The sequence below is a fragment of the Prunus mume genome, linkage group LG2 (genome assembly GCF_029339155.1).
Source record: "Prunus mume cultivar Tortuosa linkage group LG2, ASM2933915v1, whole genome shotgun sequence".
NCBI classification, from domain to species: domain Eukaryota; kingdom Viridiplantae; phylum Streptophyta; class Magnoliopsida; order Rosales; family Rosaceae; genus Prunus; species Prunus mume.
Genome location: NC_142699.1, coordinates 185,519 through 240,810, shown reverse-complemented (window position 1 = coordinate 240,810; position 55,292 = coordinate 185,519). Strand labels below are relative to the sequence as shown.

At 37.3% G+C, this 55,292-nt stretch overlaps 7 protein-coding genes and 1 pseudogene across 9 annotated transcripts; 3 read left to right on the top strand and 5 right to left on the bottom strand.

The window, feature by feature from the left end:
* Positions 1–7,127: 7,127 nt before the first annotated feature.
* Positions 7,128–13,661, top strand: LOC103318933 (Ras-related small GTP-binding family protein). Of its 2 annotated transcripts, XM_008220390.2 has the most exons (7): positions 7,128–7,997; positions 8,915–9,006; positions 9,100–9,241; positions 9,676–9,980; positions 12,656–12,709; positions 12,790–12,920; positions 13,189–13,661. In XM_008220390.2, exons 1-7 carry the CDS (start codon positions 7,904–7,906, stop codon positions 13,382–13,384), a joined length of 1,014 nt encoding a protein of 337 aa, XP_008218612.1. In that variant the 5' UTR covers positions 7,128–7,903; the 3' UTR covers positions 13,385–13,661. The 2 variants fall into 2 exon arrangements, with proteins under 2 accessions (XP_008218612.1, XP_016647518.1); XM_016792032.2 differs by lacking the exon at positions 12,656–12,709.
* Positions 13,662–14,314: 653 nt separating this feature from the next.
* Positions 14,315–28,710, bottom strand: LOC103318931 (yacP-like NYN domain protein). The gene is made up of 10 exons (XM_008220388.3): positions 28,434–28,710; positions 28,196–28,267; positions 27,981–28,105; positions 27,729–27,889; positions 26,340–26,409; positions 24,536–24,590; positions 22,698–22,781; positions 21,966–22,004; positions 21,060–21,106; positions 14,315–14,676 (listed from the first exon to the last, which is right to left on the bottom strand). The coding sequence occupies exons 1-10, from the start codon at positions 28,572–28,574 to the stop codon at positions 14,571–14,573; spliced, it is 900 nt and encodes a 299-aa protein (XP_008218610.1). The 5' UTR covers positions 28,575–28,710; the 3' UTR covers positions 14,315–14,570.
* LOC148919368 (uncharacterized) lies at positions 15,649–16,763 on the bottom strand. Its single transcript, XM_089044844.1, is given in 2 exon segments — positions 15,649–15,963; positions 15,965–16,763. Coding segments are annotated over 2 exon segments (780 nt in total). The 5' UTR covers positions 16,612–16,763; the 3' UTR covers positions 15,649–15,830.
* On the bottom strand, positions 19,709–20,635 carry LOC148919367 (uncharacterized; annotated as a pseudogene).
* A 618-nt stretch (positions 28,711–29,328) lies between the features above and the next one.
* Positions 29,329–30,668, bottom strand: LOC148919366 (uncharacterized). Its single transcript, XM_089046277.1, has 2 exons — positions 30,332–30,668; positions 29,329–29,919 (listed from the first exon to the last, which is right to left on the bottom strand). The coding sequence occupies exons 1-2, from the start codon at positions 30,617–30,619 to the stop codon at positions 29,329–29,331; spliced, it is 879 nt and encodes a 292-aa protein (XP_088902403.1). The 5' UTR covers positions 30,620–30,668.
* Positions 30,669–32,947: 2,279 nt separating this feature from the next.
* LOC103318930 (NAD(P)-binding Rossmann-fold superfamily protein) lies at positions 32,948–36,103 on the top strand. The gene is made up of 3 exons (XM_008220387.3): positions 32,948–33,596; positions 33,815–34,167; positions 35,782–36,103. Exons 1-3 carry the CDS (start codon positions 33,090–33,092, stop codon positions 35,945–35,947), a joined length of 1,026 nt encoding a protein of 341 aa, XP_008218609.2. The 5' UTR covers positions 32,948–33,089; the 3' UTR covers positions 35,948–36,103.
* A 772-nt stretch (positions 36,104–36,875) lies between these two features.
* On the top strand, positions 36,876–38,224 carry LOC103318929 (Polyketide cyclase/dehydrase and lipid transport superfamily protein). The gene is made up of 5 exons (XM_008220386.3): positions 36,876–37,052; positions 37,172–37,454; positions 37,545–37,703; positions 37,777–37,923; positions 38,024–38,224. Exons 1-5 carry the CDS (start codon positions 37,021–37,023, stop codon positions 38,150–38,152), a joined length of 750 nt encoding a protein of 249 aa, XP_008218608.1. The 5' UTR covers positions 36,876–37,020; the 3' UTR covers positions 38,153–38,224.
* A 1,382-nt stretch (positions 38,225–39,606) lies between these two features.
* GSTZ1 (glutathione S-transferase zeta 1) lies at positions 39,607–45,100 on the bottom strand. Of its 2 annotated transcripts, XM_008220384.2 has the most exons (11): positions 44,870–45,100; positions 44,627–44,720; positions 44,401–44,457; positions 44,207–44,292; positions 44,045–44,116; positions 42,990–43,043; positions 42,779–42,854; positions 42,398–42,459; positions 41,325–41,384; positions 40,181–40,304; positions 39,607–39,962 (listed from the first exon to the last, which is right to left on the bottom strand). In XM_008220384.2, the coding sequence occupies exons 1-10, from the start codon at positions 44,870–44,872 to the stop codon at positions 40,203–40,205; spliced, it is 666 nt and encodes a 221-aa protein (XP_008218606.1). In that variant the 5' UTR covers positions 44,873–45,100; the 3' UTR covers positions 39,607–39,962; positions 40,181–40,202. The 2 variants fall into 2 exon arrangements, with proteins under 2 accessions (XP_008218606.1, XP_008218607.1); XM_008220385.2 differs by lacking the exon at positions 42,990–43,043 and having other exon boundaries at positions 44,870–45,098.
* Between the last annotated feature and the right edge of the window lie 10,192 nt (positions 45,101–55,292).

Genomic DNA, 55,292 nt, shown 5'->3' with positions numbered 1-55,292 from the left:
GCTAGGTTTACTTATGACTTTGGTTTGTGTTTTCTTTTTTCTTTGTCACTAATTTTGCATTCAATTATTATTATTTTTTAGTTTTTCTATTTAAACCCCGCACTTCTCTTTGTTCACCCCATATTCTAAGTTTATCTCAATTTTTAATTCAAATTTTCATAATTTCTAAGAAAACTCTACTATCTTCATAAACTACCCCTAAATACACACCCAGCAGAAAAAAAAAAAAATTAAAAACTCATCAACCCCACACCGTACTATCTTGCCCCTCAACCTCACATTAGTTAAAGAGAGAAAAACATTGTTGTCAAATGTGTAGCAACATTATTTATTATTATTATTATTATTTATTTTGTTAAAATTTTGAGAATTAACTAGGAGGTTTTGATAGAGAAATGTTGACAGTTGAATTGATATGGGAGGGGTGCTGGGTTTTGCTATGGTTCAAAACACTTTCCATTGTTATATAAAATAAAATCAACCAAATTTGTTTTGTATATTCAATCTTTTGTTTTTTTTTTGGGTGAATGTAATTTGAATTTGATCAATTGGGGATGGAGAAGCAGTGGATGATGAGAGTTGTGGATGGTTCGAAGTGAAAAGGGTGTAATTTTACTCTTTCTCGATTGCCCCATTTTCTTCCATTGCCAATATTAACATCCAGTATGCAAAGAAAAGTTTAGGCTATGGCTTTGGTGTTTTCTTTTTGAGAGCATAGAAACACTTCAAGCTGCTACCTCCTAAAACCCCTTTGCTCTCTCTCTCTCTCTCTCTCTCTCTCTCTCTCTCTCTCTCTGTGAAAAACCAATCAAGTCTTAGAGTGGCACACACAGCAATGGTAAGCTCACTAGAAGAGACCAAGCTCAAGAGGTTCCTCTAGTGGTTACAGGTGCCCATATGTTTGTGTTTTTCTGAAACTTAACATAAAGAGTGGTGGGGATGTGTGTATAGATGTACAAGGGTTAAATATTAAGTTGGATGACCTTTTTTGTCTTTTTACACAATAATAAAACTTAAGAGCTTAATGATTTAAGTACTGGGGTGAACAAAGAAAAGTGGCTAATGATTTAAGAGCTTAAGAGCTTAATGATTTAAGTACTGGGATGACCTTTTAGCAAATAATTAGGAAATGGCTAATGACATTATACCTTGCTCTAGGTTTAGTGGAATTATCAAAATGGGCCACTTGGTTTCAATTTCATTAGTTTACATCTCAACGTTTTCAATCAGTGTATACATTCGGTTAAAAAAAATAATTAAAAACTCTATAGGCGTCTCTAGTTTCTATTAAAATATGAATATGATTTGAATACTTTAAGTTAATTGTATTCTTCTCCATCAGAATTTATATATAGGAGTTACTATGGTGTTTTACAAGTAAATAAATACAGTAATTAATTAGGAGAATATCTCATAATTATACAAGGATGTGTCGACTATATAAAACAAGGAAGTAAATCACCTAATTAACTTAGGAAATAAATCTCCTTGATTTAGTAGGTTAACTCATGTCAACACTCCTCCTTAAGTTAGTGCATACACGTTACCAATACCCAACTTGGTAAGTGAGTCATAAAACACTCGTCCACAGATAGCTTTTATCAAGACACCACTAATTGATCTTCTAATTTTATAAAGGGTAGACAGATGATCTAATTCTCAATTTTTTATTTGATGACATGTCTATCCACCTCAACATGTTTAGTTCGATCATGTTGAACTGGATTATGAGCAATATCGATAACTGAATTATTATCACAATGTAACTCTATCGGCTTCCCTGGTTTAAAACCCAATTCTATAAAGAGTCCTCTGATCCACAATAATTCACAAACTCCTTGAGCCATTCCTCGATACTTTGCTTTTGCACTAGATTGAGAAACCACATTTTGTTTTTTACTCCGCCAAATGACTAGGTTACCTCCAACAAATGTAAAGTAACATGATGTAAAGTGTATATTTGTAATGGAACCAGCCCAATCATTATCTGTATATTTAACAACTTCAAGATTTCCATTATTTAAGAACATTAATTCCTTTTTAGGGGTTGATTTTAAGTATCTTAAGATTTGATCAACTGCAATCTTATGAGAAACACTGGGTGAATGCATAAATTGACTAACCACACTCACAACATATGCAATATATGGTGTTTTGTTCGCCAAATATATCAACATTCCAACAAGGTGTTGTATTGTTCCTTATTGATTAGCAATCGGGCCATGTCTTCATACAACTTGTGATTCATCTCAATAGGTGTGTCAGCAAGCTTACATCCAAGCATTCCTATTTCAGTGAGTTGATCCATCACATACTTCCTTTAAGACAGAAATATACCAGTTTTTGACCTTGCTACTTCAATTCCAAGGAAGTATTTCAGAGCACCTAAATCTTTCATCTCAAATTCCTGAGACAAATACTTTTGTAGCTTCTGTTGCTCTCCCGCGTTGTTCCCAGGTACGACCATGTCATCCACATAGACGATTAATGCAATGATTTTTCCTCCATTACGCTTCAAGAAGAGGGTGTGGTCTGAATTACTTTGAGCGTATCCAAAATTCTTCATGGACTTAGTAAATCTTTCAAACCATGACCTAAGAGATTGTTTTAACCCATATAATGACTTTCTGAGCTTGCAAACTTGATTCTTCTTGTTATAAGCTAAATTACATCCTAGTGGTAAATCCATGTATACCTCTTCTTCCAAGTATCCATGTAAGAAGACATTTTTAACATTGAACTGATGTAGTTGTCAATCTAGATTTGCTTTTAGGGACAGTAGGACTTTTATGGTGTTGATCTTGGCTACTTGGGCAAAGGTCTTCTGATAGTCTACCCCATACATCTGTGTATACCCTTTGCCACCAATTTAGCTTTATATCTTTCAATGGATCCATTTGCTTTGAGTTTTACAGTATAGATTCACCTACATCCCAATGTCTTCTTTCTGTGAGGTAAATACACGAGCTCTAATGTGGCATTCTTCTGGAGGGCTCTCATTTCTTCATTAATGGGTTCTTTTCATTTTGAGTTTTCTAGTGCTTCATTCACACTATTTGGGACAAATATATTGGCTAACTATTTCACAGAGTGTATATGTGACTCTCCTAATCTACTTAGAGATATATAATTATTGATGGGGTATTTTCCTTGGCATTAAGATCTGCTTCGTACTGTACTTGAGGTTTACCATATTTCTTCCCTTCTTGAAGCTGATATATAGGGGTATCTATATCATTTATGCTTTTTGAAATCAAATCATCATGGTATATTTAATTAGTGTTATTAGTTTCAGGGGGAGATGTTACCTGAATGACTTCCTCGGAAGGTGATTAGTGTGGTACTAGAGCTGAAGGCACGTTCAGAGCGAGCAAAATCTCAAAAAACAGTTCAATTTCCTCCTCATGGTTTTGGCAGTGAGGTGTCGACTAGTCGTTTTCCACTGGCGACATAGGCTCAATGTTCGACAAAGACGGACAAAGCGACTTGTCGTTTTACCATAGTGGTTCCACCTGTGAAGGAATAAAGGGGAGTGACTGGTCGTGGGGGAGAGGCGACCGATCGCTTTAAGGTAGAGACGCCTCATGTGGATGGATAAAGGGAGGCGACTAGTCGCTTTGATCCTGAATCTCTTATGTTGTTAAAAATTCCAGAAAAGTCAGGGTGTTTGGCTCTAGATTCTCCTCATGTGCTTCTGAAAAATATGTCGTGTTCCCGGAATACTACATCTATGGAGGGTGATAACATCGGTAGCCTTTCTGATGAGGGGAATAGCTAATGAAAACACATTTTTCTGCTCAGGGATCCAATTTGTTGCGTTGGTGATCATGTAAGTGTACAAATACAACACAATCAAAAATTCATGGTTCAAGGTTTGGGGTAGGAGGTATTTAGATATAGTGGTGAAGTGTTTGAAGAAGAGTTTGAAAATTCAAGGTACTTGAGGGAATCCTATTTACAAGGTAAGCTGTAGAGAGAACGGCCTAGCCCCAAAAAGATCGAGGCATGTTGGCACCAAATAAAGATGCATGAATGAATTCTAATAAATGTCAGTTCTTTCACTCAGCCACCTCATTTTGTTAAGGAGTATATGAACATGAGCATTGATGTATGATGTCATGATCCTATAAGAATTTTTTGAGATCATGATTAAAAAATTATCAGCCATTGTCAGAATAGAGAACCTGTATTTGGGCATGAAACTGAGTCGCCACCATTTATGGAACTGTTGAAATGTCAAACCGACTTCCCCTTTGGTTTTGAGAAGGGAAACTCAGGTCATTCGGGTGTAGTCATCAATGACAGTGACAAACCATCGAGCTCCAACTGGAGTAGTGATTTGAGTAGGCCCCTAAACATCAGAATAAATAAAGGAGAAAAGAACCAAACTTTTATTTGTACTTAATGGGAACGGAACACGATGACTCTTAGCCAATTCACATGTATCACATTGGAAGTTGGAAACCTCAAAACTGGAAAATAATGATGGAACAACTTCTTCAGATAACCGAACGAGGCATGCCCAAGATGTTTATTCCATAACCAAATTTGTCTATCTGCCTCTCTGAACTAGCTCCACTTGTTGTGAAAGCTTGACCAAACCTAGTCTCACTATTTGATTCCCAGTCCAAGTAGTAGAGTTTGTCTCGCCTAGTACCACAACCAATTGTCTTCCCTGTGAGGATGTCTTGAAAAACACAATGATTCGGCCAAAATGTTATAATACACCCTAAAGAATTAGTAAGTTGTGCAACAGACAACAAGTTATGGTCCAAGGATGAAACAAGCAATACATAATCCAGATGTATAAAGTTAGAGAGCTTTCCCCAACCACAGAAGATGACGTACCATTAGCATTAGACACTACCAATTGAGTAGTTGGTGTGCGGCTAATAACTTGATTAAGATCAAATGTCATGTGATCTGTAACATCCTAGGCAATAATCCAAGTGGGCTTTGGGGAGGACGTATAAAAAGCAGAACCTTTGGTGATGGCGATAGAAGCACAAGCTCGGGTAGCTGGTTTAGCAGGAATGATCGCATGCTTCCATGAGTCTACAAAGAGGGAGTGAATCGTACAGGGTCCTGACATCGCAACGAAAGTAAGATTTAATATGAGTGTGTGTTTGTGTTTAATGAGTTGATTTGAGAATTTGAGGAGTTTGATTTAGGAATTTGATTGAGGGATTTGATTTGAGAGGTATGTGTATAAGGAGTTTAATAAGAGGATTTGATTTGAGAGGTAAAGAATTTGATTTTGGGTTTGGGTTTGAATTTGAGGGTATGATTTGAGGGATTAAAGACAACCTAGGATCGATTGCTCTGATACCATGCTAAAACATGAATATGGTTTGAATACTTTAGGTTAATTGTATTCTTCTCCACCATGAGATATATATAGGAGTTTACAAGGGTACTTTACAAGGAAATAGGTACAGTAATTAATTAGGGGAATATCTCTTAATTATACAAGGATGTGTCAACTATGTAAAACAAGAAAGTAAATCACCTAATTACTTAGGAAATAAATCTCCTTGATTTAGTAGGTTAACTCACGTCAACAGTTTCAAGCTAATGGGAGCTTATGGGAAAGTTTAATACTTGTGCTCTTAAGCATGTTTACAGAGAAAGAAATGTGGTTCCTGATTGTGTTGCTTAGTAGAGTTACAATATGGACCTAGGTGTTTGTTTTCTTGATATGGCTCCGAGTTTGATTTGCTCTAGTCTTGTTGATGATATGCTAGGAGTCACTAGGACTCGGTTGGTATGTAGTGAGTAGTTGCTTTTAGGAGGAAGAGGACTGTAGCCAATGTCGATAGTGCCTAGCCCATTGCTACCGCCCCTCCCCCTTTTCCTTCATCTATGTTTCTATTCGCTCTCCATGTCTCCCTCTCTCTCTTGCACCAAGAATCACTTTATTTTATAGTTGGATTTTATCATCACTTTCTAAATGGCGCAAAAGCTTATTTTGTATACCTAGAGTTTCTTGGGTTTTTTGTTGTTGTTGTTAAGTTTGCCTTTTCTGCATAGTTAAATGAGTGATTATTCCCGTACATATTTCTAAAAGCATTTTGGCACTTGGGCAACTTAGAAATTGCGTACGGAGTTTCTTGAATCTTCCTTTATTAAATTCATGTGGGATTGAGAGCAAAATTGGATAAAGTGAACTTGAAACGGTAGGTTTTAAGGGATATGAAGGCAACTAAAATGAGGAAATTGAAGGTGGAGAGAGGAATAGAAGCAAAGAATGGGCGGCGGAAGGGGGCTACGATCGGGGTGGGAGGCTGTTGCACGGGCTTGTTTGTTTGATTTTTTATTATTATTAATTTTATTATCAAGGGTAAAATTGGAGACCAACGTCCAGTTGTACAAACAATTAAATATTTTTTTTTTTGGAAAATTCTAAATGAGTGTATCGCGAGCTGACGTGGTGATACCATACTACTCTATAATTTCTCCTCCACGCATCCACACCCACCTCTGAGCACCTCCCTACCCTCTACTCCCCAATTTCCCCTCTCAGCCACACCTCCTTATTGCCCAATTTTCAATTTAACCCGATGGATCACAACCCAACAACCATCTCACCAAGTGCCGATTTATCCTATCCATTGCCACCAACGTCACACCCAAGTTCCAAAACATGGACTTTCGCTCGATACCTCATCCCCAAGACTACTAACAGTTTAGCTAACAATAGGGGAAGTTTGCAGAGTTTCCGGAATCTTATGTATGAATTTATAAATTGTCAACAAATGATGTATGAACTTGAAGAATGTCTAATAGTTTGGAGGTTTTATGTAGTAAACTCATTTTGTTAGTTAAGAGAAAGGGCGCGTGGCAAGGAGTTTTTTTTTTTTCCTTTCCAATTTTATTTAAAAAGATTTATTGTATTATTTTTTAATAATGGATGGCTCTCTTTATTGCCACGTCATAAAAGACTTTTTGATGGTAGAGTCACAATGCTGATGAAACTGTAGTAAAATCAAAGTTTGTTACATACGAAACTTTCTTTATTAAAATATATTTCATTGATCTAATTGATGTGGTATATGAAATAGACATGTTATGTTATGTGGTATAAAAATATGGGATAAAAATGTGACAACTGTATCATTACTCAACTCGACAATGTACCCCGGATAGAAAAATGAAATTTAAGCAAAAAGGAAAAGGAAAAATAATATTAGATTTTTTTTGTTTGGGGGGGAGAGGTGCGAACTGACAAAGGGGCAGAGTGAAACAGAAGGGGATCGAGAGAGAGAGAGAGAGAGGAAGACAAAAAGCGAGGTACAGAGACTAGACAGAAAGAAAGAGCAGGCTCACAGATTGGAGGTCGATTTGAAGCGGAATAAATCTTTGTTGGTTCTCTGTTTAGGGTGCCAATCTACAGTTAAAGGCCTCTGATTTATAGGGGGTGGTGTTCTGAAACGTTGATGGAGTAATTGAAACTGGTGTCACATGCTTCATGGTGGTGAAAAGGAGCTGCGTTGAAAGTTGGAGCAAAACCCAGTTCTTATTTTCATGATCTAGCTATTTTTTTATTTATAAATAACTAGAAGTTCTTAAGTTCTACGTTTACAAGGATACAACTTGAAGATTTTAATACGAGATCTGTCGGTGGAACTAGGTTTTGGTTCTTGAGCACCTTAGCGGGGCTTTCTTTTGGGTCCCTTGGGACATGTTTAGAAATGGGTTTTATGATTCCGGCTTTGATCTTGGCTTGGTCTTGAATCAAAATGGATTTTAGATTGAAACTGAGGGTGCCCATTTGGAGAAATTGTTGGTTTTTGTGTGTCTTTGATGGGACTTGATTTGTGGGTCTCGAATGTGCGAGGAGTTGGGCCTTTGATTTTGGTTGCATTTTGAGGTGATTTTGGTTTGAAAAGTATTGGAGAACAACATGTTCTGGAGGGACCGCGAGAGGGAGAACAAAGAGCAAAACGGTGGTGGACCGCCTTGTGGGCAGGTTCGAGTGCTTGTTGTTGGCGACTCAGGTAGTTGATTGTGACTGTATAATTCTCTTCCTATGTCTTCTTCTTTCCTTTCCTTTTACTATATATATTTTTTTGTTTTTTGCAAATTTTAATTGATTTGTTCTGGATTGTGTTGTATGCTTGTATGTGCTTAATGATGTTCATAATTAGATATAGAATATGGATTTGGTTAGAACTTTGGATGCCAAATTGTTGTCAATATGAGTTTGGGTGCAGTTCTGATCAGAGTGGTTGCTGCCCTTTGGATTAGTTCAATTAAACATTTTAGGATTAAGAAGCACAACTGTGCTAGAGTGAAGAAACTTTGGTTTCGAGTGAGTGTCAAAGCAACATGAATACAGAAGCTCAAGTTACACATGAGCAGATTGCATTTAGTATCTTATATGTTGGTTGGAGAATTGTAGATTGGATGAGTTAAGAAAGAAGTGTAGATTGAAAAAGTTAAGAATGATATTGGTCTTATGTTGGAGACTGATCTTTTCATTTTAAGAAAGATCAATGCCTCCTGACATTTTGGAAATATGTTGGCCAGATATGGACGAAACCTCTACCTGATTTGACCTTGAATCAGCATTGAATATTTGATGCTTACCCAATCATGGAGTGATTCTATATACGTTAGTTTCAAGTATCAATATCAATTGTTGACATGCTTGATTGTTAAAGTAGATTATCTTAGCTTACTAGAAGGGTAGTGGCTTACATGTTTATGATAATGCTTTGCACAAAATAGTATTTGACAGGCGGAAATGCAACCCTCTGAATCTATAATTTGACATGCATATATCTGCACACGTAATTTTATAATGCATGCCGGAAGGATGTTCTTTATCCAATCTATGCCTTATTGTCCATTACATCTCATAATTTCGTGTGTAAGTATCAAACTTCATCTTTGGATTTTGATCAATTGGTAGGTGTTGGAAAAAGTTCTCTTGTTCATCTGATTGTCAATGGTTCTTCCATTGCTCGTCCTCCTCAGACAGTAGGGTGTACAGTTGGTGTAAAGGTAAGAAGAATTATTACTTTGATTCTGATGGGATATTGAGAAGTATTACTGAAGTTCAAGTCTCCAATAAGCGTTTACCATTTTTCTATCCAGCATACTACTTATGGAAACTCTGGTAGCTCGTCAAGCAGCATTAAAGGTGACGCTGAGAGAGATTTCTTTATTGAACTCTGGGATGTGTCTGGACATGATAGATACAAAGAATGCCGGTCTCTTTTTTATTCCCAAATTAATGGCAAGTTTGGGACCTCTCTCCTTTTTTAAACATTTTATTCTCCTTGTAACTAATATGCATGTTAAATATAAATAAGAGAAAAGGCCGTGAAGTAAACAAACTTTTGAGGACAAATTAATTGACTATTTATTTTTAAGTTAGAAACCAGCAGCCTTGCTTAGGCTTGTAAGTGCAGGCATTTATCATTTTTTTGTCTCTTGATGCATCCATCTTCTATTCATTAATGATGCAAATGTACATGAGTGGTGTTGACAAAATGTTTGTGGTAAGTCATGGTGGTATATAGTGATGGTCAATGTGATTGTACTCAACTTATCTAACGGTATTCAGACATTTATTTTTGTGTTTTGTTTCCTATCAAAAGAAATGGAACCAACATTTTGCAACCAGACTTGGATGTTTCAACTCAAGATATGCATAAAATTCATCTGCAGGTGTAATCTTTGTTCATGATCTCTCCCAAAGAAGGACAAAAACTGGCTTACAGAGGTGGGCAGCTGAGATTGCTGCGACTGGGACATTTTCAGCTCCTCTAGGATCTGGAGGTCCCGGTGGCCTTCCTGTCCCCTATATTGTTATAGGTAACAAAGCTGATATTGCTGCAAAAGAGGGTGCAAGGGGAAGCAGTGGCAATCTTGTTGACGTAGCTCGACAGTGGGTTGAGAAACAAGGTTTGCTTCCATCCAGTGAGGAACTTCCACTGACTGAGAGTTTTCCTAGTGCTGGAGGCCTTATTGCGGTAAGCAACGTGTTTTTCATTTCTTTTTGTTTTCCTCCCCACTTTTTCTCCTTGTTTATTGCCACTGTTCACATTATCACTGATGAAAATGAAATTAGTATCCGATGAAAGTGGTTGTGATTGCATTAGACGTGTTCAAAGGCAACTGAACTCATTTTTCTGTCCATATTTATTCTGATCTTTTGAGGCCATATCTAGAGCATGTTTTGGTGAACACAGTGTTCTGCTTGGTTTACTTGACCAAGGTGCACTTTAAAATGTTTTTTTAAAAGGAGTACTGTGTTCAATTTGAATGTTTTTGTTTTTGTTTTATTTTTATTTTTACGGAAACAAAGATTTCATTAAGTAATCATTGAAAGAGTTACAATCCAAATAGCAGTCTATCTGAACAAGAGAGGTCCATGCACACAAATCTGAGAAATTGAAGGCTCAAAAGTCAGCTAACAGCAGCTTTCCAATTAGAATGAAAATAGAAAAAGGAATATCCTTGAATTCAGCAGCTAATAAAGCATCACTCTGTCCCGTAAAGATGTTACCTCCTCCCGTAGCTTTCTTCGAATATTCTAGCCTTCCTTTACAGCCAACGACCCAAAGGATAGCCAAGACACAACACTTCAACATAGTTTTTGCCTTCCTCCCCAAAAGAAAAATGTTTTTGAACTTCTCTACCAATTATGATTTATAAGAGGCCGGGATCACCGAACTCAACCTTGCCTACCCCAAAGAGATTATACCACAATCTGAAGAGAAATTGGGCAATGGAGAAATAGGTCATCATCCATATTTTCCTCCCCACCTTTGCACAGAATACACGAATAGGGTGAGATGCACAATTTGGGCCTCCTTCATTGAATAACATCACAGGTATTGACCCTCCCATGAGCAATTATTAATCTTTACCTTCCAAGTTATTTGGACTCTGGAGGACGATTTGCCAGAAAATGTTTAGAGGACTCAAGTTGAGAATCTTTTTATCAACTCGCACTGGACACAGGGAAATGTTTTCAATTAAAGACAAGAGAGAAGAAAACTCAGCAGTTTCTATTTCATTTAATTTCCTCCGCAAGTTGGGATTCCACCTCATATGATACAATGATGAAGCTGACTTATTGTAATTAACGTATTATGAGAAGATGACAATCTAGAAAGAGTAGGCACTGGAAGGATACACATGAAGGAAATTCTCTCCACTCTGTCTTACCTGAGTCTTATCTCTCTCCATTCCCTATGACCCAGGTAGATGCTACTGCTAGTTGGCTTGGATAGTTGGCAATTTTTTAATGCTAAGCTGCCATGCAACTTAGAATTAGTGAAAACCTACCTGTTTTGCATAGCATTAGAATTTGTTGTGAGGTTTTACATTCATATTCCAAATGACTTAGAATGTGACAGAGGATTCTCTTCGCTATTAACTTACTTTCAAAGCTTGAAAGTAGCCATTTGAGGGAAATTACAAGATTGTGGCCATTGGCACGTGAATCATTAAAAAGACCCAAATCAATGTATACAGAAAATGTAAAAGATAATTTACCACTTCTAATACACTGATCATGTAACATAAGGATACTCCAAGATCATGAATATGAGACTATGAATAAGTAACTTAAAATGCATGTGTGACGTCCATTTATTGCTACAAAAAGTATAAAGACTCAACTGTATTGTGCTTGGTACTTGTATGGCCTTATTTGTTACACATTGAATTTGGCTTCTACCTGCTATTTGGTTTGTGTGGTTCATTTGTATGTATGCATGGGGAAATGTTCTATTTCTAGGCTGTCTGATTATGTTGTCAGATTGTGAATCTGAATCATTGCTCAAGTTTGATATTTTTCTGAACATTTTTAAAAAATACATAATTTATGTTTTTTCTTGATTGGCTATCTATTTTAATAAAGGGCCTTGTAAGTGGAGAAATAATGCAATTCAGCCAAGGACTCTTTTTAAGTGCTTCTGAAGAATTTTGTCATTTTCGGAGAACACTAAAACAGTAATGAGTTTCTAAAATAATTTTTTTACAGAATTTCTGCCTTTTTTTCTTCTTCTATGGATATTTTAATGTTTTAGCTAGCAGAGAGGGATATGTGATCTTTAGTAATTCACATATTGTTGTTAGTTGTTGTAACTTGTAACTATAACACTTAGTAGATGTTTATAATCACTCCTTTTATTTAATGAAGAAGAGAAGATGTGGGGTCACCTCTCTGGAGTTGATTGATGGTTTTATCTTTTCAAATTATGTTTTAAAACATTGGAACCAAAACTGTTAGGGCATTTTGTTAATATGAATTCCATTTACTGGAACAAGATGCCTGAACTTCTCTGCCATTCTGGTCGTGCACATTGGGTGTTAACTGTAAATCAGTTAACTTTTTCTCCACTGTAGTTTCTTCCTCGCATTTCTCCTGTTTTTTATCATTTTGGGTTCTTATTTTTCATTTGGTTTTAGTTTTGGTCCTCTGTAGTTAGAAGTAGTTTAATTCCTGGATGTAACAGGCTATACTTTTTTTTTTGTAACTTTTGACTTTGATCAATAAAGTCATTGTTTTCTATCCAGCAAAAAGGCCAATTTCTATCAGGGAATATAATTGTCATGTTTATGTTCTATATTCTTGTGAGGGAATCGTTGGTAACATGGAATCGTTAATATATGACGGTCTGTTGAACATATACAGGCTGCCAAAGAAGCAAGATATGACAAGGAAGCTGTGATGAAATTTTTCCGTATGGTCTGTATTTGTGGTCTTTGCTGTTAGCTTATTTCTTTTGTTGTATGAAAGATGTCCAACTCTTGTCTTGGTTGTTTCAGTTGATCAGAAGAAGATATTTTTCTGATGATGTACCTGCACAAAATCCATGGTCTGGTTCTCCAGTTCAAAAACCTGCACAGACTGTAGATGAAAATTGGAGTGATGAGGATCATTCCTACAGGAATTCCAGGTAGTTTCAGCCAGTTACATTCTTCTCTCCAACTTTTTATAGCTGTCACCATAATCTTTAAATAATTAATGGAGGGTATGCTAGCTCAGAAGTGAGATGGTTTTCCTGTAATAGAACGTAAACGGTGATTGATTATGTTTTGATCAAATGTGAAGTTTTGCATGACCCTGCCAGTTATGTGCCAGCAATCATCACACTTCTTCTCCTCTCAATAGGTTGTCTTACTATGTTTGTTGTGATTTTTCTTACCAAGGTTTTTCTTTTGCAGCTTGCGTGGTGACCCTTACAAGTACAACATGCTCCCTCCTCTTCCAGCGCAACGCAATCTGACCCCACCTCCCACACTTTATCCTCAGCAACCAGTTTCGGTTTCAGAAAACTACAGCCTTCCTAGATTTTCCCATACTAGTTACCCAGAAATCAGCAGTACAGGCAGATCAAAGCGCTCAGATATTAATGTCTAATAGTCGTTGCCTCCGGTTAATGTGATTACTTTTGCATGAATGAATGCTCTGTATGCGGCCAAAGTTCTTCCCATTTTGTTTCATTTGTAACTGCTCCATTGATTCTTTACATCCACAGGTTTTCATTGTAAGTTTATGTTTGTCAAGTATATAATGATTGATTCATCGACCTGAAAACTACGAACAGGCAATTCTTTTCATCAAGCTCTCTTTGTTTGCAAATTTTTATCGAGTGATGTAGAGTCGAAGACATCCGTGTCATATTTTCTTTTCAAAATATTCACTTTGGATGCGATCAAATCTTAATATCTTGTGACTGGATTAAGTGTAGTTAAAGCAACGTAACATACAACTGCCTGACACCTTTCTCAATACCCCTCAAACATGCAACGTAATTCTTTAAAGTTACAAGTCTGTTGAATAGTCAATATAGATAAAATAAAAAGTCCAAGTTTCAATTTTTATGTGACTAGTTTGCCTGAATTTCCAAGTTGGTCCGACATTTAATTTTGTGACCCTGCATTTGTAGTTAACAATTCATTGCAATTCAAGGTCATATAATTCCCACGAAAGCAGCATGTGCTTGTCGTCACTAGTTATCAGTCTTTGTGATTGATCAAATGTCAATTTTACCCAACGTCCACTAAATAACATTACCCTAAATTTCCTTTTAAGAAACAAAACCCCAAACAAAAATTACCCTATCGGTCATTCAGGAAATTTCCAAGTCCCAAAATGCAATCATTTTGGCAGAAATATTCGATAAATATTGTTCAAAATTCAATAAAAATCATGAAATCGTTATGAAAATTTGGAAATTTCTAATGATACTTTGAGATAAGTATTATTTATTTAACCAACAATCTACATATGTAACAAAAGAAATTGATAAAACTTAATTGCATGGACTTGTGAGACTAAGATTACATGTAACGGAAGCTGACAAACTCTGTTACTAAAATTTTATTGCCAAAATTTTTAAGGTACAACTGTCAAATGTTCCAAATCCAAACAATTTGAGTGCCTTATATAACATGGTACAAATTGACATCTTCTATGGCCAGTAATTGATTTCTGAAGGATGACGCCGGTACATCATCCTATACTTGTGTACAGGACAAGCATCGGATAACATCCTTCTAAGATCCTATACTTCAGATCTTGATCTGAAACAAAACCTGATCAACTACTTTGATTCAGTTTCAGATAACTTCCTTCTGAGATCCTTGAGAGCATCTACAACTTCTGAATCAAGATTGTGCTTTAATAACCTCCCTTGAAAAGAAGTAGACCTGAGAAAAATAAACCAGAATTCATTAATAGTTGGAATCAAATTGATAAAAAGAAGTAGACCTGAGAAAGGTAAATCATAATTTATTAATAGTAGCAATCAAATTGATATTTTCGCCCACCAGCAAATTCTGGCATAAAGATGCTCAAAACAAGGACCTCAAATGCTTTATTAATTTATATGATTTGTGGGACACTTTTTTGGACACCCGAGAACACGATCACTTCCTTGAATACTCAGAAAAGTTGCACCATTCGCTAAGAATGAAAATTTGAGAAAGCCAGCAGCATTTTTGGCAAGAAACTTACACATGGCTACTATTTTCGAAAATATTTTGGTAAGAATAGTTTTTTCATGACTATAGATATCCTTGAGCAGATGACTCATAAATCAATTAAAAATGTACCAGCATATCTTTTGGAAGTTGACGTGACACACCTTGTGCCCAAACCAACACATGACACTCCTGTCATGTGTAAAAGGCATGAAACTTCGTCTAACAAGATCTGACTCCGATAACCACACTGAGCTTCTCATTGTGAGTAAATCATGGATCAATCCAAGAGTACCTCATTCAATGGCTAAAAGTGCTCATCCTTTAAGGACTGAGCTTAAGAGCAACACAGCTCTTAACCAGTAAGTAGAACAGGCTGAGCTCCTCTAAGATAGTGTCTTTAGATCTGGTGCTGAGAATGGTCACTTGATATACCTATTTTTATCCCAGACATTGGTGGGAAAAGTGATGTAGAACAACCCGTAGCTCAGAGTAAACACTTGAGCAATAGAACAGAGAAGAAATATGAGATCGAGAAGAAGAATTAGAGATCGAAGAGACGAAGGGAAAGGGAGGAATCAGAGAGTTTAAAGTAAGGAAATTTATCATTAATCAAGTCTGCCTTATAAGATTGCAAACTACAAACTGCTCTATTTATAGAGCCAAAACCCTTTTAGTTTAGGAAAAGGAAAAGTAAACTTGAAGAAATAGGAAAACAAATTAACTAATAAGAGATCCTTCAACAACAAGGAATCCTTAACTGAATTAGAAAAACTAATAATAGGAAAACTAATCCAAATAGACTTAGGAAAACTATTCATATGCATTCTGCATCATTCTCCCCCACCAAAAAGAACTCGACACCGGCGAGTAAACCAAGATTAAGGACGACGACGACGTTGGTAGGTATTGATGATAGGAGGACAAGATGCAGCCAAATCAAGATCATGAAGAGCATCCTGATAACTGTGTAGAAGATTGGAATCCAACCGGCGAAATTAAGCTTCTGTAATCCCTATCCTCAATAGCAGGCCTTCCAACCCAACGAACCAGATAACAGGTAGAACCTCCAGCAGACGAGGCTACAACTTCATGATCCAAGACATCAGCAATTTGATCTGTAGGGGCAGAACTGGTAGAAGGAATACGCGGCACAGGAGGGGGAATGGAACCCCGAACAATATCCATAGAAATAGGTGGAGAAAAGGTTCCCCGATAAGGAGATAAATCAGCAACATTGAAAATGGGACTTATATGCATATCTGCGGGCAACTCAATCAAGTAAGCATTGGACCCAGGCTTCATAATGATACAATAAGGACCCAGCGAATGAGCATGAAGCTTCTTAAAAGATTGCTTCGGAAAACACTCAGGACAATTCCGCACCATAACAAAATCCCCTTCCTGAAACTCCTGGTGACAACGATGAGCATTGGCTGCTAGTTTATAAGTGTCGGTGTGCATGGATATCTGCCGATGGACGTCATCATGAAGTTGGCCTAATATGTTCAGCAAACAAAGTAGCAGAATCTGATGCGCAGGCAGCCACAGGAAGAGCAACCAAATCAACAGGTGATCGGGGAGAAAACCCATGAACAACTTCAAAAGGACTCTTACCAGTACTTCGATTAACTGAGTTGTTATAAGCAAACTCAGCCACATGCAACAAGAAATCCCAATTACCAGGCTTATCCCCAACTAAACAGCGAAGTAAATCACCGAGACTGCGATTAACCACCTGAGTTTGACCATCCGTTTGGGGATGAAAAGCAGAGGAAAACTTCAAGGCAGAAGTAACGGAGACGGGGAGGCCATGCAAACGGACTACTTCCTTAAAAAATAATTTTGCCACATAAGAAGCATTGGTATTTTTGGCACAAGGCAAAAAAGGCACCATTTTAGAAAAACGATCAAGCCTTAGGTAAACCAAGCACGATATCCATGCTAAGATCCTTCCATGGGGCATGAGGTATCAGCAGAGGGGTATATAGACCTATGTTATGTTTGCGAGCTTTAGCTAGCTGGCATGTGCAGCATTGGGAGATGAGATGAGCAGCATCACGTTTTAAGAACCACCATGTAGTTCCCAAAATGTGCAGCATTTGCCAAAATGTCCTGTGAGGCCACCACCATGTAGTTCCTAAACAAGGAATTCACGAAGAGAAGGACGGGGAATACATAATTGTGTTCCTTGAAATAAGAACCTATATCTTGTAATAAAGTCCACATTCGCGACGATTACCATTAGAAACTTCATGAAAAGTAATTCCAAAATTTGGGCAAGACGAATACTCAGTCTTAATACGATCAAACCCAGTTACCTGAACTGTCATTGTGTGCAAAATAGTAGCCACACGACTAAGGGCATCGCTTCCTTATTGTCAATGCATGGGCGGTGTCGTAAAACAAACATAAAGATCTGTAGATATTCGGACCATTTAACATGTCGACTGCTAATGGTGCGTTGAGAGTGGAGATACTTCAAAGCTTGATGATCTGAATATAACACAAATTCGTTTGGTAGCAGTTAATATTGCTAAACTCCTTAGCATAATTAGAATAATGCTGCTTTGCTTCATTAAGTTTCTCACTAAAGTATGCTACAAGATGTCCTTCTTGGCTAAGCACACCACCAATCCCGACTCCGGAAGCATCTCATGCGACTTCAAATACTCTAGTCATATCAGGATGTCGAAGAACAGGCGCCTAAGTAATATTTTGCTTCAAAATTGTAAAGGCCTTGGCAGCCGCAAGTGTCCAAAGAAAAGCTCCTTGTTTCATACAATCAGTGATTGGTGCCATAATAGTACTGAACCCTAGAATAAATCGTCGATAAAAAGAGGCGAGACCATGAAAGCAACGTTCCTTTGTCAAGGTCATGGCTGCTGCCAACCAATAATAGCCGCCACCTTGGCGGGATCTGTGCTAACCCCAGCCGCAGAAATATTGAACCCCAAGAATAAGACTTGCAATTGAAGAAACGAACATTTTTCAAGTTAGCATACAGTTTTTCCTGTCGTAAAGGAAAGAATATTGTCCTAAGATGTTTGAGATGTTTCTCCCGAGAGCGGCTGTATATATGTATGTCTCAAAATAAACCACCAGAAATTTACCAATATAAGGCCATAACACTAGTCATCACCCTCATAAATGTGCTAGGTGCATTGGACATGCCAAAGGGCATAACAAGCCATTCATATAAACCATCAGGGGTTTTAAACATGGTTTTCCACTATCTCCTTCACGAATACAGATTTGATGGTAGCCACTGCAAAGATCTATCTTAGAAAACCATTGGGAACCAGTCAAGTCGTCTAGCATATCCTCGAGTCATGGTTTGGGGGAATGACACTTAATTGTAATTTTATTTATGACGCGACTATCAACACATTCGGCAGGAGCCATCCCTTTTGGGGGTAAGGAGAACTGGAACAACACAAGGGCTTAAACTATGACGAATAAAGCCCTTATCCAGCAAACCCTGAATTTGTTGATTCAATTTCGCTCGCTCAGGTAGATTCATATGATGATGGGGAAGATTAGGAATTTGCGAACCAAGAATAAGTTCAATGATATGCTGAATCTCTCTCGCTAGAGGTAGTTCATTGGGTAAGTCATCAGGTATGACATGAGAGAATTCAGTGAGGAGCTACTGTATGGGTTTAGCAAGTGGAGTGGGGGTGCTGTCGATGTCGGTTTAAGCTAGAGAGCTAAGACCACACCAGTGTCTTGCAGCGTGTGCAAAGTCTACAGGTGATAAAATACTCAATCGATGCTCTGAAGCCTTCTCTGTAAGTGACAAGAGTTGGTTGAACATCCTTAGTTGGTTTGATGGCTAGATTGGAAGGCTTTAGCGTTATGTTCCTTCCCTCATGTTGAGAAGTATAGGTGTTCTCACTACCGCAACTTTTCACACAACGGTCGTAAAGCCATGGCCATCCTAGTAGCACGTGTGCGACACTCATGGGTAGGATATCAGAATAAAGTTGCTTATGACAGGGACCTAGTTGAAGAGGAACAAGACATCTTTCAGTAACAAGTAACTTGGTTTTATCGACCCAGCCAACATGAAAAGGATGGGGATGTGGCTCGACCTGAAGGTGAAGGCGATCGACATCAGTTTTAGAGATAACATTCAGCATACTTCCCCAATCAATAACTAGTTGACATCTATTGGTACCATAAGGGACGTAGGTTTGAAAAATACTTTTCCATGAATCAGGAGGTGGAGGTGTAGACGTTGAATAAATACAATGCATAACACTTAGTTGGTGAAAGTTCTGTGGGGACAATGAGAGGCGATGTGGCCCTTAGCGTGGCAACGATAGCATTCGATGTGAGCAACCATGGATGGAGATGGTCCTTTTTCTGTTGCAGGAACCGTAGGAGCAGTTGGACCGGCAACGCCATATTTGGAGCTAGGAGTATTAGGATTTGGAGTAGGAGTGGAAGAGTGCCCGGAATACCCAGTGTATCTTCATTGTGGGCGCAAAAAAAATTCAACTTCCAATGCGCGACAAGATGCATCTTCCAAAATATGCGGACGGAGCCAACAGACTTCACGCTTCATATCGTCACGAAGACCATGGATAAAGCAAGACAATGATGTCGGGTTCTTCACGAAACCCTGTACGCATCTTGTGTTCAATAAAACGAGCGGGGAATTCAGTAACAGTCAAACTTCCTTGTGAAAGGGTCCATAATTGATCATATAATTGATGGCAATAAAAGGTAGGAAGATATTGTTTGCGAAACTTTAATTCATCTTGTCCCATAGAGTCACAGGCGGCTATCCACATAGTTAGAGTTGCTCCACGGAATTCCAATATTGTCTAGCGACTCCCTGTAGCGTCATCTTACCAATGAGAAGTTTATGAGCATCAGTCAAGTCAATCCGTCAAGTCGTACCAGGCGAAATAATCTTCCATGGCTTGAGCCCAATCAAGAAACATCGTAGGATCCCCATGACCATCAAAAGTGGGAGCGGTAGGCTTGATGTGGTGGATGACATCGTTGTCAAAATGGCAGGGGGGATGAGTGTACTGATCATGTGGAACGGGTGGCAGGGTAGGAGCCTGAGTAGTCGCTGGAGGAAGTCCCGTTGTGTGTTGGGTATAATGGGGCGATGGCATAAACCCAAAAGAAAATAAGGGCTCTAATTGAGCCTTGGGCGTTTTGAGCAAGAGCCCAATTGAGCTATGCGACATGCCTTATGGCACGGCCTTGAATTTTTTATCCACCGGTGAATTTGGCAGAAGGCCACTTCTTGGCGATGGCGTACACGAACTCAAGAGCACCGCTGAGGTAGAAGAAGGTTCAGCGTGTCCAGCCCGAAAGTGATTGATAAGCAACTGAACGGAGTCTTGGAGTTTGGTGATGGCAAAGTCCATCGTCGCACAAAGTTTGTGAGCCTGTACCAACTCTTCTTTGTGGTCAGCGCTGAGCTTGGAGAGTTGGGTGTCAATGCCAGCGATATCGTCAGAAACTTTGTCTTGGAACACATGACATTGTTCCGCAAGGCTGGCCACGGTTTGGGTTGCCATGGCAAAGAGCAAATACAAGCGAAAGTGAGGGAAGGTTCTGATTACGGATTGATGTAGAACAACCCGTAGGTATTAGAGTAAACACTTGAGCAATAGAACAGAAAAGAAATAAGAGATCGAGGAGAAGAATTAGAGATCGAAGAGACAAAGGGAAAGGGAAGGAATCAGAGAGTTTAAAGTAAGGAAATTTATCATTAATTAAGTCTGCCTTACAAGATTACAAACAGCTCTATTTATAGAGACAAAACCCTTTCTAGTTTAGGAAAATGAAAAGTAAACTTTAAGAAATAGGAAAACAAATTAACTAATAAGAAATCCTTCAACAAGAAGGAATCCTTAACCAAATTAGGAAAACTAATCCAAATAGAATTAGGAAAATTATTCATAAGCATTCTGCATCAAAAAGCTTATCTGGTTATCCTCAAGTACACTTATACCATCTAATGTGGCAAAGGTTTAGAGTTCTGAAGGCTATGGCAAGATGAAACAGCATGAACATAACTTCTTGTGTATTAAATTTTCCAGAGCAGAAAATATGATACAAGTTTCATCTCAAGTAGAACAGACCTGTGTTCCTGAAGCATCCTCTCAAACTCCTTTTGTGATGCTTTAATCTATACAAAACAAATGAATTGGCATCAAAACAGAGATTCATACATCAAATTATAGGGATTCTAGCACTATGCATTCTCTCAGCCTGTTTAATATAATTCACTCAAACATTAAAGGCCCATTTGGTTCGCGGATTACACTTCTTGGGAATAAACTTCCCATGTCTAATCCCACGAGATGGGAATGGAGGATGTCCATTCCCGTGTTTGGGAACGATGGGAAATAAGGACTAGGAAATGTCATTTTCTCCCATTCCCATATTTGGTTTGTGCAGTATTAGAAATGAAAAGTTGATCGGTTTTCCAACAACACCCTTGATTTTTATCATTAAAAGTTATTAATATGAAGAGTTGTTTAAGGGTCAAAAGTGGTTTTTTAAAATAATAACATGGGTAAGTTAGTCCAAAAAAATTGCATTAAATGCTTTCCCAAGTGGGGGGAAAAAGTTTCCCAAGGTGAGCTATGAACTTCCCCCCCCTATATGGGAAGTCCATATCCATGAGTCCATAATTGCATTCCCAAGAGTGCACTTACCAAACATGGGAATGCAATTTGGAACCCATTCCCAAGCTCCAAAACCTTGAACCAAATGGGCCCTAAGTTTTAACTGATAAATAAACTAAAGCATGTCTTTAGGTCTATCACTGCAATGTTTTAAAGATGAGGTATGAAATTGATACATGGCCCAAACTTGGAGGGTGTAAAATGTAATTAGGCCCGAGTTCTGAACAAATCTAACTGTTCCTAAGAAATGAATGTTAACATGAACAGAAAGACTGATTTTAATTAGTACATACTACATTGTCCACACTCGACATCATTGAACAAAATGGCAACACATCATACAGTTACATGCCTTACCTCAGAAACCAACGCCTTGCAACTCCAAATGAAGGCTCCCTGAAAAATAACAGTATAAGAGTCCATATCAGGTTGCTAAGGTCATGATTCAGTGAATGTTGAAGAACATCAGCCATGTGAACATACAAGATACCTAAATCTTGTTTTACAAATTGTAAGGGAATAAAATAGCATCATGCTACAATACGGAAACAAGTTTGCTTTTTCTTTCCGGGGGATGGGGGACTCCACAATCTTTCTTGGTTTTGAAGCCAAGACGCACACAACCTTTGTATTCGCAAGAAGGCTAATGCCACTAGGTCTCAGAGCTTTAAATTCTGCAAGTTCGAGGAATTTAAATACGAGATTGCAAGAGTGCTCCAGTGAATTGTCGAACAATATTACTAGTTGTATAAAACATGAAACAAAAGGAATTATTAAAGAGATTACTTCAAAAGATTAGTAAAGCACAACTTAACCCAACTTAAACTCATTGGGATGGTACAGGGGAACAAGATGGACTCGGGGGAACAAGATAGCTGCAAATAGTATGCTGCAGTACCAACAAAATTTGTGGCAGCCAGAAATGGGACATTACAGGAAATACAAATATATTATATGCTTGGACTTTACGCATCAAAATTGGAACTCCTTGATAATTTTAATAGTTTAACAAAGATAACAGTCCAAATTTATTTAACAGGATCAGAAGAAAAATCTCATTTACACCGGAATTAAGAGGAGAACACATACTGCTCCATGTGCTGCATGCTGCTGAATATGATCAGAAGTCACAACCCAAACTTTAGGGCATCCATCCTCCCTTAAGGCTGCAACCTGTTACATATAGAAAAATCACAAGTTACAGATCAAGAAAAAGAAATACACATAAAACAGAGCAGAGAAGCAAATACCAGAGGGTAATTGAAAATTGTATTGCGAAGCTAACCAGTTTCAGGCCTAGAACAGTGCACAAATGCAGTTGTGTACTACAACTGAGATTCAGGACATCAAGTTCTTTCAAACTTTTGTACCGCATACATGATGCAACTCTTTGTGTACCAGTTACCAAGTGATATTTAAGAAATATGAGACTCTTAGATTACAAGAGACATTAGGGCCCCACCAACAGCCCAAGTAATTCACAGGTTCTCACCCATAGGGTCTGCCTGGTGAGGAGGGTCATGTGACTGATGCCATACACAGAATTAACCTTTTTGTGCAAATGAAAAGCCTTCTCCCTAAACCTTTTTACGGCATACGTAAAACCCATCCCTTATATTTTTTCCAGCAAGTCCTCCAATATATATTATGTATTTGTACTATGGTCTGACTCAAAGAAAAAAGTTGTAGAGAACGATAAGCTTCGACTCAGACAAAAAAAACATAGTTTATTTTATTATTCATTAAGTGAAGTGATTTTTGTGACCAAAATGGACCAGAAGGAAGTAGTATGACCCCATCGTGTCCTCCTTACACTGTTACTGGTTCTAGTTATAACATTTAGTAGAGAACAATCTCTAACCTTTTCTATAACAATCCTGTCTGAAATGTAACCATCATTGTGCCGAACAAGAACTCTTAATAGCCATACATGGACATCCCATTTCCATATGTGGATATAAATTTACAAATTTCCAGTAGCCTCAAAAAAGAAGAAAAAGAGAAGAAAAAAGGAACTTGAGAAAGGGAGATGAAGAACATCATATTGCATATTCAACTGAAAGGAGTACACACAATTTATACAGAAATCCATGACATAATCTGTTAATGAACTCTACAAGAAGACCTAAATTTAAGCTAACAGCCTTAGGCTAAAGCCTAATAATCAGCCATTAAGCTAAATGTCAAATAACTCAAAAGGAAAATTTTGAGTTGTTGTCCTTCATTTTGTTTTCTTTACCACTCTCATCTAAGAACCAAACAAAAGAAAATTATGGAATATATAGAACATTCTTTTCTTTTGCATTCTGCATGGATTTTTACCACTAAGCTTAGTGTTGAACACAAATCTGGACTCCTGCAGCCTTACCTGTAATCAATGTGTTTAATATACTATATAACCCCAATTTTCCAAAATCCTATATCCACCAAACCCTAGCCACTTTTTTCTTAATCTGACATTGTTGCTTCCAGAACAACCAAATTACCATTATTGGGGGAACTGCTCATAGCCACAAAACAGCATCCATGACTTGGTTTCCTCTTTTTCCCTTAAACTCCTGACCCTTTCCTCTTTCTTTTCACCATAAATCCTTCACTCTAAATCTTCTACCCCAAAAACCTTGCTGCCATAAACAGCTTGCAATAAAAAACATAGCTTGTCAAGTAACTCCTATTATAAGCAGTGCTCTATGTTAGGTATTAGCCTACTACATCTCACCATCCTGCATCAGAATTTTTACCTCGAGCTCAATATAATATGGGATATCCTACATCAAATGAAAAAAAAAAAAAACAAGCATGGGACTTTGTGTTACCAATTAAATAAGAACCGCAGACCCAAATCAGGTAAACAAACATAGCTTTATTTCACTTTTGAAGTGACTGCACAATTCTAAAGTTGGTTTCAGCTTCAAGTCATTCCTCACCTCTTTCTCAATCCACGCATCAGCACAAGATTCACCTGAGTAAACTACATCGACACTGCAACATCGTGAATTCTTAGGATTACAGTTCCTTAGATGAAGTGATTTAGTACCAAGGTGATTTAATCAAGCATATACACTAACAGCTGAGTGTAACTTTTTTTTTTTTCATCAAGTTAAAAATTGAAAATTCAAGAAGACAAACTTGCCATTCAGGATGACCTTGATGAATAACAGAACAATAGAGTTACTAATACGTTATTTTCCCACCAAAGAAATAAATACAAAAGATAAAAGTTTATGGAGAATCTGGAAAACGAAAACCATTTCATCAATCAACTAAAGTTACAGAAGAAAAAAGTTATTAAATCATCTCTTATGATGTCTCAAGAGGCAACATGCAAGTATGTTGTGATCATATAGTCTTGAATCTCCTGATATCTGCTTCAAATGTCATTAGGCGAGGCCCACAAAAAAGGAAAATGTTAAAGAAGCACAAGGGCTAATAGAACTTTTTCCTTTTTGGTCTTCAGTATAATCTGAGCTTGTTTGTAAGAAAATAACACCAAAAATGATTTTTTTGGATAAGGTTTAGATAAAAATAAAATATAAAAGGAAATTCTTCGCCAAAAGAAGTTTCAGTAAACAATTTCATATGGTGATTTCCATGAACTTGCATTGGAAACTTATCTGCACACACACGTCAAAACTTTAAACAAAAATTTGGGTTAACCACATAAAACACCCCAAACTTTGGGGGCCATTTCAAATTGGTCCTGATCTTTGAAGACTAAATTCACAAAACCTACATGTAAGCATCTGTCAATGAGTCCGTTTATGTCTGTTAAATGATGATGTGGCAAATATGCGTCCTGTATTTAATGCTTAGGTGGAGTCCACATAGACCAAAAAAACAAACTTAATCAAATATTCAGGATTAACCCACACCACCTACCACCAAAATTATACAAAACGAACCCAAATTATTAACCAAAAAAAACAAAGAAAACGCTGAAGAAAAATATAATCAAAGCAAGTACGGTGTGGCTGGGGGTGATGGGATTGGAGGTTGCGTGGTGGCTCGTAGGGTGGGAGGTTGAGCCCCAGGAGATCGGTGGTGGGCTATGAGGGTGGGTGTGGAAGGGCTAGGTGGTTGGAGCTGTTGGCTGTGGGTGGAGTCCACATAAGCATAAAATGTGGGAATCACATTTTCCATGTCATCATTTAACAGACATACTAATGGGCTATTGACAAATGCGCTTACGTGCAGGTTTTTCGTGAGTTTGTGCATGAGCTTATAGGGTCTTCAAAGATCAGGTACCAACTTGAAATGGATCTCAAAGTTTAGGAGGTTTTATGTAGTTAACCCTAACATTTATTACTAACCGCGTCAAATCAAGTTCAGTCAAGTGATTTGTCCCAAAGTTTCGGGGACCAATTGTGTATGTGCTGGTGGAAAAATGATATTCCTTAAGCATGCAGTGGCATATTTTTAATGCCATAGCATTCAAATGATTTGAGGTTTGGATGTTGAAGATTAAAGCCCTTTCACCTCAGGCTTATCATCCAAACTCAAAGTTATTACACTAGTACATTGAATTCAGACAAAATGAGGATGTTGAAAACAAGAAGTGAAATTATACTCACAAATATGCACATGCACATGCAAAAGAACAGTACAAGGTGCAGTTTTACTCTGCCCTCCTCACCCAAAAAAAAGGGCAAAAAAAATAACCAAAGAACAAGTCAAGATTTTCATTGATTAGTAACCACAACAGGTATTGTACCCTGAGTTCAGAAACAGTACCCATTAAAATCTTCCTTGTGTGTGGGGAGTCCAGACATCATGGCATCAAATACAGCCACCACTTTCACCTCTGTAAATGTTTCAGAAATAAAAAGGTGAGTAAAGAAGATTCAGATTAGAAAGACAAAAAAGGAAAAATCAAGAAAACCATTATGTTGAAACTATTCAACATGGCACACACAACATGAGTCATGTACCGAGTTATCAGAGATTTTTTTTTTCCTTCCAAATACAATATTACAGCAAAACTTGATGAAGCTACTGATCAACAACTTTGTCAGATCAACAAAACAAAAGAAGAAGAAGAAAAGAATAGTCATATTCAATCCTGGACTGCTTTCTCCATTGCACACTAATTAACTTTGATGGAATTCAATTGGTAAGTATAAAATAAACTTAGGAAACTATAAAAGGCACCTAAGTGAACTTAACAGAGACAGCAAAACTAAATGACATGGAACATAAGATATCAGACTACTCAACTAGTTATAAATTTAAGATCCAGCAGTTTGGTTTGCACTGCTATTTTTTGCACGCACGCTCCACATCGGAAGTAAATGGAAATTACAAAATGCATAAACATTGAGTGAAAAAAACTTAAAAGCAGAGTATCAAACCCCATACCACCTATAATTGTTCAACAGTCTTGTTCCTGTTGCATTTCTCAAGCCATATAACAACGACGGGAAGAGTGGGTGAAAGAAATAAAATAAAAATTAGAAAGAAAACAAAAACCTAAAAAGATGATTTGTTAAACAGATTGCATATGATGCAAAGCTCTTTTGCAAGGACATATCAAGAAAAAAATATTTTCATTACAAAACACACTCACTAACACCACAACTTGTTATGGTCTATGGAATGTAGTCAACAAAGACACAACAAAACACACCTTATTCTTCTTCTTTTCATCCTTTGTTTCTTAAAGAAATCATTTCACGGCACTCTTTCAAAAGTGGCTCAAGTTCCCTATAATTGAAGGGCCCGTTTGATAACCATTTCAATTTTAGTTTTGTGCTAGAGTATAGAGGAAAAAAGAGGGAGAATAGAAGTGAAAATGAGAGTGGAGATGGGATTGATAGGGACAATGAGAGGGGAGGGTGTGAGGGAGGAGTAACAAAAGTGAAAACAAAAACTAAAAACTGAAATCTATTTGAAATTGTTTTCACTTTCAAGTTTTTGTTTTCACTTTTCTTACTCCTCCCTCCCATCCTCCCTTCTCATACTCTTCTCAATCTCATCCTCAATCTCATTCTCACTCTCATTTTCCTCTATACTCTAGCACAAAAAATGAAAACTAAAAACTAAAATTGAAATGATTATCAAACAGGCCCAAAGTTAACCACCCAATTCAATGTTTATCCAAAATCTATTCAAGAAATTGCAAACCTCTTAGCAAGCTGAAAGTTACAAGTTCATCGATTAACTTTTGGCGAGCCATATCAAGTCTCCCATTGATAAAATGTTTCTTCAGCTTCGCCCAATAACCGCATACGTTATACCCATCAACAAGCAAGACCGGAACTGCAATGTCCCAACCCTGGTTTGTACTGCAAAAAGAAGAAAGAAAGAAAAAAAGGAATCAAAGGGCAATAGATTTCCAAGAAGCATAAAAGGAGAGGAAGCTGCAGAGAGCATTACTAGTAGAGGGTGGTGGTTGGATCACGATAGAGGTCTAAGTCTTCTGGAAGCTGTTCCTTGGGCACCTTCTTTCTGCGGTAACTGGTAGAGTGCTTAGGTGTGCTAGACTCTCTCTTTTGGTACTCCTACAAGATGTTTGAACATATGAGATAAACATGAAGGAAAACTTCTACTTTTGCATGCCAGAGTAGTGTGTAGGATTGTAAGCAAACTACCTTCCATAACTTCAAAAGCTGTAAATTCTGCCTGACATTTGATGTAATCCTGGGAGGACTTGGCTCGGAGCCCTGTTGACATAACACAAACTCTCTTAAAGGACATGTTCATACACCAATATTCAATTCACATTAGCAATATTCAATTGACATTGCAAAATAAAGGAAGGAATTCATGAAACTTGCATACAAAAAAAAGAAGAAAAAAGTGAAAGGAAATGAAATAGAGAGAGAGAACCATTGGAGTAGGAGATGGAGGTTGCTGAGACTTTTTCTTGTTGTTGTTGCCCTTGGCCATTATAACAAACTTGACACAGGAACAAGAATAGCAGCCATGTGGCACCAGAAAGAGTAAAGACGACGATGGAGCCGATTTCATTTCATGGACCCCTCCCTCCCTCCCTCCTCCACTCTCGCTGGTTTGGTCTAGTCCTCCTCTCTGTTGTGCTTGTGACTCGTCTCTCAATTTCTCATAATTTCACCGCTTTCGACCACCCCACCTTCATCCCATTCCCACCACAACGAGAGCCCTTCGCCATCACCAATCTTTATCCACTTGTCATATTTTTCTTTTCTGTTTCCTTTATTCGCCCATAATTTGTTGGGTCATTTACAAAAGAGACCCAACCACGAGTCATTTGCAAAATTTGTTTTTATAAGAGCACTTCCAGGCGGTTGGAATCTTGCCATAGCAAGGGGGCTAGGGCTGACACTATTCACAGAAATAGTGTCTGCCCTTACAAAAAGTAAGTTCCACTTCCGGCAGTTGCCATGGCAGAGGTATTATTCAATTTTTTGTTTTTTTCACAAATTTGTTTACCTAAACAATTAATTTGGACAATATATTCGGATGAGATTTTCTGATAAAATATTCGGATAAGATTTTTAGATAATATTTTCGGTTTCAAATTTCAGATAAATTTTTTTTTTCAAATTTCAGATTTTCAAATTTAATGCTTTGGTTGTGGTTAGTTTTTTTATACATTGAATATTTTGAATAAAAAGGAATTTTATTTAATAGTTTCTTTGGTAACTCAAAGAAAACCAATACTACTAATACAATAAAATACATGAATTCCAACTAATTTTTAAAACAAAACATTAAAATACAATGAAATGAAAAGGCAAGCAAACTAACGGTTTTCATCATTTAACCAATCCGTATTGCTAGGTCTATCATCACGAAAAAGTTTTCGTCTCATAATAGCCTTTCGTTCTAGCTTCCAATATTGTTTTGTTTCAGGAGACATGTGGCTTGTATTCATGGTCATGGTTTCCCGATCCTTCTTTTCTTCATTTTCTTTGCGTCGATACTCCCTTTCTTTGCGTACATACTCCCTTTCTTTAGCAAATTCTATTGTCATTGCCCTATCATCTTCTTGGACTTTCTTGTCTATTTCAATTCTCAAGGCGCTTTGCCTTGCAATTTCCTCCAAAAATTTAGAGGTATTACTCATAGGATTAACTCCTCTCTTTGCCTTTGCCGCCTTCCTCCCCATAAGCCTCGGCTCCTTTTGAATGGGTAAGTCTTCACTCATAGGGGATTCCATAGGCGAATCCGAAGCTTGTGAATCATGAAGTGGCGTCTCGTTTAACACCACCATTGGAGCCGTTGGAAAAATGCTAAATCTCTTACAATGCTTCACCACCTCCCAACATTGGGTATGGGTGAAACTTTTTTTCCCTAGTCCAGTAGCACCATAGAACATTTGAGCTTGCACAATCTATATATAAAAAAATTGAATAAGCAAGGAACTTAAAAAAAAAAATGGTAATGCAAAAAAGATAAACATATGAATGAAAATCCAAGAAATACTAACAACATATAAAGAATGCAAGAAACATTCAAATAAATATTAGAAATACAAGAAATATAAAAACAATATAAAAATTGCAAGAAACATTCAAATAAATATGGAAATACAAGAAATATTAAAAAAATATAGAGAATGCAACAACCATTTATATAAATATTAGAAATACAAGAAATAATAACAAAATATAAAGAATGCAAGAAACATTTAAATACATATGGAAATACAAGAAATATTAACAAAATATACTAATTGCAAGAAACATTAAAATTAAAATTAATAGGACATTAAAATTAATAAAATGAAAATTACAAATAATTACCTCATCGCTTAGATTTTCCCCGCTTGCATGATTATTCATCGCTTTTGTGAGGGCATCTCTCCATTTCCCCAACTCTTTGTTGAGAAGTTTCCACCGACTTGACAATGCACTTTCCGTACTGGTGGAATCCGATCTTTCAACAAATTCGTGAAGAATTTTTTTCCACATTTGACTGAATTTCATCTCATTACCCGATATGGGATCATGACTAATTTGGACCCAACACTCACACAACAAGACATCTTCCATGATGCTCCATGCCCCTCCGGTTTCTTGAGAAAAAGCCATAATGATAGAGAAAAATTATACTTAAAAATGAAAACAATTTATAGTAAAAAGTGAAGAAAATATTGAATAGAAAGTGAATAATAGTTGGAGAAGGAGAAGATGTATGAGAATTTGTTGTTAAAACTGAAGAGTAGGTGTTGGTATTTATAGAAAAAAAAGTCAGTATTTTTTGGGATTTTTAAAAAAATTTACGATTTTTTCATCATTTTTGCCTGGAAAAATTCCAGCCGTTGGATTAGACAAGGCGAAATCGAAGGACGAGAGGCTGCCACGTCACGCATCGCAAAAAGTCGACGCGCGATTTTGAATTTTTTAACGCTTGCAATGCACGCGCTAACGGTAAAAATTTACAATCACGACGCCACGCATCGCGATGACTTCACCGCACTCGGGCTCTCGCTCTGTTGCCTCCGCCGCCAGCCCAAGCAAGTGGGCCCCACACGCCGGCCAAGACTTGTTGCCGAAGTCGCTTTGGGCTCTCCCACCGAGCCCGAGTGGGCTGCTGAAAATGCTCTAAGGGTTTTCTCACTAATAATCTTTGAAGTTTTCAAATTTTTAAATCAATCACTTTAATTTTTTGATTCACACGTCAATTTAGTCCATTATGTTAAAATATGTGTTAAAATCAATTTGGTGCCTTTCCCTTATGTTAAATTCGGTAATGCCACCAACTTTAAATTGCGTTTGGATGAGGAAATTTAAAAGTATAATAAAAGATTTCATAAATGACGGAATTTAAAAAGACGAAATTAATGTTCTAAAATTTGTAAAATTTCTTGTTTGGGTGATGGATTTAAAACAAGGAATTTAACATTTATTTGTAAAGTTATCTTTTTTAAAAATTTAATCTCTCTTGGGATTTTAAAAATGACGATTTTTAGAGAGAATTTAAAATTGAGATTTGTGATCTCCAAATTCCATGTTTTATCCCATGCAGAATTTCTAAATTTATATAGTTTTTTATCCAAACATGGGAATTGGTTTATATCAATTTAGAAATTATGACTTTTGTTAAAATTCTAAGTTTATTTCCCTAATTCAAACGAACTGTAAAAATTCCGTGACATTGTAAAACTTGAGTAAAGATGGCATTTTTTTAGTAAAGGCATGAGTTTTAAAACTAAAATGAGTTGTATTTTAATGAAAATACATGTTTAAAGTGGGTGGTCAAATAAATTTTTGCCTAAATGTAATATCAAATAACAAATTGAAGACCAAAAATAATAGACCACATCAATTGATTTTGGAGTTTGAAACCCCAACTTCAATATTGCTTCATTAAAATATAAATAAATAATAATAATAATAAAACACTTTTAAACTCAACAATATTACTCTTTTTTTTTTAAATACCTAGAGCTTTGAATGAAAAAAAAAATTCAAAGATATCCAAAATTATATATCAATTTGTATATGAAAAAAATTGTGTATTAAATAACCTTATCCAAATATATATATATATATATATTAAATAAAAGTTATTTGCATTAACACTCCTTCAGGTTTTTGACTTTTCACAAAACTCTTTGAGATTTCATAAATTATACGAGCACCCTCCTGAGGTTTCAAATAGTTTTCACAAAACCCCTTTTCGTTAATTGTTCCTCTAAAACTTGATGATTTCATTTTTTAAAACGTGTGCAAATGACAAAGCAACCTCAGCGAATATATGTGTAATCTAATCTCAAAGGCTAACTTTGTCTTTTGGATAATTTTTTGTTTATATAAAATCATCAATTTTTGGATGAAAAATCAATGAAAATGAGTTTTGTGAAAACAATTTAAAACCTCATGGGATGTTACTATAATTTTTGAAACCTCAGGAGGTTTTGTGTAAAAGTCGAAAACCTAAGGGGGTACTAGTGTAAATAAATCTATTAAATAAACATGAATTGCAATGAAACCCGCTTGGTTCATGGGAAATGAGACTTATGGATGAGAAATCAATTGTTTTCCTATGTTTAGTAAGTTCATGAGAAATAGTTGCTTGACACATGGAAAAGTAAGGGGAAAATGAAGCCCTTATCCCAACTTGGATTTTGTTTTCTCCCCTCATGAGAAAGTTTAGGAAAATGAACAACATTAAATGCACATTTTTCATAATTATTTTGTTCCCATTAACAATTTAGAATTACAATATGCATTTGTTGTTTTTAATTTAATATGAGTATAATTGAAAAATTATATAAACTTTATTTCCATTCATACTCAAAACAAACGTGAAAAATGACATAGTGATTCTCAAATCCTTTCTGTGAACAATGGGCCTAAAAGAGTTGTTAGCCGGCGTGGAAACGGAATTGAGTTTGAGATATGGCGCTGAGAATGTTTCGAGTGTTTTTGGTGGAACACGTTACTTGACTGTTGCGGTTAATCCGGTAACAAGAAAGTAAAGAAGAGAGACAGACAGGAGAGAGATTCAGTTGAGACTTGACACTTGACAAACACACCTCAGTTGAGACTTGAGAGAATGGATGAAAAGAAGAAGATGAAGGAGAAGGAGGAGGCGGTGTGCGTCACTGGAGCCAATGGGTTCATAGGGTCATGGTTGGTGAAGACTTTACTGGAAGAGGGCTACACCCGCATCCACGCCTCCGTCTATCCTGCCTCCGACTCCTCCCACCTCCTCAACCTCCCTGCTGCCTGTGGCCTCCCTCCTCACGACATCAATATCACCATCTTCGAGGCCGACCTCCTCGACGCCGACGCCGTCGCCAGAGCCATCGAGGACTGCCACGGTGTCTTCCACGTGGCGTCCCCTTGCACCCTCGAGGACCCCACCGACCCCCAGGCTGAGCTAGTGCTGCCCGCCGTCCAGGGCACGCTCAATGTCCTCCAAGCCGCCTTGCGCTTCGGCGTCAGGCGCGTCGTCCTCACCTCCTCCATCTCTGCCATGGTCCCCAACCCCTCTTGGCCCCCCAACAAGCCCTTCGATGAGTCCTCCTGGACCGACCTCGATTACTGCAAAGCCCGCCAGGTACTTCTGATCATTGCGAAATTGTGATTTCATTCATTTTAATAGTATATTCGTTATCACAGATGTGGGTTAGGGCAGGGCAGTGAGTTTGCAGCCAAGTTCGAATCCCCAGCCCCTTGTAAATTAGGTTAATTTAGAGTAATTTAGTATTTTTAAAAAGTAGGTATAATTGTTAGCGAATGTGCATATTTCATAATTATTTAATTTTGTACATACAGAAATGGTATCCGGTGTCAAAGACACTGGGTGAGAAAGCAGCGTGGGATTTTGCGGAGAAGCATGGATTGGATGTAGTGGCCATCCATCCAGCCACATGTCTTGGGCCGCTCCTGCAGCCTAGCACTCTCAATGCAAGCTGTGCTGTTTTGCTCAACTTGCTTCACGGTTCTGACGATACCCAAGAGTATCACTGGTTGGGGGCTGTCCATGTTCAAGACGTTGCCAAGGCACAACTTTTGCTATTTGAGACTCCTGCTGCTTCTGGCAGGTACCTTTGCACCAATGGTACCTTCCAATTTTCTCACTTTGCTGACACGGTCTCCAAACTCTATCCTCAATTTCCACTTCACAGGTTGGTGTCAAAGTTCCTCACTTTTTGTTATTTACTTGTTGATTTTATATATGCTAGATTTTATCATACATATATATATATATATTTATATATATATTCACAACAGTAGAGAACTCAGAAGATGATATTCTGGTTTTGTATTTCTGAATGAATGAAATTACAAGAGAATCTGAGTATACATATTCAGTAGAATGCTCACGACTCATAACCGACTAGATGGCTTAATAGCTAAGCAATCACCTAGCAGCACACGACCATACTCTAAACGTTATCCCCCCTCGATGTCAGCTGGGGAATCGTAGCCTGAGATTGGAACAATAATGAACAATGATTGGACTATGTAAACCTTTAGTCGAAAAACATCCACAACCTGTTCTTCAGTGGGAATGTTCTGAAGCAGAATATCCTTGAATGATCTTCAAATGGGACTTAAAAGTGATGGATTTGTTGTATTGCAAGTAGTGGGCAATTTGAAGTATACCTTATATCAGTGTAATGATCTCATTCAATGCGGTGCACTACTGACTATATTCTCTTGTTGCCTCGTTTACATGAAATGATTATTTGGTTATTGCTGTTTACCTATACTCTCTTTCTCCCTTTCCCATTCGAGCTCCCACCCACCCCCCAAACAAACCCAGATGTTTTTTCACCTACAGCCCCACGAACTCATAACCCCGCAACCAACCATTTTCTTCTCCCCGCAAGCCACCCCTCCTTTTCTCCATCTCTTCCTCTCCCCACCCCCTCTCTTCCCATTCGAGCTCCCCCCCTCCCCTCTGTATTTTCAATTACAACAAAAGGGAAAAGAGATGAAGTGGGTGGGCCCATTTTTTATTTTATATTATTTCAACATATAAAATGACCAATTTGCCCTCATATTTAACTGCAAATTGGATGAAATGTTGAGATTTAGACGGTGGGGGGAATTGGCAATAAAAATTAGTTCATGTACTTAATTTTCCAACAAAAAAAAATGAGGGTGCAAATTGAAAATATCTTACAAGTTTAGGGGGTAAATCAACAATAAACCGTTTTTTTTTAAACGCCCCTTCCCCAATTTTTTTTTTTTTTTTCAAATGCTTCAAGACAGTCCCGGGTCTTGATGATGAGAATTTTGAATTTCAAAGATGATATGCATCAATCTAATGATTGCCCATACTACTTTTAATGTCTTGGGATGCATGAAGTTCTTGTAGTGTAATTTAACAAGCTTGTAATCACTTTTGTTGTCATTGCATCAATTCTTCATTCTTTCCCTAGGCCGGTCTTGTATGGTTTAAGGGAAAGGCCTTTTATAACTAGCTTTGCCTTTTCATAATTTTTCATCGACAGTAAGAATTTCAAATTGTTTGAGGCAAGTTGGACCAAGGTTAATTGGGCAGTGCATGTCAGATGGAAACAGGCTTCAAGTGAACCCAAAGATAATCCAATAAAACAAAATTAAAGTTGTCATTAATACCAACTTGTATCGGTTCAGATTGGTGACAATGTAAGACATGTTTTGATTTAGATAGCATTTTTCTTCCTGTTGATCGAATCATATTGTCGTTACTGATTTGACTGGTTTCGTAGAGAAAAGTAGGTGTTGATGTTGACTTGAACGACTTACAGGTTTAGTGAGGAAACCCAACCAGGCCTAAAGGAATGCAAGGATGCTGCAAAGAGATTGATCGATCTGGGGATGGTCTTTAAACCAGTTGAAGATGCTGTCAGGGACACAGTGGAGAGCCTCAAAGCTAAAGGCTTTTTGAAGCAGGAAATGTCCCCATCCAATTAAAATAGTTGGCAGTAATAATGAGTTCAAATGAAATGCACCTTTTTATCATTGCCTTTTCTTTTGTTGGTTCCAGAAGTGCATTATCATGGGTCGGAATATCATTACGATATATACATATATACATATTTAAAAGTAAACTATAATTGTTTTAGTGAATTAGTTCCCAAAAACCATTACACTAACTCCCTCGTCTTCTGTTTACTGCACAATCACAGTATTCTGAAACTACAAGCATGTGATGAGATGATGAAGAGCATCAGTCCAAATTTCACAAATCCAGGCCGCATGCAATTGCAGATGACTGGATTGGAATATCAATTAATTTTATTGCACTGGACAACTGGCCAAATCTAAATATGCTTGTTATATGAATGAATGATGAGTGAATACCAGGACAATGAGAGAGAGAGTAGAAGGTCCTTCCTATTATTCTAAGGCACGTGATTGGCGGTCCTCCTAATGAACAAAGGAGAGTGGGTGTTTGAGGGGCGTCTTTGTTGCCCTGTACCAGGCAGAGCTTAGATGATAAAACAGTCTTTGGCTTAAGCTAGCTTACTATTGGTCATTCTTTTTTGCCACTCTGTTTCTGTTAGTTTTTAGCCTGTTTTTCTTTTTCCTCTGTCCTCTTGCTTGGAAGTTGCAACTCTTTGCCTTGTTTTATTTTTAAAAGCCTCCAACACTCCATGTGCATATCATCTTCCCTACCCTTGCTCTCACCCCTTTTTGACAACAAAAGAATCAATCCATCCATCCACTCATTTTACTATTCTTCTGATTTTTGGGGGGAGAGAGAGAGAGACAAGTGCAGTTCCAAATCATGGAGGTTCCTCTGGCATTGCATGTGCTCCAATCACCTCTTGGCCCACTTGATATTATTCATATTCTACTACTACACTTATCAACTTTTCTTCCTTGTTTATATATCCTTCCAACAGTCGTTTCACAAATAAGTCACAATCTCCCTTAATCTTAAAGCAAGCAGCTTTATGTGAAAAGAAAAGAAAAGAAAAGAGACAAGCCTCCAACTCCATTCAATTCAGAGCAGAGCAGATCACCACAAGACGAGATTAGAGATGACCAGTCCAGCACCTTGCAGCCGATCCTGGTAATCTCTAGCTAGCGTTTCTTACTTAATTCATTTTCATTCTATCTTCTCTACTATCTATGATGAGTCTGAGTAATTAATTAATTACCAACAACAACAACAAATGAATTCACTCACAGGTCCATAAGTGAAGACTCGCTTAAAAGGTATGTGCAGTTTGCAAGTGAAAGCTGCATACAAGAGTTACTGTCTGCTTCAGACTCGAACAGGGACACTAGGGTTGGGACTGGGAATAATGCCAATGATGGCTGGAAGGTTCTTACTCTCGACAACGGAGTAGAGATATCAAAACGCAGGTCTGGAAAAACTGCATCTTTTCACACCTTCCGTAGCCGCTGGCTGCTCACATCAGTATCACCCCAGCAATTCATTACCGTTGCCAACGCCATCGACGCTGCCAAGGTCAACTAGTTACTTATCGATGCTGGCTTAGAGATAACTAGTAACTGTTTTGTTGGATTCTTCTTTAATTTATTCAACCTGCTACTGCAGCAATGGGATCCTGATCTGGTAGAAGCAAGGTACATAAAAGATCTTGAAGATAACCTCAGCATCATCCGCCTCAAGTTTGGAGATAATGCTAAGCCTCTATTTAGAAATAGAGAATTCATAGTCTATGAGCGACGTGAAACCATGGAAGATGGCACCCTGGTACGTAGGAGGGACACTCCGTATTGCATTTGAATGATTTGTGAAATTTTAACAGTGGGGATGTGCAGCGCAGGTGGTAGCAGTTGCTTCACTTCCAAAGGAGATAGCTGCTGGATTGCAACCAAAGCAAAATAATGCAATCAGGGGACTGCTGTTGCAATCAGGATGGGTAGTGGAGAAGCTTAAAGGCGACTCTTGTATGGTCACCTATGTTGTTCAGGTGCTCTACTAGTACTCTACTCTTTACTCTTTAACAACAACATTCATTAATTTAATAATAGCAGGATTCCTATTTATTTTCCTTTGTTGTCATGATCCAGTTAGATCCTGCTGGATGGATGCCCAGGTGCTTTGTCAATCGACTTAACAACAGACTGGTTATGATCATTGAAAATCTAAAGAAACTGGCACAAGCTTGTCCAATTGATGGGGATGGGGGGGAAACATGATTGATTATATTGTACAAACTGGAGAAAAGAAAAGGGCCTCAATTCTAATTGTGATAAATACCAATTATATGATCTCTCTCTCTCTCTCTCTCTCTCTCTCTCTCTCTCTCACACACACACACACACACACACACACATGAATTAATAAAATAAATTTGGAGGGGAAAAGGGAAGATAGAAAAGCGTATGCTACGACCATTCGTTTATCTTTTGTTAAGTGGGAAGATTTGGAAGAAACCATAAATACTGAAAAATTACTTGTGTAAGTCAAAAACGCTTTTACAAAGGGAAGTCAGTCTAATTTAGGGTTTTAATTATTTACAAAGTAGAATCAAATCGGTGCTTTGTTAAGCTATTGTGCTTAACATTCCGTGCTTTGTTTCTCATCTACAAGTTGAAAGATGGCCAATAGAAGCTAAACTCAGCTAGCCGAGTACCACTTACCTCGGGAGTTCTCATGCCAGCCTGAAATGAATTTGTTTGAAGAAATAATTTAGCAATGCCCCAAAGTTATTGTTCCTTGCACTAAATGAATTTATTACAACGAAAAAGAGTAGCCCTAACTGAACCAAACAACACCATTGAGTTTCAAATCGGTTCGAAAATTTTGAAACATAGAGGCGCCAACGCACGACAGAAAGGCAACCACGAGATATAACTGGTCAAATGGGATCAGATTCTTATCAATCTGAGGCGTGCATGATACAAGGGACGGATAGGGTTTCCAAGCATTTAAGAAGAAAAACAATGTGTTGCTTGTATAGGGTATGTGGAAGGGGAAAAATAAGAAGCTTAAGCGGCTTGATTCGGTTCTAAGCAGCATAGAAAGTTGACTGTTTCTGTTCAATTCAGCTCAAATCAGAGCAAATTTCATCCAAAAAAAACCCCAGTTGTGGGTTGTTTTGCCCACCCGTACTGCCATCCATCCTATCAAATTTTCTGCAAGGTTTTGACATGTGCCAATCATGAGAACCTTTTTTGGGATTTTCGTCATTCTCCCTCTTCTTTTTTCTATCATGTTCTCTCTTCAGTCTTTCTCTCGTGATGATTTTATCTAGAGATCTCCAGTGTCCCTCAGCCTGCATTCGAACACCCGTTGTAATTTGGACTCCCCACAGTCCACGATAGAAGCGAAAAGCAAATTGTAACTATAGGATCTTCCCACGCATTAATTAGAGATCATAGTCGTCTCCTGAGCTATTAACATACAAAACTGAGCACTGGCATTGGCAACAGTATCCCTCCTCCTTTGGATAATAAAACACAAAAGAAAATTATATTTAAAGGAAGCATCATAAGTTCTCACCAGAATCCAAAACACCCGAGCTAAAAATTCCAATTCATGCTAGGGTTGGTGTGGTTGGGACTTCCTCTCTCGTTTGGAATACACACACAAACATATCATTTTTAGCAAATATATACACCTGATTGCTAGACAACTGGAGAGCACAAGAAAACAAATTGAAAACATATTTAGATGTTCTCTTTCTTGATAACCATAACAATTCATTGTATGGAAAAGACAATAAGCTGTATTGTTCAAGTACACCGGATGTGTACAAGTCTACTCCCGAAGACTATTTTGACAGACAATCCGAACCGCTACATCACTCAATATTTTACATTACAACACCCTCCAGTTCTATCCTCCAGTTCTATCAAGGGATATCACTTATTACAGCACCTGACTACTTTACGACATCTATCATGGGATAACATTTATTTCAACACCTGACCTGAGTACTTTACAACATTTCAAACCTTAATTATGAGGCACTTTATGCTGCACTTTGGGACGGGCACGTTTCATCTGAATTTAAAAAAGGGGAAGTTTTAGAAGAATGGAAATGACAATTTTAAATGGACCCCTGAAGCACCAATCAACGCAAAAGCAACTATAGATTTACAAATGGCATCGGCATTCTTATGGTGCCTCACATATTCGATAAGTGCCTCAATTAACCAGAACACTTGGATAAATGGTATAATCTAACTAACAGAGGAGACTTATAAAATATTACTTCTTACCTCTTGAACCCCTTGGTTTTAACTATGAAGAAGGAGCATCTGGCTGGTTTTCTGGTAGAGCATCTAGGAATTCTGGGATCTTACTGTATGCCTCATGCAACCTGGCCAAAAGGGGAAACTGAGTCTGCACAACATTTGATGGAAAATAAACTTATCAGCAGATGCACATGTGGAAAGCCACTTCAAGTTTTGAGCAAAAGGTCTCAAAAAACTAGATAAGCATCTAAGAGGACAGCCACCAGAAATATTAAAATAAATAAATAAGTAATAATTATAAAGAAGGAAATGAAAGAGCAGCTGGTGGATGAAAATGTAGGAACACCCAAGACCAGGACAGGGTTCAAAATTGCAGAACACAAAGGTCAAAGACTGTTTCAGTTTTTTTTTTCCTTTTCTTTTTTCTTCTTTGGCTGATTGGGAAGGGTGAGAAAAACCCTTCTTTCCTAAACCCAAGACAGATATATAGTCAGAAGCTTACTACACTGAATGAATTGATGAGACTTCAACCTAGGCCTTGAGCTAAACTGAGTTATTCCCACCAACTCACCTGAATTTTATTAGTGAGTGACACAAAGTCCCATAGCAGGGCAAAATATGGTTATTCTAAGTTCATATAGAGATGAAAGAATGAATCATATAAGCTGATTGTAATATTCTTCTTAGGGACAGAGGCGTTTGAAGTCTCTGTAAATACCTTTTTTATGGCAAGCCTACCACGATAAATAATAATATATATATATATATAATTAAAAAAAAAACCTAATGAATGACCACTATAAACTTCATGTCAATGGGAAAACAATGCAGCTTCCATTCATATAATAACAAAAGATATGCAGATCAAAGACGAGCTGATACTGTTTCGAATAAAGTACATAAATAAGAGAAAGACAGGTTGCTACTGAAAGTAGACACAGATAGAAACTTGATTTATGACCCAGAAAAAAGAGATAGTAACTTGATTATGTGATGGAAACATCAGAACACCACCAAATTGGATTAGTTTCCATTGTCACACGAAAATGAAAAATAAATAAATTAAGGAAATGTCAACCTACAAATCAGATAAATATAAATTTGTACAATCAAGAACGAATGCACATTTGCTACAGTGTAACTTGCACAAGAATAGAATGAGCAGTACCATGTCTACATGGAACCTTCCAATGGCTGCATAAAGCTGGGGTGCTAGAAACAAATCTGCCTGCAAATATTTGAGAAAATGTTACATTATTTGATTATTTATTTATTTATTTATTTTGTATTCATACATTGAGGAATTTCACACTAGCACTTATTATTTGAAAAATTAGGAAGTAAAAGTAGTAATGTTCAACATGTAACTCAAACTGTAGGGTTCATGTAAGGCTTTTATTGAAAAAATTACATAAGGAAACACCATCTTCTTAGACGGTGGATTGCCCCTTTCATATGAGTTGGGGTAAGGCTGCAAATTAGTGAGTCCTGTCGGTTGGAGGATGAAGCTAAGAAGTTCAAAGTTTGAGAGTTGTAAGAAAAGTAAAGTACATCTGAATTCCTTGAAAATCTCTAGGTTTAGGCTGGAGAAGTGATGGATTTCGGTATATGCACTTCTATTCCAAAGTCCACCTGTTCTTGTTCTTTTTTATATAAATACATTGTTTAATAAAATCCTTACGACTCCAATGAATTTTTGAATATTACAAAACTTTCTAAAAGTCTTATCAATTGAATACCACAACAGTTTTATGGACTCTCTGAAAATCCTAATTCAATACCACAAAACTATTATGGACTGTAAAAGTCTATATTGAATACACCAAAACATTTTTAATGGGGTCTTATAGTACTACTAGGAATCTTTGGGAGTTCTATTAGAAGCCTATATCTCTTGGTGCCTGGATATGTTCTTACTTTCATCTCTCTTCTCCTCCCTACTATTCTTTATTTCTCTAATATCTTTAAGATTAAAGCAACCATATAACTTTCGTTTCCTTTAACCTCTTCTAGTTATCAAAATTTCCATCATCTAAAAACTACATATAACCAAGAGAATGAGTATCCTAGTCCTCAAACCTGCCACATCAATGGTTTTTCTGGTTGTTGAAACAATTTTGTTGGTCAAATTATTTTAAAATGTTTTTAAGAGTTTTCTGATTTTCCAAAATAAAATAAGATGGCGAGTCCTTTTTCTTAAAGGAGAGAAGAAAAGAAAAAGGACAACATGAGCAAACAGACCAAGAAAACTTCATCCCCAGTTGCATATCTCCCTGCATAGTTGTTCAGCAGTTCTTCAAGAGCTGAAACACATACAGATAACAGATTATTAAGCCTACAACCATTCATAGAAAAGAAGAACAATACAGCAAGACAGGATTTATATAAGGTACGATCTTCCACAGAAAATAAAAATGTGGTTTGACAAGCCTCACACATTTGGGTGTTTTTGAGGTCTGGAGAAGCAAGATTGTAGTGGAAATATTACAACTTTTTTCTTCTTTCATAGATACAAAAACTTTAAATCCAAGAGGTCTTGTTATTTTGAAAAATGACATCATCTGTGACTAAACCAGTTTTACCCGCATTCCTATTTTCAAATCTCTTTTAAGATTTTCTTACCTGCAAAGCCTTTTCCAATATGAACTTTAGCCCATTCAAGTTTCTCTTCGGGACTTACTTTTTCTTCAATGTACTTCTGTAAATGGAAAAGCAGCAAAACAATATCCATATCAATTTTTTTATATGATAATACCATGAGAAGTAAGCTCAGTTTTTGACAATCAAAGCAATACAAAGTATCCACAAGCAAGCACTCGATCCAGCTAATTACCAGTATAGCCAGATTCTGTAGAGGCTGTATGCTTGAGGACACGATATTTGCAGCCTACATATCAGGGGCAAGCTAATAGCATTAGAATTTGAAACGTACATTCAAAATCATAAATAATAAATGTTAATGGAGATTAGGTTGCTTTTGGGTGGGAGCGATGTTTGAACAGGTTAGGATTTTAGGGAAATCATAATGAATTGTACAAAGTTACACCAGGAAACTCAAATTACTAAGAGTATATCATACAGGTAGAGCATGATACCATATCCCTTAGCTGAATTACCATCATTCAGCATGTTAAACACAATAACCCGCATGTGTGATGGATACAGATCTAAGCACCAATACACATGAAACTAATTTTCCGTTCTTAATAATCACAATAGAAACTACCATTGATGTCATCTACATCCTGTTTTGTATAGCATGCGTGTAGGCCATAACATACTCATCTATGCAGTTCTGGGTAAGTTAAGTGCAGATGTTTTGCCAAGTCAAAAGGACAAAATTGGAAACCATATTTCAACTAATGAACTCAGCCAATGGTTGTTCCAGGCACACTCACTTGATCCGTTAAAACATTTGGTGGAGAGTATTTGAACTTGGGTCCTCGACATCAGAAGAGAAGCATGGCTACCAATTGGCTATGCCCCGACCTCAAAGTTTGAGCTTTTATGTGCTCATTGTGACATTAGCAAAATTACTAGTAGTGCCCCAACCCCAAGACATTCAAACACTCTTTAATGGCATCAACACATGCTACACTCATTAGTTCTCAAGTCAAAAACCCAGTGATTATACAGTTGAGTTCATAAAGAGCCCAAACATAGTCTACTAAAACGGAAATTTTCAAAGCCTGTACATCTACATCTTGTGTTTCCAATCTATATTGGAGAACTCAAAGCAGAACTATATGGGACAACTACTCTAGTAGTATTTATTATTTGAAGGTCCAGCTCCCGTGTGAAACTAAAATTGGCAATGCAAAAAGTAGCAAGAGGATAGTTCATAATATTTCACAAGGGGATAATTAAAAAGAAAGAAAGCAGTATGACCTGGTAATTGATGGCCTTTTTCTGAAGATCTTGAGGTAACAATGGATGCTGAGGGTACTTGTCCTCTAAATACTATAGAATACGAAGAAACATATTTTACAACGATGTAATGCAAATTTAGTGGAGCAGAAGCTGATGAGAAGGAATAACATGGAGACTGACTATTAAGATGGCAAACGAGTCAGCAACAACAATGTCCCCATCCACAAGCACTGGCACATAGCCGATAGGATTGAGCTTTGTAAACTCTGCAAGGCAAGAAAAGCCCCCAAACAATTGACTATTGAGTTGAGCAGCTACTCCTACTACAAGTTCACCGGAATATAAAACACGAAAGTGAAAGGGAAGGGACTGACCGGGACTGAATTGCTCTCCCTTCAACAGGTTTACAGCTTTGTACTCGTATTTGAGCCCTATACAGTATATTTATACGCAGTAATTAATTAAAATACAAATACATATATACTTTCTTGAGAGTAAGACTTCAGCCTTCAGCCTTCAGCCTTCAGATTTCAGATTTGCAAGGAGTAAATTAAAAAATATTGAAAAACAACAACAAAAAGAAAATGAAGGAAAAGAAACCTTTTAAGTTGAGAGCAATTCGGACACGGAAGGAGCAAGAGCTCCTCCAGTAGGAATACAGCTTCAGCTGTTGATCATCGCCACTTTCACTCGCCTGTGTTCCATCTTATCATTCGTTATTATCAATCAAAATTTCAATTCGTCTATCTCAGAATATCGGGCGTTGACAAGGATAAGAAGCATATATATAGCAATAATTTTCTCTTGGAAAAAAATAAATAGCAGACTCTAAAATTCACTCACCATGAGACGCAGCCAAGACTTTTCGATCACCGGTAGCGCTTCAGTTTTCACACAAACAAACCGATTAAACAAATTCAACTTTTCTGATTATCTTTTCTTGGCGTTGGCGGTGTAGTCCTGCGTATTTTATAGAGCACTTCTGAACTTTTGGACAAGCTCCTAAAATTGTTTTCTAGTGTTCAACTTAAAAAATAGAGAGAACGATTGTATTCCTGCATGCCCCTTCCAAAAAGAACATACAAAACAAAAGGGTTTATTTCACTACCCTCTCTCACTCTCTTTCCTAAGACTTCTGTGAAGCGCTGACATGACAATTTAGAGGTCCACATGATGATGAGCTCACTCAAATTTTGTCACGATGACTAAAATTATGAAGGGAGTTTCACTAAAACACCCAAAATAGAGGTTGAAATTATTAAAAAATTCAACACCCAAAACACTTTATAAACACACCCAAAACTCATCATTACACACACTCAAAACTCATTTATAAACACACCCAAAAAGTTGACTTTTGGGTTGATTTTAGGTGTGTTTCTATGTTTAAATAGTGCTTGGGTTTTTTTATAAATACATGTCTAGGATTAGGTTTATTTATAAATTTATAAATTATAAATAATAAATAAACTAATTAAATATTAAAATATTAAAATTAAAAACAAAAGTTTCACTCACTCTTCCTCCCCACTCCTTTTTTTCCCTCAAAAATTGTTTCTTTTTCTTTGTTGTAAAGAAAATAGTGGAGCCCACGTAAAGAAAAGAATGAAATAATATTCAAAAAGCTTAATAATAATGTTGGAGCTTAATGATGATGTTGGAAGCCATCCAATTTGCCTATAAATAGGATTCCCATTGCTTAGCAAAACACACTAAATGAGAATAAAGGAAAGAAAGGAAAGAAATGAAGAGTGAGAGGAAACAACAGAGAGTGAGTTCTATCTGAGAGGAACTTATGTCAGTATAAACATCACAAGAGCAAATACAATTCTACTCTTAATATTTAGCGGTACTTTTCATACTCTGTTATTTTATTTTTATAATACGTTATTAGCACGATAGTCTCTCTTCTTTACTTATAAATTTTCCCAGCTCAACACTATGTGGTTATTTCTCTGTCTCCTCTCTATCATATGTCTCCTCTCACTTTACTACTACGATGACATGCAAACTTTCTTTTTTGTATTCTCACAATTTTTTTATGTTGCTTCATCCATGTTTATTTAATTTATTTTTTCGTACTGTAATTTAAAATGGTGCGGTTTTATACCTCATCCTGTTATTTTATGGTGGTGTAATTTTCATTGCCCATCGCGTTGTAACACATATTATCGTAATAAAAATGATGGTGTGATCTTAAAACCCATCTTATTATATCTTGAATAGTGGCGCAATTATATTGTCCACAATATATAATATGTTATGTACTTCATATATATTATGTGATGGTTTTATCCCGGCATTTACTTTATTTACTGTATGGTGTAGGTTTATTACCCATAGGATAGTATTTATTTAAAAGTGTGGTGTGAGTTCATCGTCCACACAACTGCCTTTAACATTTATTTTATTTACTGTATGGTGTAGGTTTGTTACCCATACGGCAGTATTTATTTAAAAGTGTGGCATAAGTTTATTGTCAACACAATTGTCTTTACTTTTTATTTGAAAGTATGGAGTAGAATTAGTGCCCATACCAGCACGTTTATTTTATCGCACATTTACTTTATTATTTAAAGTATGGTGCGGGATTAACGTCCATACATGAAGCAATTTAATTTATGAATTTATTTTATAGCACATTTACATTTATTTAAAATATGGTGCGGGATTATCGTCCATACCAACAATTTATTTACAAGCAATTTATAACAATTTAATTTATGAATTTATTTTACCGCACATTTACATTTATTTAAAGTATGGTGCGGGATTATCGTCCATACAAGCAATTTATTTTATGAATTAATTGTGTGATATGATGAGTTTTATAGCATATAGAAATCAGGACTAGAAGTTCCTTGATCCTCATCATACAACTACATCAGGACCTGAAGATCCTTGATGATGAAAATGGTATGAGAGCTGGCAGTTTCTCCAGTACTATATTTGTAAACAGGAGATCGGACCTGAAGATCCTTGATCCTTAACATGTAAATAAGGACTTGGAGTTCCTTGATAATGTAACAGTACCGTATTGGTTAATAGTGCCGTACAAATGAATAGTAATTGTACTGGAAAATGTACTGTATGTATGAATAGACACGTATTCATGACTTGATAAATATTACTATATAAATGAATAGTGACGTATACATAAATATTAACTATTTTGGGTAAACCGTCACTATATACAAAAGGGAACCTGTAGTTCCTTAAACTCATGGATGAGCAATTAAATGAGAAGCTAGAAGCTCCTCAAAACTTGAACAATTATGTAAGGACCTGAAGTCCCGAAATATGTACAGAAAATTATAAAAATGTCTATACCATGAAAATATGTGATTTTGGCCTAAAGTTCAAAATCTGACAATATTGAGAACTTGAAGTTCTAATAGTTAAATGGACAACCCTTGAGGTATTATTGCAAATTGTGGTACACCACATATTTCTTTGGCATAAGAAAATGATGAATTTAACAAAGTTCGATTCTATTATAATCAACACCTCGAGGAAGCAATATATTTTGTGAATTCTGGATGTTAAGAATACACCGAGAAATGGATAATATCAGGATAAACTTCAAAGGATGAATTAAGGCTCTTCACATATTTTGTTATATTATATGATATGGGCTGGAAGTCCATGGATCCAAATATATGAGAGATCTCGAACATGAAGTTTTGGGTATATAGTAGTTAATGTTTTTCACTAATATATTGCAATATTATCATGGCTTTTACTTAATTTATATTTCATGTCCATTTGAAAAGGGCAAATAAATTCTGAAGTCGTGTTTAGCCCGGGCAAGAAGTTCTGGACTCATATGCATTGAAATATGTAATTTGAGATATTTAATGTGGTTATTTGAACCTATAAGGCACAAGGTTCCAAACTTTCATTTTGAAAAGACATAAAAACCACAGGTGCAAGTTTAAGAATTTACTCAATTATTATAACAGAAAATGAGCATACAACAGATATATTCTTTTCACCTTCAAAGCAGACTCTGTAAAATCTATAAAATTCCATTATGTTCTGGAAGCCTTTGAAGGAAGAGGGCGGTACCTCTTAAGCTTAGTCATGAGCCTCTCGTGGTTTCCCAGAATCTTTTCATTGGAAATTTGCAGCATGTCAAGCCTTATCCGCATATCAATGGAGTATGAACTCACTAGTTTCAAAAAAGGCCTTATTTTCCTCTTTAAGTTTATCAACCTCTTGTTGAGACTCATGAAGCATTCTTTGAATAGACGAATTTTCAGTGTTCAGCTCCTAAATCTCGTTTGCTCTGGCACGCAAGCGATTAGCCATGTTAGAAATAAAAGCAGCACTCTGAATGCTAAAAGCCATTGAGTCATCAATAGCCTCTTCGTCAGACCTTCATGTTAACAGTATTTTATCCATATGAGTAAGGAAATTCCTAGCTACTATGACAACAGTCGTATCGTTCATCATCATAGAATCATTAACCGTTAGATGACGATTTTGGGATACAAAGGATGGACGCCAGACTTTGGCGTCAAGGTTTGTTATGAGAGCAACAATTAAATCAAAATGATTTTAGGCAAGAAGAAGAGGAAGCCATTTTAAGAGGGTTTCGAGGAAATTCTTATAAAAGCTGAATTTTCAAAAAATGGAAGGAAGTTGAATTGAAATGCAAATCAGGCCTTGCAGAGGCAATATCTATAGATGAAAATGTGGCACCGTTTCCAGGATCCCAATATTTTCTCGGATCCTCATATTCTCTTTTTCTTTATCATATTCCAAAACTTCACGCAGCCTCCAATAATGTCTATCGACACTTTAAAGGTTTCAAGGACTATTTTGGTCAAAGCTGATCTTGCTTTACGAATTTCACAAAGTTACTTTTTCAAAAGCATCTCGAGAACCTCACAAATTTCTGTGGTTATTTTGAAATTCATTGGATCTACCTATTCCTCTAATTTGTGTATAAATATGTTACTAACGAAATCTTTTTTGTAGAATACATCCAGTTTTCTCCATATCTAGTAATGTAATATCCACTTGTTTTTCTTTTTCATATTCCAAAACTTCACGCAGCCTCCAATAATGTCTATCGGCACTTTAAAGGTTTCAAGGACTATTTTGGTCAAAGCTGATCTTACTTTACGGATTTCACGAAGTTACTTTTTCAAAAGCATCTCAAGAACCTCACAAATTTCTGTGGTTAATTTGAAATTCACTGGATCTACCTATTCCTCTAATTTGTGTATAAATATGTTACTAATGAAATCTTTTTTGCATAATACATCCAGTTTTCTCCATATCTAGTAATGTAATATCGACTTTTTTTCCCTATCAGTGAGCACACGATGTGCTTGAGAAGTGAGACTATCTCCGATCATCCATTCAGGAAGCAAGACTATCCCTGATCACGTTTCAGCTAGATCAGGGAACTGTAAGGACGACCACATGCTCTAATCTCCTGAAGTTCTTCTAGGCTAGGAGAAATGAGAGTTTGTTGTCTATTAAGCAATACTTGTGTTATTTCATGCTTGCACTTTTTTTTTTTTTTTACGACATCCTTAAAGATAACTAAATGGGGAGATAAAGCCATTCCAGAAGAATGACTTGCATTATAGATCGTTCCAGAAGAATGATTTGCATTATGACCATTCCACAAGAATGGCTGATAATACACTGCATAGATTAAAGTCCCATAAGAACAGAACATGGGTATATCAGTGATCAATATGATGCACACCTGTTGCGTAGCAAATGATATGGATTGAAGTCCAGGGAGGACAATCCATTAACATGTCAATATTAATATAGTGTACACCTAATGCTTAGCAAATTATATGGTTTAAAGTCCCAAAAGGACAATTAATTAACATGTATGTATTAATATATGGCCTGCCTGCAACATGACAGATATATGGGTTCTAAATGTTCCAACTACCTGAATGGAGATTATCCACGCCCTACTATAAAATAATGCTCTATTGGAGGTTAAGATCCACATTCTCACATAATTCATCTTATAAAAGACGTTTGTCTGGAAAGAGACAATATGACAGGACCCGCCCCGAATTTTTCACAAAACCCGAGATTTAATCTGCGGAGACCCCAAAGATCACACCCATGCCGGTTTCACTCCTTAAACAGGTAACCTCCTTCTTTAAGAGGAGTAAGGGCATGAGACTTTCTGAAAATTCGGCAGAATCTCCCCTGTAATTTGAACATTTCCCAAAATTTCCACCTGCATAAAACGCATTTAATAACCACAACTGGCAGCACGCACAATGTAGTAACATGCAATTCATCTAATTGGCCTCCGACCTTCAAATATTCCCAAAAAGATCTGCCAACAAAGTCTTTAGATAAAAATTTCCTTAAATATGGCAAGAACACTCAAACACACTTATAATTGCCGAAAGCAAAACTCACCACTAACTTTCCCCAATCCAACAAACGAGGTTTTAACATGCATCAATTATCATCTATAAATTATCACCATTTATTCCAGGGCCTCAGCCCATTATATTACACACTTTATGCAATAGTACACCTACACAACCCTCCCTTAGCCAACCGGGAGTATGAACAAAAATCTAAACATACCTCGATTTCAAACGAGTTTCAAGGCCAACAACAAGGTCCGCATCACACTCAACAAAACACATAATTAGAGTTTAACCCGTGGCTGCGCCTAGTTACTTTAGGCTGCCTACGTACCCTTACTGAGGGATCAAGCCACACGTACAGTTCTTTCATATCAACGGTCACATCTCCGATAATATACAATTAATTAAAGCAGAACCAACAAATACATTTCAAATTTATCACCAATCAATTTCCCACTAAACACAATGAACACATTCTCAAACTCTTCCTTTACATCAAATCAACCTGCAACCATACCCTATCCAAGGCGTATGTTGCCGAACAACATCTCCCAAACCGGGGCGTAAACATTTATACATGTACAAGGTCCTCTCAAAGGACAATCTCACGATTTCAATCCCGAATCAAAAACCACATATACACATATATAACACACACCTCTCACCATCATCATGTACCAGAGGAAACAATCCAACAGGGGATCGTTTGACTAGTCCACATGGCAGAGCAATCCCTCAATTCACCATGCGTCTAGGGAACGAGCCGTCCAACTGGGGGACTAACTCTCACCAGACGTACGGACGAAGAATCAAGACCCGCACGCAGAACATCATACGCGCGCAGACTACCCAATCAAGGGTCTACGGTAACACCCCGTTAAGGTATGCCCGGGTATCAACACATTCACAGATCCATATCCATTTCCATGTATCAGTATCCAAAGGGAGGTACATGTGATGCTGCACATCATGTACTGGGGGAAACAATCCAACAGGGGATTGTTGACTAGCTCACAATTATCCGGCCCTCAAACGGCCATGTGGCTAGGGAACGAGCCGTCCAACTGGGGGACTAACTCTTAGCCAGCACATACAACCAATAAAATCAAAGCTTGTACGTCTGAAAACCAATCCTACACACGCAGACTACCACCCCTCAGGGTCCACGGCAACATCTCGTCAAGGACGCCCCGTATTTCAACATATCCAAACCATATCATAATATTCCCGGCATCCCACAATTCCAGGATCCGTAACCAAGAAAGCCCACACGCCCGAAACACGGCACGTGTGTGAATAGTAACCAGGGAAGGTACGTATGATGGTGGAGTTCATAACCCTTATCACAACATTATAAAATGATATTTTCTTCCTTAATTCAATTGTGCCAAACCTCTATATTTTTCGGATATATCATAATTCTAAATCAGATAAAAACACATTGAAATATTAACACTTCCTTTCCAAGGCATCATATTAAGAAAACATCCGAAGGGCCTGGGCAAACTCCGACGGGCCTGGGCAAAATAAATCAATCTCCGATGGGCCTGGGCAAAATAAATCTCAAACATAAAACCCATAACCGAAGAGGTATTTAAGATAGTGCGTATAGCACTTCAAACTGACAATCTATACTCTTTTCATACCTTTATAAATACATACAAAAATATATATATTAATTTCTAATATTGTAAGCACCTCAACGACAATTCACAGGGTGGCACTTATAGTGCCCTCAAGCATCTTTATAACATACTAATATATATTTAAATATAATCCACTATTGCATCAACCTCAACCCCAAAATATAACATCCAATAAACCCCCAATTTATCACCATAAATTGATATCCTAATCCCACATAATCAATATCACTCAACAATTCCCAAGACCTATCACTAGGGTCATTATAATCTTCCTAGGAAGGTAACACTACCTAGGAAGTCGCACGGTCAACCCAGGATCAAACTACCCAGTCTCGGTTAAACGGGCCCCCGGGTCCATGACCTTCAATTTCTGATCCAAACAGTTCCTATAGGTCCTACAAGGTCTAGGACACACGTGCTCCAAGTTTAATCCGGATCGACGGTCAGATCGCTCACGATCGGACGAACGAACGGTTACTAAAACCCTAACCCTAGGATTGGCTTATCCGGAGTATCCGGGACTCCGTTTTACGATTCGTCGAATCCTATACGATCCTAGTACTGCCTAGATCAACATATTATAATCTCAGGACCATCCAACGGTCCAAACCTAACAAACCCGGAAAATACGCAACATGCGATATCCGTTCGAAACCCTAACGATATCCAAATTGAAATCCGAGCACACCTACGCGCTCGTGACATCGAGAGGATCGCAGTGGGACAAAAATGCCCCTCAGCTACAGTGCCCACGCGCCGCCACACGCGCGGCAGCGCGTGGGTGTCCAAAGCGATATCGCATCGCCGAAAAATCTTAGAATTTCGTGCCAAGACTCCTACACTAGGTAATACACCTAATTTGGAGTCACTTTTGTTCTTGGGCATACCCCAAAAATTGACCGGAAGTGGCCGGAAATTCAATTTGAAAATCGGCCGAAACCTAATTCCAAAATCAAACTACAAACTCTCAAAATTTCTGGAATCCTATCCAACAGGCAGCTAGATCATGAAAAATAGTCGAGAATCCATACCTCATTCTTCCGATTTGGTGGAGAAATGAGAGAGAACGAAGACTTGGAAAATCACAAAATCTGTCCGAAACAGCTCGATTTCTTCAATTTCCGGCCAGTACCGGCAGTTCCAGCGGCTGAAATTGGTCGGGATGGGAAGAGGAAGGAAGCCCGGTCATTTTGGTACCGGCCCCGTCGAGTTTGGTGGCCGGACGACGAACGGCCGCCAAAACGTGGCCATTGCGCAAGAAGAGAGAGACGCAGGAGAGAGAGGATGAAGAGGAGCGCAGCCGTAAATACCTTCAGTGGTATTTTGATCGTATCTCTCTCGTCACAACTCCGATTCGAGCATAATTGTAAATATTTCAAAATACCTTCAAATTTTATTAAAAACCCATTTCGAAATATTTACAATTATGCCACTGAAGGTATTTTGATCGTATCTCTCTCGTCACAACTCCGATTCGAGCCCACTACGTGTCTACGGACTCATCTCGCCGTGCTCTATGCAACGGTACTGTTGAAATTTCCAAATTCCATCCCGATCAAAAAGTCAACTCTAAACCTCACAAAATAATCTAAGGGCAAAATGGTCCTTTTATCTGCATAAATTAATATGCACCAATTTATTTAGGACCGGGTCCTTACACAATAAAAGCCCCTTGAATGTCTTGGGTATCTAAAAGCAAAGAATATTCATAATTGATGCATGCGCATGCACATGAAAATGGTGGGATCACGAATTGATGAATGATAATTTTTGGTTTTGGAGTAGCTACTCAAATCATCAATGAGCTATGTTGTTTGGAACCATGTTCTATTATTAAATGTCGACAATATCATTGGCCAAAAATGGAAAGAGTCAATTCCATTACAGATGAGAATGAACATGAAGGAACAAACCCATAGTACAAATCCCAAAAGATGTTAACCTTGAAAGTTATACTTGGGTGTTCGGAATAAAAGAGGAATATACTCAATTTATATGACACAATGTTTCTGGTAGAGACAAGGAATGTTGAGGTTCTCCATATTTACAGATGCAATCGTGCCTTCTTATTGCACATTTACGGAGACCAACATGTTATCTTTAAGGGTTATTAAATGCACGGAGCATATCGCTAGAAGAAATTCCCTAAAGATGTACAAGCAAAACAAATAGTTAGATATAAAGCTATATAATATGTCATGAAGTGTAATCCCTTAAATAAAATCCCTGAAGAATTGTAATTGCATGAAGCAAGTCTTTGAAGGACATGTGCCTATTTGTACTCAATATTAATATGTATAAATTGCATCAGTAAGTACATTAATTATGATATAGTCGCAATACATTACAACTCATGAAGAGTTGATAATTGATTAAAACTTCTGAAGAGTTCAAGAAATATTTATCTCGGCATGAAGATCGAGAATTATGCCAATGAGATTCTTTCTTATACTAAGAAAGTATTGAAGCATTTTTATGTGGATTATCCGCTGGGCACTTAAATGATTTTTCAGGAAATATACTGGATTGGACATTGCATTTTTCAGATAGAGCTCAGCTCCATCCCCACCACTTTGGGATGATGTGAGACATATTTGATCCCATCTCCGCATAAAACAATATACGGGCATATTCTTTTCAAGTGAACTTACAAATAGCCCAGGTTTTTGTTTGATTCGTGGACTCTAGAAATTTCTATGATTTACATAAAGATAACTCAATGGAAATATATTTGCTTACTCAACTACATGAATTGTTGATGGCTACATCATTCACTCAGTCCAAAAGATCTTCACTCTAGAAAGATAGTCATGAAGATATCAGGGGGAGATATTCTTCAGGAGGAGCATCCAACAATATTACAAGATTGACTCACAAAAGCAGTGTTAACTATGACATTCAGAAAGATGATCAAAAGTATGGCTTAAAAGATATTTGGCCAAGCATCAGAGGGAGCGTGCTGTCAATAAAGATCTTTACACATTGTACTCTTTTTACTTCGTTTAGGTTTTTATCCCTGGGTTTTTCCTGGCAAGCTTTTAACGAGGCAGTGTCGCACGTGTGTCAATATACACAGAATTTTATGTTACAGATGATTATGTACTCTTTTTCCCTTCGACCAGTTTTTGTCCCACTAGGTTTTACTGGCAAGATTTTTATCGGTATATTCCATACATTGTGGTCTCCAAGGGGGAGTGTTGTAAAGAAAGTGGTGGAGCTCACATAAAGAACAGAAGAAAATAATATTCAAAA

Coding starts and splice junctions, on each gene's coding strand:
- LOC103318933 (XM_008220390.2), top strand. CDS start 7,904: ATGTTCTGGAGGGACCGCGAGAGGGAGAACAAAGAGCAAAACGGTGGT. Junction 7,998..8,914: donor GCTTGTTGTTGGCGACTCAG/GTAGTTGATTGT, acceptor ATCAATTGGTAG/GTGTTGGAAAAAGTTCTCTT. Junction 12,921..13,188: donor CATTCCTACAGGAATTCCAG/GTAGTTTCAGCC, acceptor TTTCTTTTGCAG/CTTGCGTGGTGACCCTTACA.
- LOC103318931 (XM_008220388.3), bottom strand. CDS start 28,574: ATGAAATCGGCTCCATCGTCGTCTTTACTCTTTCTGGTGCCACATGGC. Junction 24,591..26,339: donor CACAAGGAAGATTTTAATGG/GTACTGTTTCTG, acceptor ACGATGTTGCAG/TGTCGATGTAGTTTACTCAG. Junction 22,005..22,697: donor AGCATGCAGCACATGGAGCA/GTATGTGTTCTC, acceptor GTTATTTTTCAG/GGAGCCTTCATTTGGAGTTG.
- LOC148919366 (XM_089046277.1), bottom strand. CDS start 30,619: ATGGCTTTTTCTCAAGAAACCGGAGGGGCATGGAGCATCATGGAAGAT. Junction 29,920..30,331: donor GGGAAAATCTAAGCGATGAG/GTAATTATTTGT, acceptor TTTTATATATAG/ATTGTGCAAGCTCAAATGTT.
- LOC103318930 (XM_008220387.3), top strand. CDS start 33,090: ATGGATGAAAAGAAGAAGATGAAGGAGAAGGAGGAGGCGGTGTGCGTC. Junction 33,597..33,814: donor ATTACTGCAAAGCCCGCCAG/GTACTTCTGATC, acceptor TTGTACATACAG/AAATGGTATCCGGTGTCAAA. Junction 34,168..35,781: donor CCTCAATTTCCACTTCACAG/GTTGGTGTCAAA, acceptor AACGACTTACAG/GTTTAGTGAGGAAACCCAAC.
- LOC103318929 (XM_008220386.3), top strand. CDS start 37,021: ATGACCAGTCCAGCACCTTGCAGCCGATCCTG. Junction 37,704..37,776: donor CCATGGAAGATGGCACCCTG/GTACGTAGGAGG, acceptor TGTGCAGCGCAG/GTGGTAGCAGTTGCTTCACT. Junction 37,924..38,023: donor TGGTCACCTATGTTGTTCAG/GTGCTCTACTAG, acceptor GTCATGATCCAG/TTAGATCCTGCTGGATGGAT.
- GSTZ1 (XM_008220384.2), bottom strand. Junction 44,458..44,626: donor AATTGCTCTCAACTTAAAAG/GTTTCTTTTCCT, acceptor TATACTGTATAG/GGCTCAAATACGAGTACAAA. Junction 43,044..44,044: donor AAAAGGCCATCAATTACCAG/GTCATACTGCTT, acceptor CCTGATATGTAG/GCTGCAAATATCGTGTCCTC.